Here is a 71,817-nt window from a genome sequence, read left to right on the forward strand (position 1 = left end):
CGAGACAGAGTAGTATAACTGCAATGGCATTCGCCGATGATCTGGTCTTGTTGAGCGACTCCTGGGAAAACAGGAAAACAAACATCAAGATATTAGAGACCTTCTGCAATCTCACCAGTCTCAGAACACAAGGGGAAAAGTGCCATGGCTTCTACATCAAGCCCACAAAAGACTCTTACACCTTCAATAACTGCGCTGCATGGACCATCAACGGCACACCCCTGAACATGATCAACCCCGGGGAATATGAGAAATACCTTGGCCTACAGTTTGACCCCTGGACTGGGATAGCAAAAACCAACCTCTCCACAAAACTAGAATTCTGGCTCAAATGAATTGATCAAGCTTCATTTAAACCTTGCAAAAACTTGATATCCTCAAAATATACACCATCCCTCGACTGACCTACCTGGCTGACCATTCAGAAATGAAACAGGGGCCCTTGAAGCCCTTGACCAGAAGATCTGAACAGTGGTCAAGAACTGGTTGCAACTACCTCCGTGCACGTGCAATGCCATCTTGTACTTGAGCACGAAGGACGGCGGTTTGGGCGTCACCAAGTTGGCGGGACTGATCCCCAGTGTACACACCCAGAGACTGCACCGGATTGTGCAGTCCTCAGATGAAACAATGAAGGAGTTCCTAGAGAAAGATCAAATGGAACAACTGTATAAGAAATTGTGGATTCAAGCTGGAGGGGAAAGCGAGAAGATACCCTCAATTTGGGAAGCACTACTGGTGAATGAACCATCCAACAGTGCAGACACAACCTCAGAGTGGGAAGCACTGACCCTGAAAACTAAATTTCCTAAGCCTTGTGATTGGTGGAGAAAAGAATTCCAGAAATGGACCAAATTAGTGTCCCAAGGCCATGAAATTAAAAGCTTTAAAGGTGATAAAATTAGTAGTGATTGGCTCCAATACTATAGACGCATACCTCACAGGAAACTCCTCACTGCACTACAACTTAGGGCCAACCTCTACCCCACGAGAGAATTTCTCTCCCGGGGTAGAGAGGAAAATTACATCAAGGCCTGTAGGCACCATGATGCGGACAACGAAACCCGCACCCACATCATTGGCTACTGCCCAGTCACTCAGGACTCTCAAATCAAGAGGCACAATCACATCTGTGAAAGGCTTATTGAGGAGGCGAAGAAGAGGGACTGGGTAGTGTTCAAAGAACCACACACAAGGGAAACCATCAAGAAGCTGTACAAACCAGATCTGATATTTGTTAAGGACGGACGTGCATTTGTCGTGGAAGTGACAGTACGATACGAAGCCTCCAAAACATGTCCGGAAGAAGCCACTGCAGAGAAAGTAAACATGTAAAAACATTTGGAAACTGAGGTGCAAAGCCTCACCAATGCAAAGGACATTGTTTTTATGGGCTTTCCCCTTGGAGCGTGGGGGAAATGGTACGAGGGGAACGTTGAACATTTGAGTACACTTGGCCTCTCCAAATCGAGGCAAGCGATGGTTGCAAAGACTTTATCCACAGAAGCGCTCCTATCGTCTGTGGACATTGTACATATGTTCACCAGCAGGGCCAGAAGATTAAATGATTCAGGGTAGTGAATTTTTGCATTTTTTGTACTTTGTAATGTTTTGTAGATTTTTATTGCTGGTTTTATATGTTGATTTTTGTATGCAATTTTTTATTTTGTATCACTTTTATATTTTAATAAACTAGAGTAGCTAGGTTCGTAAGGAAGCCACAAGACAGTAAGGTGGCTCATAGTGAGTAGGGACAAAGACTTTAATTCATAACACATCAATTAGCACCTGATTCAGACCAATTTACTGTATTTGAACCAATTTACCGGATTTGTCCAAGCTGGACGAGCCATCTTTATTTAACCCGGAAAAGGAACATATATTATTTATATGTGTTTGAAAAATAGCCACATGCCTTGTCATCTAATTAGTGACATGCATGAATGGATGAACGAGATTCCCACTGTCTCTACCTACTATCCAGTGAAACCACAGCAAAGGGAACGGGCTTGGTGGAATCAGTGGGGAAAGAAGACCCTGTTGAGCTTGACTCTAGTCTGGCGCTGTGAAGAGACATGAGAGGTGTAGAATAAGCGGGAGGCCGGGCATGTGCTCAGCGGTGCGACTCGCCTACCAGTGTTCTGGCCATCGGTGAAATACCACTACTCTGATCGTGTTTTCACTTACCCGGTGAGGTGGGGTGGCAAACCCCAAGGGGGGCTCTTCCTTCTGGCGCCCAGCCCCGGGGTCACTAGCAGCCACTCTATTGGATAGTGAACCCCCATCTCCCAGTTGCTCTATCGACTGGTCTGCCTCAGGCACAGGAATGAGGCTGAGCACTCAGACATCTCTTAGTGACTCAATCAGACATCCTATCTCTCTTTTCCCTTGAGGGCCCCTCAATACATACAGTATCCTCCGCACACCAGCAGGTCCTTTTCTGTCTCCGCAGGAGGCAAACCGAGACAAGGAGAGCTCCTCTGGGAAAATCCCAGGGTGAGCTTTGGAGGTCCGTCTATGCCTCTCTGCCCCTGTGGGGACAGAGATGATTCCTCCTACCTGGCTCGCCAGTGCCTGTTTTGTGGAGATAAACAAAACTCCACAATTTTGTGAAAGTTGTAAAGCCGGTATGTTTATTACAGCACTGGATGCATGTGGAGATTACTCTCCTTAAAAGACATGCATACTTCTGGGAATTTCAGGTCCCTTTTTATCCCCCTCGCAAATATATATGCATACAATTTTACAATAGGTTCATACATATTCATTTTCACAAATTTCGCCATTTCCACATTTGCCGCTAGTTCTTCTTTATCAGAAGGAATTCCAGGGTCAGGTTGACCTGCTCTCACAGCAGTCTTTCTGTCTCCCCCCCCCCTATCTCTGTCCTTCACTGAAGCAGTTTCTCTGAGCCTAGGCTTCTTATGAGAACAGGCAGTCAGACTAAATAGCTATGTTTTCAAACTACAGACTTAACTCAAAGATGTACATTTCAAAGATGTACATTTCAAACATGCACCTAAATCAAAATGAATTTCGAGTCTGGAGAACTTCTACTCTCTCTCACCAGAGCCTCAGCCAGGGACCAGCTCCCAAGGCCCTTTCCATGGCAACCCAGACTGGGACAAGCTGGGATGCTCCGATCTCCATGAGCCAGAGTATAGGAATGGGGTTTCCCAATTTCCTGCTCCAGCTAAAAGCGCACTGCCATTTGCTGCCCTCCTACCTCCCATGGAAAGCACAAAAGACAAAGATCCCAGTGTGGGATAAGAACAATTTACTGGGAACAGCAAACAGATAAGGAACAAATAGGAACAGCAACAACACTGATAACAGAAGGGATAAGAAAATCTATTTGCAGGGAAAACTACAACACCACTGTCTCTTCCCAGCCACATATTCACTCCTGCCTGGAAAGGACACCCTTCTCCTCAGGGGAGGGAGAGAGACAGTCCCTACCTACCCCTAGCAATGACCTGATGTAGGAGAGAATATAATGACACAACCATGGTCAGACCCTCATGTTCTTGGACCCACATCATGTCATTTGCAGGGACAGGAAAAGGGACAGGTGTCTTCCCAGCATTGATGACAGGGAACATGGATCACCAGGGTTCATCCCAATGGGGGCTGTCCAATGGGAGATGAAGCTGGAGCAGTACAAGAAGCTTTTCCTGAAGTTGGGGCATTTACAGGGCTTCCCTTACTGGTGCCTCTGTTGGTGTTTGATCAAGTGAGATCTCTGGGTGAAGCTCTTTCTACACTTGTGACACTCATAGGGCGTCTCCCCAGTGTGGATGCCCCAGTGGGTGATGAGCTGGGAGTTGCGGATGAAGCCCTTCCTGCAGTCAGGGCAGCGGAAGGGCTTCTCCTCTGTGTGAATCCGCTCATGCAGAAAGAGATGGAAGCTGGTGTGAAACCTTTTCTGACACTCAGAACACTCGTAAGGCTTCTCCTCATGGATGCATTGGTGGGTGATGAGTGTGGAGCTGCACCTGAAGCCCTTCACACACTCCAAGCACTTGTAGGGCCATTGCCCAGCGTGGATCATCTGGTGGCAGATCAGGGTGCTGCTCTAGCCTGAAGCTCTTCCCACACTCCAAGCACTTATAGGGCTTCTCCCCATCGTGAAGCTGCTCATGCACCACCAGCTCCAAGCTCTGGCTGAAGCTCTGTCCACCTTCCTGCCCCAGGGTGGGTCTTTCCTCCTCAGAGCACCCTGGGCTGGGTTTGGAGCCCCTCCTCCTGTAGGATCTCCAGGGCTTTTCCTCTCCATTGAAGTCTTGTGCAGTAGAGCCTCTCAAAGTGGCCTCTTCCACAAGGTTCTGCTGTGGGAATTTGTCCTCCCTGGTCTCCATCCTCAGCTTCTTGCCTGCGGGTGGAAAGGCAAGGTCAGGATGGGATTTGCCTCTGTGCTACAGGGAAGGGGAAGGAGATCCCCCCAGTGCATCCCTGGCAGGAAGGCATTGCCAGCGGCGTTGTTGTGCAGCTCGGGGCCATGTTGGGCTGGGAGATGGAGCAGGAGAGGGGGGGAACGGGGCACTGACTTCCTCCTCACCCGCCTGGGTGTCCGGGGGCATAGTCTCAGTTTGAAAAGACAGGTGTCTGCTAAGGAAGGCAGGAACCTCCCTTGAAATGGAAAATATTAATCCCCTCCCTCGGAATTGTTATATGTTTAAAATTAAGGGGGTCTCAGGCAAAAATATGGGACTAGTTAAAACAGTTATTGACTAGAAAAAATTTAAAAATACAAATGCAGCTCTACAAAAAAACCCCACTAACTGAATCAGAGTATAACCTTACACCATGTGCGTCAGGGTGCTGGTAGCAGTCCCATTATATGGTGGCTGCAGAGCTCCTGCAGTTACAGATGTGGTTCTGTTGGGATCCTGTAGAAGGGTGGAGTTTTCCTCTGAAGGTCAGTGGTGGTGTTGTTGGGTCTGGTCTTCCTCTGGGAATTCTGTGGAGAAGAAAGCTGCTTCTTCCTCTGGGAATTCTGTGGATAAGAAAGCTGCTTCTGTGAGAATCCAGTGGGAAAAGCTGGCTGTAGAGTTCCAAGGCCGAGCTTATATCCAGGTAGGAATGCTTTGCTCCTCCCCCTGGGCAGAGCATCTCTCAATGGGATGATGGAATTTTTATCAGTCATATAGTGACACTCAATGGCCCATTAAGAGAAGATATTTCCCAGAGGGGGCATTGGTTGTAGAAGAGATAAAGAAAACTGCTCAATTAACAGATGATACCTGCCCCACTTCTAATAGATGGGAATTGACAAACCCCCAGCTACATCTTGCAACCTAAGACAGGCATCTCCATCTTCCTCACAGCCTTCTCCTCCATGCCACCACGATTGGGAATGGAAAATCCTGGTTCTGGAGAAACAAGGGTTTAGCACAGATTGAGATTGAATGTCCCTCTGCCCAAGTCCATCTCTAGAAGTAACCGGCTATCTGTGCTCCATAAAAACCTCCCAAACATCAAGGTTCAGCCCTGAAAATGCTTCCCAGGAGTTGCCTGTCCCTGGTCTCTGCCCTTTGGTGTTTCAGGGTTGCCCCCTGTCCCAGCTGGTGTGGGTCACACTTGGATTGGAGGTCCCCTGTCTACTTGGTCCCCACCCTCCGCTGCTGGAAGTCCCAAGAAGCAATACGTTTCCCCTTTATCCATCTCCTCATTTAGGGATGCTGGGGGGTTTTGGGATCCTAGGGTCCCTACTTTCCTAATTCTCTGCTTTGGAGTGCAGGGGATCCCAGGAGTCCCTCCTTTCCCTCTCCAGGGTCTTGAGGCTCCTGCCAATGGCACTACTCCCCCCTCTCTGGGCTCCCGACTTTGGGCTCCTGGGGGACACAGGGCTCTGCTCCTCCAGGCTGCCTCTGCCAGCAGTTGCCACTGGGACCCTCCAATGTCCCTCCATGGGGCCTTTTACACACAGCCTTGGAGTTCTACATTTTCCAAACATCCCCTCAAAAAAACCCGCCCAGGGAACCCCCCAGGATATCTGGGCCAAGCTCCCCCCCTCACCGGTCACCTGCGTGATGGCGGGGGTGAAGATCCCATGGGTGGGGATGCGAATTCATGGAGTGCAAGACCTTGTGGTTCCTTCTGTTTCTCTGATCCTCCTTTGTCCCTCATCTTCCTCTTCCTCCCATTCCCTCCCTCCTCCTCCCCCAGCAGCAGCCACACCCTCGGTGTATCGCAGACATCTCTTCACAGAAATACTTTCTTTCAGATTTCTGTGTCTTCTGGAAGGCAGAGGCCTCAGAAGAGAACATAAAAAATTATTATCAGCTGCTGTGGAATGCAACAGGGGCACCTTGATTGGCTCATGTTCCTATGTTTATAATTAGGGGCCAAATCACAAAGTGCAAGCTTGGGACAGAGTCCTTGGACACAACTTTGTTAGAGATTCTTTCTTTCTATTCTTAGCTAGCTAGCAGCAGCTCTGCAACGTTCTCTTTTATTTCTTTTTAGTATAGCTATAATGTATTAGATATCATATATCAATAAATTCAGCCTTCTGATCAAGAAACAACATTCTCGTCTCTCTCTCACCAGCAGCGACCCACTCAGGTCGCTGTAATATCGGTGCCCCGTTCCCACAGCCCTCGCAGCCTGCGGCAGGAGCGGGGATAGAGCCGGGACAGGTCGGGATGGGCAGCGCGGGCTCTCGGCTGCTCCCAGCCACTGCGGGTGGGGGGAACCCAGCCTGGGCCAAAGGAGGGGCAAACTGGGAAAACTGGGCACTGAACATCCAAACTGGGTCTTGCTGGGGACCCTGCCTGGGCGCTGCCAGCCCTTGTGGCTCCACTCAGGAGATCTGGGAGGGGCAAATGCAGAGAGGGCTGGGGGATCCCAGGAGTTTCATCACTGGGAGGGAGTGAGCTGTACTGGGATCATACTGTGATCATACGGGCAGTGACTGGAATTGTACTGGGTTTGTACTGACATCATACTGGGATCATACTGGGAGCAGCTGGACCCCTGCTGGTGGAGACTGTGATCACAATGTGGTGAATGGGATCATAGTGGGATCATACCGGGACTGAGTAGGAGCCTGCTGGGTGCAATTGTGGCCCTGTTGAGGCAAATGGGATATACTGGGAGCAAGTGGGATCATGCCAGGAGCGAGTGGGAGGAACTGGGATCATGCTGGGTGCACACTGGGGGTCATTAGAAGCAACTGGCCTTCCACTGGCATGAACTCAGATTGTGCCAGGAGTGACTGGGAATATGCTGGAAGGAACTGGGATATATTGGGAGAGACTGGAACAAAAGTCAGGCTGAAAGGGAGAAACTGGAACCATGTGGGGCACAAGTGGTTCATACTGGCAGCAACTGGGACCACAGTGGGCTCATCTCTGCATTGTACTGGGACTGACTGGATTAACACTGGGAGTTTCTGAGAGTGACTGTCAACACACCATGCACATCATCCCTGGACTGGGGGTGACTGGGAGCAACTGGGAGCACACTGGGAGCAACTGGCATAATCCTGGGACTGACTGGGTTGATCTAGCTGCAGGTAACTGGGACCATCCTGGGAGTGCTTGAAAGTAACTGGGATTATTCTGGGACCATACTGGGAATGCTGGCATGTCACAAAGATCATACTAATACATAAAATTTCAATAGTCAATGCGAATTTTATTTCTATATCTTTGATTTGAAAGAAGGTGAGCAAGCAGCGCTGGGTGGCCGAGGAGTCACCGCTCCACTCACGGCACACACTACTTACAAATTCAGTAAAGTATATATACTGTTTTTAAGCTTATAAAGCATTTTCCAATGTGCTTGGTTAGTATAAATGAGTAAATATCAGTAAGCTGGAATCAGCAATTTCATCATCTTTCCAGGTGGTTGTTGGCTTCCTGTCCTTCTTGTGCTCGTCTGGAGGGAGGCCCCTTCACCACTGACCACTACAATATTTTGTTAAGCTTTTTATTATATATAAGCATTTAGTCACATTGCAGTCCCTTTAGCTTTACAAGTTCCTCTATTTTATTCTAAGCATCAGCCATCTTTCTACCTCATCTCTTTACTTTACCATACTTCCCCTATTTCAAAGCTTTATTTGGCTATAGAAAGTTTCAAAACCCTTCCTTGTATCTATCCCAAGGAATGCATCCATTTTCCACACAGCAGATACAAGCATTTGCTGATTCCATTGCAGATTGACACAAATCACAAAAACATTTTTCACAATATTGCTCACCAAATTGACGATGTGGCGATCTGCTTCCCTTTGCACTAGGGCATGTAGAATGTGCTGCTGGCTTATGGTGTCAAAAGCCTTGGTGATGTCCACAAATACAACACCCAGGGAGTTTCTGTTCTCCTTTTGTGACCAAATAATGATTTGCAGGAGTTTCAGGTTTTCAGAGCATCCCACTGCTCTTATGAAGCCTGTTGGCCTTGGATTGAGGGTCAAGCCTTGGTCAGTTTGGCTGTTAAAATCCTGGAGAACAGTCTTAGCAAGATGGAAATGATTGGGATAGGTCTCCAGTTGTTAATTTCCTTGAGGCGATCTGGTTTGGTTGACTTAGGAATCCAAACAGTCCTGCAATCCCTCACTGTTGTGTTGGGTCTGTATAAGTTGGACTGTTCTGTTCCCCCCTATCTTGTAATGGTTCTGCCCTGGTTCTCCCTTCCCTCCCTTGTGCTGCCAGTTATCCCAGCTCCTCCCCTGTCGCCTTGGAGATAAATGTGCCCTGTCTCAAATCCCTCCCCGGTGCCCTGTCTGTCACTTGGCGCTCTCACCCTTCTCTCTGGAACTCTCTAGAAACATCTAACTAGAGCGTCGAGTGATTGGCTCAGGGGCCGAAGCTCCACCCTCAAGTTATTCCCATTGGTGTTCTCCCTAAGTCAATCTTTGGTATCCCACTCCCCTCTGCAATCCTATTCATCCAAGGACTGACTCCTCCCCTGTGTCCCTCCCTCCTTATAAGCTGTTGCAACTTCCCCCTCTTCCTCTTTGGTTGTCGGTTTTCCCTGGGACTCAATAAACCTGGATTCACCACAGCTGGAGAGTGCTCTCTTCTTATTTCTGCTGACTGTAGCCATAAGCCATGCCACATCCTACCACAAGGTACTGCTACTGTCATAGCACAGAGCGTTTGACTTAGGTGCTGTCCTGAACGACGGAGATTGGGATAGTGCCCACCTACTGCTAGCGGTGCTGAAAAGCTGGCCGGGACGTCCGAGAAGGACCATTTTTCTCCAGCTGGACCACTTCAGTTGTGGTGCCCAACGTTCCCCACTGCCTCTGTGCTGGGGCAGAGATCGATTGGGTTACATTACACAGGGTATCCAGCAGGTCCATGAGGGGGTGCAATCTCTGCAGCAATGCCCAGTTTGTAACTATACTCTCAAAAACTGCCTTAGGAGAGTCATAGTCGCTCCTGCCATTTGCCTACATTTCATTGAATTTCTTCACTTTGACATTCAGAGCACTGGGCAGAAATCACATTGCATCAACACCCATCTCAGGCCTTTGTGATGCTTTGTTTTAATTAAACAGTTGGATTCCCCTGGTTTGCACCAGTTCTAAGCTGGCTGCTGGGTGATGGCCAAGGCGGGACACCTGCCTGGGGACCCCCCTGGTGACCCTCCCCCGTGTGAACTGCTCGGCTGACGCCTTTTCACAGCAGTTGACAGCAGGACATGGAGCAACAGATACGGCTTGATGGTAGCCAGGTGTTCCACCGGAGCTGGGAGTCTCACAGCAGCCAGGTACAGCTTGGCAACAGGCACGGGCAGCTCCATAGCAGCCAGGAATGGCTCCGCAGCCAGGTACCCCCTTACTGTGCCAGGGCGCTCTCCCACCGGGGCCCGGCACTGTCTCGCCGTGGCTGGGCACAGCTGTAGGGGCGCTTCCAGTCACAGCAAAGCACAGAGAGGTGGTTCCACAGCAGGCAGAGATGGCTACAGGGGCAGCCGCATGGCACAGAGGAGCTGGAATCTCACAGGGGCCGGGCACTGCTTCTGAGATCTCAGCTGGTATGGCAGGCCTGGTGGAGGGGCAGCAAACCCCGCTCCATGGCCAGGCACTGTCCTGCAGGAGCAAGGCATTTTACAGTGGTGGCAGCTGGGTGCCTTGCAGCGGCTGCAGGGGCAAAGAGCCTCCCTGCTGCTACCAAGTGCTGCTTCTGGGGTTCCAGCTGTGGCAGCAGGGCACAGCAGAGTTGCAGAGTGCCTGTTCAATGTGACTCTGCAGCATGACATCTCTCCACCCTCTGGATCAGCAGCAGCGCGCTCCATTGACAACCCGCGCTGCTCTTGGGCGGTTGCGGCAGTTTCTGCCTGCAGGGCAGAACAAGGGGCAGCAGAGGGCACAGCTGCACAGCAGCCAGTGCTTTCAGGAGTCTTGGCAGCCACGGCAGGGCACAGAGGGGCTGCAGGGTGCTCATTTAACACAGCCAGGCTGCTCGGGGCGCCTCCAGCACTGAGTCCAGAGACGGCACACTCAGCTGACAGTGCCCTCCTGCCTGGGGCAGCGGTACGGCCCCAGGTGACCAGGGGACATCCTGCTGGGCAAACACCTGTGCCAAGGGTGGCAGCACAGTCCTCGGGGGCAGCAGGGCACTCCCTGGGCAGGTCACCCTCACCTGGGGAGGCTCCACAGCTCTGCCTGGTGGCCTCCTGGTGGGCTGTGCCTTCTGCACTCATCCTCTTCCCTTGTTCACTCAGCACAGCGTCTGCTCTCCCTGCTGCCTCCCCCAGAACCCTGCTTTCACTGTTAGCCTTGGTGGAGAGCCAGTGAATGCCCCATCCTTGGAAACATTCCAGCTTGGATGGGCTCTGAGCAACATAATGGAGTGAAAGATGCCTCTGCCCGCACCCCACAGGAGGCTCTGTGGTGTCAGCTACTGGAGTTGTTGGGGTCTCCTGTAGGATGCAATTCCCCCAGAGAGCACAGAGAGAACACAAAGCACCACAGCTGGCAAGAACACCCTCCATGGAGATGGGAATATTCTGGATCAACAGGCTCAAGCTGCTGAGTTTTGCCCCCTTGTAGATGGACACAAGTTTCAGAAGTGACTGAGAGCCAGGAGGCCCCACAGTGTCTCTGAGTCCCCTTGGTTCCCTGAGATCACACAGTGTCCCAGTGTCCCTTTGGTTCCATGAGGCCCCAAAATGTCACAAGGATCCCTGGACACCACAAGGTTCTGGGAGATCCCAATGGATTGTTGGTTCCAACTGGCCTCACTGAGTCACAAGGGCCTCTGGATTCCATGAGACACCACAGTGTCACAGTGTGCCTTTGGTTCCACAAGCCACAGTGTCACAACGGTTCCTGAGCATCTTTAGGCACCAGAGTCTCAGAGCATCCCCTCAGTTTCATGAACTCCACAGTGTCACAATGTCCCCTTGGTTCCATTTATTTCTGCAGTGTCACAAGGATTCCTGGAAAGAATGAGGCCCTGAGGTATCACAATGTACGGTTCCATGAAGTCCCAGAGTTTCAGTCTCCTCTTGGTTCCATGGATTCTACAAGACTCTGGAGTGTCACAGGGCCCCTAGAGTCCCATTGTCACAATGTGACAATGTCCCCAGGAGGCACTGCAGTGTGACAATGTTCCCAGGAGTACCTGCAGTGTCACAGAGGAGCAGCACTGGAGTGGGCACAGCACCAGGGGAGGTTTGGCAGTGTTCCCATATCTGTGACAAAACAGTGGTGGCAACACCAACGTTCCCCTCTCTATGATACCACAGATGTTCAAGATCGAGCATTGCCCTGTCAGTGACATCCCAGTGGTGGCAACCTCAAAGTTCCCCTGTCTGTGACATGACAGCAGTGGCAATACCAATGTCCCCCTGTCTATGACACCAAAGAAATTGCAACCCCAGCATTCCCCTCTCTGTGACACCACAGAGGTGGCACCCGCAGCATTCTCCTCTCTATGACAGCACCACAGTGGCAACCCCAACATTGCCCTCTCAGTGACACCGCAGGGGTGGCAGCCCCAAATGCTCCCCTGTGACACCACAGCAGTGGCTCCCCCACATTCCCCTCTCTGTGATACCACTGAGTTCCAACATTGACTTCTGTAGGACACCACAGGGGTAGCAGCCCCAAGATTACCCTGTCTGTGAGCCCACAAGGATGGCAGCCCAAACATTCCCCTCTCTATGATACCACAGCGGTTGGGAGCCCCAGAAATCCCTCGTCTGTGGAACCCTAGCAGTGTCAGCCCCAACATTTCCCTCTCTGTGACATCATAGTTGTGGCAGCCCCAAGTCCCCCTCTCTGTGACACCAAAGCAGTGGAAGGCCCAGAGTCCCCTGTCTGTGACACCGCAGCTTTGGCAGCCCCAACATTCTCCTCTCTGTGATTCCACAGCAGAGGCAGCCCCAATGTTCTCCTCTCTATGACTCCACAGCAGAGGCAGCCCCAGCATTCTCATGTGTATGATACCACTGTGGTGGCAGCCACAACGTTCCCCTCACTGTGACACCTCAGTGGTGGCAGCCCCAGTTGTACCATCTATGACACTACAGCAGCAGCCGCCCCAACATTCCTCTCTCCACGACACCAGAGCTGTGGCAGTCCCGTTGTCCCAGTCTCTGTAACACCACAGTGGTTGCTGCCCGAAGTTCCTCTCTCTGTGACACCACAGCTGTGGCAGCAGCGCTAGAACAGAAGCAGCAGCCGTGGAACAACAGGGGAGCAGGGGAGGAGCAGAGAAGGAGCAGTGGAACAGTGGTAGATGAGCAGTGTTGGAGCAGCAGTGGAGCAGAGGTGCAGGAGCTGAGGAACCGTGCTGAAACAGCACAGCACAGCTTTTGAGCAGCAGTGGAGTGAGCATGGAAAAGGCGGAACAGTGGTGGCACAGGAGCTACAGCCATGGAACAGTGGTGGCACAGCCCCGCAGCTGTGGAGTGGTGCCTGAGATGCCGAAGCTGTGGGACACAGAGCAGCTCCCAGCGCTGTGTCCTGCAGGAGCCGCCCCACACACACCAGAGCGATGCCCCTCAGGCTGAGCCAGAGCTTGGGGGCAGAGGCAGGAATTGCTGCTGGGCTGTGGAAGGTGTGGATCGAGTGCATTTAATGGTGACCTGGGGTTAGGATCTGCTAATTGTGGCTTTTTTTGTGCTTTTGGGACATTCCAGTTCATGTGAAGTTATGAACTCAGGAGAAACTTGGGACAAAAGGAATCAAAGTGCCTTCAGTCCTGCTGTCTTGGTTTGGAAAGACAGGAGTCTACTAAGGAAGGCAGAAGCCTCCCATGAAATGGAGAATGTAAACCTCCCTGCCTCCAAATTTCTACAAATTTTAAATTAAGGGGCTCTCAGGCAAAAAATATGGGAGCAGGAAATAACAGTTATTTCATAGGGAAGAAAATAAAAGGATAAAATAAACAATGCAGTAAACTAAAACAACTATGGCAGAGTCACAACAGAACCTGACACCATGTTGGTAGCAATCCAACTGGAAATGTGGCTGCAGTCCTCCTGGAGTGTCAGGTGTGGTTCTGTTAGAGCAGGGGGTCCTGTAGAAAAGGGTGTAGTCTTTCTCTGAGGATCCAGTGGAAGAAGAGGCAGCTGCTGTTCCTCTGGGAAATCCAGGGGAGAAGTTGTGCTGCTATTCCAGAATCTCCAGGTTCTATCTGGCTAGAATGCTTAGCTGTTCCCTCTGGGCGGAGCATCTCCCAATGGGATGCTGTAGTTCTTACCAGCCATGCAGTGACTTTCAATAGCCTGTTAGCAGCAGATGTCCCCCCAGGAAGGAGGAGTGGTTGTGGAAGAGATAAGGAAAACTGCCATACAGATGGCAAATAGAATCCATCTTGCCTTGCAATCTGGGACATCTGCAGAGAAAGACATCTTGGTAGAAGTTGAATGATTTCTGATTTGGGAACTGAAGTGGGTCAATTATTGGCCTGTGGTTTGTTCTCATCCAGAAAGAATTGCCAAAGTACTGCAATTTGGTATTAAAAACCAGGAATGTGCCTCTTCATCTGGATATTGCATATGGACTGCAAAGCTATTTGTGGTCAATATGGTAAGAAACCAACTGGAAATCTTTTCCTGATTTCAGTCTTTCTTCTAGTCTCTTGGATTAGGCCTCCAACATTCCTTGCAGGTCTTCTTTCCATAATCTGCTCCTCTGGAGTTGGGATGTGACAAATCAGCAGTGGGAAAAGGGAGGACAATGGACCATTACAACTGCAAACTCTGTTTTTATAGTCTCTGGATTTCCAGTGCTTAGAAACTGTCATGTTTTCAACTGTCTAAACAAATCCCACATTTGTCCCTTTTTCCCTGGCAGAAAACCTTCCTTTGGCGCTATTTGGGAACTGACCCTGGGAAAAACCTCATTCCAGATGCTTTTTTGTTGGTTTTGCTAAAGATGACAAGAAAATCAGCACAAGGGGCAGTGATTAGAGAAAGTGAAGAAACAATTCCTTTCTTTTCTCTTCTTTGTGGAAACTCTTCTCTAGAGGTTGTGCTCCAGACAGAGACTTCCCAGGCCAAGGGCTGAGGGAAGCAATTCAGCTGAGGCAGCTGAGGCATCTCCTCCCTGGTCTGTAACCCTGGGGCTGGGAGGGGACACGGGTGCCCCCCTTGCACCACCTGGAATGGGGGATTCCTCCTGCCTCTGCCAGGTGCTCCTGATCCTGGCATTAGCCCTGGCCTGGCTGCTCCTGCTCTGAGCTCCCTGCCGCGGTCATTGCTGGTGCTGGAGGGCAGGAGGGAGGGATTCAGTGCAAACCTGGGAGGTGCCAGTGGGCTCAGAGATGTGTGGAGGTGACAGTGACAGAGTGACACAGGGAGGTGCAGAGGGACACAGGGACAAGACAACACCCCAGGGAAAACCTCTTGGAAATTTGGGGGACTTTGAGTGTAAAATACACATGAACACAGACACACAGACACAGAATGCTGCTAAGCATTTCCCAGCTGTCTTAGGTTGGATATGGGGCGTGTATTCTATTCCTATCTGATGGGGCAGTTATTTTCTGTTAATTGAGCAGTTTTCTTTATCTCTCCTACAACCCATCCTCCCTCTCAGGAGATATCTTCTGTTAAGGGGCCATTGAGTGCCACTGCATGACTGATAAAATTCCATCATCCCATTGTGAGAATCTCTACCCAGAGTGAGGAGCCAAGCATTCCTACCTGGATATAACCAGACGGCGGGAAGACCAGAGTCAGCCTTTTCCACTGGATTCCCGGAGGAAGACCATGCCCAACACCACCACCACTGGATCTTCAGAGGAAAACCCCCCTGTTCTACAGGATCCCTGCTTCTACAAAACCACACCTGTCACTGCAGGAGGACTGCAGCCACCGTTTATTGGGACTGCCACCGCCACCGTAACCCATACGGTGTCAGGTCGTATTCTGAATCCATCAGTATTTTTTCTTCGTACTATTGCATTTATATTTTAATTTTCCTGCTATAGAACTGTTATTCCCATTCCCATATCTGTTGCCTTAGAGCCCCATAATTTCAAAATTATAACTGTTCAGAAGGAGGTTGTTTACATTTTCCATTTCAAGGGAGGCTCCTGCCTTCCTTAGCAGATACCTGTCTATTCAAACTGAGACAATTCCCCAGGATACCCAGGCGGGTGAGGAGGAAGTCAGTGCCCCTTTCCCCCTCTCTCCCGCTCCATCACCCAGCCCATCATGGCCCCTGGCTGCAGGACGACCCCACTGCCAATGACATCCTCCGGGGAAGCACTAGGGAGATGTCCTTCCCCTTCCCTCTGGCACAGAGGCAAATCTCATCCTCTCTTTGTCCTTCCTCCCCCAGACAAGGAGGTGTGGATGGAGACCAGGGCGGACAAATCCCCACAGCAGAACCTCACGGAAGAGGCTTTTTTGAGCAGCTCCATGGCACAAGAATCCAATGGGGAGGAAAAGTCCCAGAGGTCCCTCAGAAGGAGGGGCTCCAAACCCAGCCCAGGGTGCTCTGAGGAGGGAGGCCCACCCTGGGCCAGGAAGGTGGACAGAGCTTCAGCCAGGGCCCGGTGCTGGTGGTGCATGTGCAGCTTCACGATGGGGAGAAGCCCTACAAGTGCTTGGAGTGTGGGAAGAGCTTCAGCCAGAGCAGCACCCTGATCCGCCACCAGATGATCCACACCGGCAATGGCCCTACGAGTGTGAGGAATGTGAGAAGGGCTTCAGCTGCAGCTCAGAACTCATCAGGCACCAACGCATCCACACTGGGGAGACGCCCTACAATTGTCCCCAGTGTGGGAAGAGATTTTGGATCAGCTCCCATCTCATCCTGCATGAGCAGATTCACACTGAGGAGAGGCCCTTCCGCTGCCCTGACTGCGGGAAGGGATTCCAACGCAACTCCCACCTCATCATCCACCAGCGCATCCACACCGGGGAGAGGCCCTACGAGTGTCCCCAGTGTGGGAAGAGCTCACACAGCTCTACCTTGACCCGACACCAACGCAGGAACCAGTAAGGGAAGCCCTGCATGTGTTCCAACTGCAGGAGGAGCTTTGTGCACTGGTGCAGCTTCATCCCCATGGGAGGACCCACATTGGTCAGAACACTGGTGACCCACATTCCCAGTGATCCATGTTGGGAGGACACCTGGCTGGTTATCCTTTTGGCCCTAATTTTCTTCTGATTTGTCTTTATCACTTAAAAACACCTGAAATGGGACTAAAATGAAAGTAATTGATCAAGGATGTCTAACGTCCCGCCATTTAACAGGTATTTGAGGTGGAATTTATGGTTTGTGAACATTTGTTGTGTAGGATTTGTGGGTTCTTGGGGGATTTCAGCAAGTGTTCTCCATATCTTTGCACTCCAGAATTCCAGATAGATTGGTCTGTCACCTCAAAATGATTCAATCCCATTGAAAACACCTCCATTTTACCCCAAAATTGACCAATCCATGTCAAAATGCCTTATTCCCACCTAAGAAAAACTCAGTCCCATGACAAATCTACTTGATTCCACAATGTCCAGGGTGAGATGGGGTTGGAAGGAGATTGGGAGAAGTGGCATCCAAATTTGAGGGTGTGGGATTGGGATTGTGTGGGGCTGGATGTGTGGCCTGTATTTTGATAGTAAATAAAACTTTCAGAATTACTGACTTCTGTCCCATGCATTTTTTGTCAGTTCCAGTTTGTTTTTCAGAGTGCCACCTTCGCAGCTGATTGCGTTTGTGCCCTTCTTTCTCTCCTGCCTTTCTTTGCCTGCTCTGTTTCTCTCTCAGTGTCTCTCTTGACCATGGGCAGCTCCCACCAAAGACCCTGCCTGATTTATTTCCCAATCCAGGAGCTACAACAACCACGGGTGAAGCTATGAAGGCTGGCAGTGAAATGTCACTCTAAGATCTTGCTCCACTTGGCCTTTTTCTCCTTCTTAAGAGCTTTGCCTTCCAGGGCAGGAACACCTTTTGCTGTCTTTGGGAACTGGAATTCCCGCCCCTGGGAGCGTTTGCCATGGATCCCAGAGAGGCTCCCAGGGTGCTGCTCCTGCTGTGCCTCCCAAGGAGCTCTGCAGGGCTAGTGGACAAGGTCCAGCAGCTCTGTTGGTTCTGCAGTGCCACAACGGCTCCTGGTTCCGTGAGTTTCCATACCGCCAACAGCCGTTCCTTGGTTCCCATGATGCCCTGCTGTGTCACCATGGACATTTGGTGTCATGAAGTTCTTCAGTGTCACAATGGCCTTCTTGGATGGGCAGTGCCACCATGGACCATTGGCTCCATGCAGCCCTGCTGGGTCACCATGGACTCTTTGGTTCCATGAGGTTCTGGGGGTGTCTCCATTGTCTCCTTGGATCCACAGTGTCACAATGGACCACTGGATCCATGTGGCCCAGCTGTGTCACCATGGCCCCTTAGTTCCATGGGTCACAACTGACTCCTTGCTTCCACGTCACCTCCTCAGTGTCAAAATGGCCCCTTCGTTCCATGAGGAACACAAAAGTTTTGTAGCAACTTTGAAAAATCGTGCTTAATACACCTGGGAACATCTGTTTGCATTCAAGAGAGAGGTAAAAGGTGAGGATGCCACCAGTAGCTTCATCTGCAACACAGATCCAGGGAAAGGACAGGGACAGAGAATTCAGCTGCAAGACTCAGAAAATTCTGCTCCCAGAGATCATTCATGCTCACACTGTCCCTTGTAGAAGGGTGACATCATTCCAGGCAGCCTGGACTGAGCAGGTGGTTTCTGAGGTGGGTTTGTTTATCAGGAAACCCACTCAGGCTTTTCCATTTGCTCTGGTTTGAAAACAAAACCAGAGAGAGACTCAAAGTCAGAAATTCAATTTATTAGGAAAAAAAATCATGCAATAATACAAAATAAAAAACACTGATAAAGTCAGAATATAACCTGTCACTCTGCTGGTCAGGGTGTTGGTAGCAGTCCAGTTGGAATGGTGGCTGCAGTCCTCCTGGAGTGGCAGATGTGGTTATGTTGGAGTAGCGATCCTGTAGTAGGGTGTCATGGTTTGGGCCTGGCCCAGAGCCAGTGCCCCCATGAGTATACCCTCTCCCTAGTGTCTGCTGTGAGATGTGACCAGGAATAAGCAAAGCAGGCTCCAGCTTAGAAATAAATAAAACTTTATTACCTAAACTACAAGAAAAGAAGGAAAAAAACTTCTTGTCAACCCACGACAAGGGAAAAAATTGAAAACCTTACAAAAAACACTTTCCTCCTCCCCACCACCAAAATTTCCCAATCCGATACATTCCCCCAAATCACCAATTGCCCAGTCTGGCACCACCCTTTAGAATACTCAAACTTCAGTCCATGAAGAGGAGAGGAATCCTTCTTGCACCATAGGCTTCCCCTGGAAACACGCTGAAACCTCGTGTGCTTCCATGTCACTCGGCACCACCCGGAAAGTCCTTTTGCCATTTGTGACATCTTCCTTCCATGCCCAGTGCTTTCACCACTGTGCATGGACCAGAGCTGCTTTTAGGGTTGTCTTTTAAGGATGCCTTGTCTCACTCCAAAAAGGCACAGTCTCTGCTTTGGGACATCTGTCCCCCCCATTTTTTTCCAACCCCCTGGGGCCGAGGGGTCCCCACAATGGACCCTCCTGTTTCTGAGGCACTGCCTCCCCCTAAGTGCAGTCTCTGTGTCACAGGAATAAAACTATGGCTACACAAGAAAAGTCCAGCCAAAAGGCCACTCCAATCATCTCTCTCTCCACTCAGCCAGTCTTCTCCACTTCCCCCAGGCCAAGTCCTTATTATCTCATCTCTTATCTCTCTTCTTATTCAGCTCTGAGGAGGATCAGCATTTTTGCAAGGTCCCAATCATGAAAGAAAGGGGTTAAAAATTTCAGTCTCTGCCTGTCCCAGATCTCCAGCACTCCCACACACGCTGCTGCTCCGGCCGGGCACCTCCTCGCTGCACTTCCTCCCCTTCCTTCTCCTCCTGGGCCAGCTGCTATCACATTCGTCGTCGCCGGCTCTCCCTCTCTCTCTCCTGGGGGGGGGATGGCTGCCCGATGTCTCTTGGGGCTCCTCCACCCTTCCATCCTCAAGGGCCTCCTCACCCCCATCTCTGTCCAGGCCCAGGCCTACCACATGGCTGCCACTCCCCCGCCCAGCAGCCACAGCTGGACGAGTTAGGGCGATCCAACCTGTTTCCCTCGAAGTCCCAAGAGAGCCTCCCAGGGCCGAAGCTCTGCTTTTAACCCCTGTGTGTTCTCAGAGGTGTGTCCAAACCCCACTGGCTACACCAGGTGCCAATATCAAAATCCAACCACCCATTGGTTTGACCACAGCATCCCACAATTCCCACTTCTTTCTCGTCAAACCACCACATAGGGTGTAGCCTACCTCTGAAAATCCAGGGCAGCTGTTGCTCTGGGGAATCCAGTGGAAAGGCAGCTTGTTTTGTCCCAAACCGCAGATAATATCCGGGGGGCATGCTTAGCTCTTCCCCCATGGGTGGAGCATCTCACAATGGGCTGATATCATTCTATGAGTCATGAGGTGGTCCATTAAACAGAAATGGCTCCTGGAGGGCATTATCTCTGAGTCATGCAGAAAGGCATTGGGCCTATTAAGAGGAGATAAGGAATAAAACAATGCCCCTCCTGTTTCAACAGCTCTTGAGGATGGGAATAGAATACATCTTTATATTGTAACCTAGGACATCTCTCACCAATGGAAGGGTGAGACAGAATAACTTCATATTTGGCGTCATTTCATGCTCTGCTGGGAGTTTCCTGAGGGCTGGTAGTGCTGTTGGCTTCAAGAACAGTTTGGGTAATGGCTGTGGGACTGAGGGCTGGGTAAAAAACCAGAACAGTATTCTTGTATTTATAGTCTTTTGCTACATGTCCAGTTTTCCTGCAGTTATAACAGTTTCCATTGCCTTTATTACATTCTGTATTGTGGGGAAGCACGTTTGCTGCAACCGGCATTTAAATTCCACCCTGGCTGGTGGCCTTGGCTAGGCTGGAGTCACACTCTAAGATCGCCTGGCAAATGCAAGCATCAACCATCTGAGCAATGGTTGGCTCAGGGTCAAGGGGGAGGCTGTGAAGAACCTTTCTGCAGTCAATACTGGCATTACAGAAGGCTAATTTGCTAATAAGATAATCCTGGACCTTTTGATCAACTACCTGTTTTTCCAGGGCTTTCATAAGGTGCTTTATGAACTTGATATAGCTCTCATCCGAGCCCTGGTGAATGTAAGTGAAGTCAGTGTGGGGTGTAGAAGCATCAGATGTTTGGAGGAGGGTGGACCATGCAGCACCTTTGAGATCTTCCAGTATTGACTGGGGGATGACTTCAGCCTGATACTGCAGTCTAGTATAGTCTCCTTCCCTGGTAATGTGGTCCATTGTGAGGTGTTGTCGCCCTTCTTCCTCAACATAACCTTTCGGTAACTCATGAACTTTATTTATCCAAACTCCTTTCCAGAAAATAAATTCATCAGATGACAATACAATTTTCATACACCATTTTACATTTTGTGGTACCATTGTGTGGGCAGTAAATGGAATGTCCAGCAAATTTTTAAAATACGGAGGACTTCTCCCATAATCCTTGGCAGCTTTACTAAGTCCTTCATTTCCCTATGGAGGTAGGGAATCCAAGATTCAGATCGCACCTGTGCAGTATAAGCAGGGGCCAAAACCTAAATGGGAATCTATTCCCTATGGATTCCCAGGAGCCAAAACCTAAATGGGAATCTATTCCCTATGGATTCCCATTTAGGTTTTGGCCCCAGCTTATACTGCACAGGTGCCACCTGAATCTTGGATACCACCTCCCAGTCCCCCTCCTTTGCTGCTTTTCTCCGCATCCTCTGCCAAGAATCCTTGGGCTCATCCTCACTCTCAGATAAGCTATCACTCTTTTCCTCTGTAGAGGAGGCAGGTCTGCTGGCAGAGGCGCAGGCCTTTGTGCCGACCGGCAATGCCTGGCGTTGAAGGCCTTTGGTAGCCAAAATGGCTTCCTTCTAGTTGGCCCCATGTCCGGTTCCAGTGATGTGGGAACTGGAAGAGGCTGGACTGGAGAAGGGGCCTGGAAGTGGAGAGGTGCAGCCCGCATTGGGGAGAACCTTTCTGATGATAGGGGAGGGACTAATGCGGCAGTGGAATTCAACATTAAGGTGAGACCCGACACAGAGGAGGCACCTGGAGCGAAGGCGGGAAATGGGGATGAAGGTGGGAGGGAATCAAAAATGGCGGTCTCTCTAACAGGAGTATTGCCATCTTGTGATTTATAGGAAGGAGGATTAGAAGTAGGGAATGCAGGAATGTGGGTGAGGGAGTATCTCAAGGCAGCATGGCCACTGCCACCCTGAGGAGAGGACAGAAAAGGAGGGGAGACGGCAGACAGCAGATGGCTTGTCTGTGCCAAAGGGCAGGCTCCATCTCCCATCCTGTTCTCAGGGAACCTGGGTTCGGGAATATGAAGGGTGGGTTGAATAAACCAGGGCAAAGGGTTGGAACCATGCACTCATTAAATGATCCTATAATTTGAATGAATCAACAGATAAAATTTCTCAACTTTTAAAACCCCTTGTTTTTGTAAAATATAAAGCTTATCCCCAACAGCATCCCAAAACGATAACTGATAGAGAGAATCAACAGAGATATCAGGAAGCTCCTCAAATAACCATGAACAATACCTTTTAAACTCCCTTCAGAAAACTAACTCCCCTCTAAATTTAAAACTCTCCAAAACTTAACAAAAACATCCTTTTCAGCTTGGGAATGAGTATTTCCCATAGCTGTCCCCAGTGGAAGAGGGAATGCCTACCCACAGGAACAGAAAATCAGAAGCCCAAACCGCTGGGAGCTCTTTGCCACTCAGTCTCTCACTCTCAGTCTCACAGGCACAATCTCCAGCCAAAGTGGGGCTTATGGGGCTGTCAGAGAAGCAGGTCCCATAGATGTTGAGGGGATTATCAACTTCTTCTTTAGCGAGATTAGATAAAACTGGAGTCTCACTTCAGTGTTGTGGCTGACCCGAAGGGGTACAGCTTCCAGTGACGTCTGGCTGGCAGGATCACTGCTGGAGACGCTCACAGGGACCTTAAGGAATCTGGTTCCTCTTTGGGCGCCATGTGTAGCATCATGGCACTACTGAGGCCCTTGGAACGTCCAGCACTCATAAGCCCAAACCTCACTGCTCCCTTAGAAAGCTGACAGAATGAGCAGGATGGGTTTTCATATGATCTCCAGCAAACTGGGTTTATTGGTACAGGAACAGGCTACACAGCTGAACAGGGTCCAGGGACGAAGACAGGGTGTAGGCTGAGGGATCAGGGTCTTATATGGGGTAGTGAGGGTGGAGCTGAGGGTCAGGGTCCAATGGATATGGGGGAAAATGGTGCAGAGGAGGGGGTCAGATCTCAGGTCAGCCAATAGGAAACAAGGGTGGAGGAATACAGCAAACTAGGGCAAATTGAGGGACAGAGAGAGAACATTCTAGGGCCAAAGAAACGTGGGCAAAAGGAGTTGAACTAGGGTAATCAGGGCCAATGGGGTAACCTAACGTAACATAAATCAGCATGTGTCTGCAAAGGTCAATATGAGAAGAAAGCATCTCACCCTAACCTGAAAGCCTATTCCTCTTATCTAGAACCAGGCCTCCATGTCTGCCCAAGTGCAGCCACAGCAAATGTCCAACAGCAGTTCCATCAGCCACTTCCTCCTGCTGCCATTGGCAGACATGCGGCAGCTGCAGCTCCTGCACTTCTGCCTCTTGCTGGGCATCTCCCTGGCTGCCCTCCTGGGCAACGGTCTCATCATCAGCGCCGTAGCCTGCGGCCACCACCTGCACACGCCCATGTTCTTCTGCCTGCTCAACCTGGCCCTCAGTGACCTGGGCTCCATCTGCACCACTGTCCCCAAAGCCATGCACAATTCCCTCTGGGACACCAGCACCATCTCCTACAAAGGGTGTGCAGTCCAACTCATTTGTTTTATCTTTTTCATTTCAGCAGAGTTTTCCCTCCTGACCATCATGTGCTGTGACCACTACGTGTCCATCTGCAAACCCCTGCACTACGGGACCCTCCTGGGCAGCAGAGCTTGTGCCCACATGGCAGCAGCTGCCTGGGCCAGTGCCTTTCTCCATGCTCTCATGCACACAGCCAATACATTTTCCCTGCCCCTGTGGCAGGCCAATGCCCTGGACCAGTTCTTCTGTGAAATCCCCCAGATCCTCAAGGTCTACTGCTCACACTAAAACCACAGGGAACTTGGGCTCATTGAAGTTTGTGCCTGTTTAGGACTTGGCTGGTTTGTGTTCATTGTTTTCTCCTATGTGCAGATCTTTAGGGCCGTGCTGAGGATCCCCTCTGAGCAGGGATGGCACAAAGCCTTTTCCACCTGCCTCCCTCACCTGCCCATGCTCTCCCTGTTCCTCAGCACTGTCATGATTGCTCACCTGAAGGCCCCCTTGATCTCCTCCCTATCCCTGGATCTGACCCTGTCAGTTTTGTACTCAGTGGGGCCTCCAGCCCTGAACCCCCTCATCTACAGCCTAAGAAACCAGGAGCTCAAGGCTGCAGTGTGGACGCTGATGACTGGATGGTTTCTGGAACATTAAACTGCTGGCCAGTTTCTGCAAATCACTTGTAATAACCTTTGATACTTTTTGATAGTTTCATTTTGGAGGTTCTTTTTCTTTGTTTTAGTTTTTTCATATTGGCCACAAAGAAAAGCCACTCCTTGTGCCATTTCTCATTTTATTTCTCTCCACCTTCCCTGTGGCCACACACTGTGTCAATGAGGGGTTGCGTTGTCGGTGGCTTTAAGGGAAGTAAAGGATCTCCCAGCAAAGTTTTCACTGAAGCTCCCCCTTTTGTTGCCCTCTCTGGAGCTGCAGCAGCAATGTCTGTGTGCAGAGCTGGGGCAGATCAGTGCTGGCCCAGCAGCTGTGCCCAGCAGCAGCAGCAGCTGCACTTGGTGTTGCCAGTGCTGCTGCCGTGGCCCTGCCCTGCTGCCCTGGTGGCCCTGGTGTTGCTGCAGGGCCTGAGTGCTCTCGGGGCCGGGCACAGCCCTGGGGTGGCAGTGCCGGGGCTGCAGCAGGGACAGGCCATGGGCACTGCTGGGGCAGCGCTGACGCCTCTGGCCAGGCCCTGGGGGCACCAAGCTCCTTGCCCAGGCTCTCTCAAGAACACGCCCAGGCCAATGCTCAGCACAGAAAAGCCCCGTGAGCAGCCCCAGGCTGGCCGTGGGCAGGCTGGGGGCAAAGAGCATGGCTGGGGCTCTGCAAGGGCCCTGGGGCAGAGGGGAAGGAGCAGCAGAGCAGGGGCTGATCCATCTCCAGTGCACTGGACAGCACAGGGCAGCGTCCCAGAGCGTCCTGATGGAGCTGCCAACAACATCCCCCCTCTGCAGCCCTGGCCTCTCCCCCAGCTCACACAGGCGCCCCATCCTTGCAGGCACAGACATGGCAGCCCTGGCTCAGCAGCCCCTGTTTGCATTGCACAGAGCAGGGGGAGCACCCCCATGCTGTTGCTGTGGGGACATGAACCTGAGGGAGCACAAATGCCATTAGCCCCTGGGGCCAGCAAGGGCTGAGGGAGAGCAGGGAAACCACTCAGCTTTGTCCTGGCCTCTGCAGTCAGCCAGAAAGTTTGTTCCCATCAGCTGGGACATTCCTGTCCCACTGCAGACGCTGTTGCTCAGAGCCAGGGCTGCCTGGCAGCCACCCCCAAACTGCCCTGAGCAGTTTCCTTGGGTTCACCTTTGCTTTCTTTACTCTTCCCTGGTACAAATGTCTTCCCCTTGCCCACCCCTGTTCCCTTGCCTGCAAACAGCCCATCCCTGTTTGCCCTTTCCTCTCTGGCCCCACTCCCCATTGCAGTTCCTGACTTGGCCCCATGGGAACGTCCCTTGGGCAGCAGGATCATCCTACAAGTGCTGCAGGAATTGTCTGCAGGCTCCTGCAGTGCCTGGTGCTGCTCCCTTGCCAGAGGCACCCCAGGCCAGGGGGGCACATCTGGGCTGCTGTGTCTGGCTCTGGGGCTCCCTGTGCTGGGCAGTGAGGAGGAGCTGCAGAGGCTCTGCAGGACTGACAGGATGGGCTTTGGAGCTGGCAGGAGAAGCTGAGGCACCTGGGCTGCTGGAGCTTCTGAAGAGGAGAACCAGGGATCATCCTTCAACTGCTCCAAGGGTGGCTTCAGAGAATCACAGAATCAGCAAGGTTGGAAAAGACCTTGGAGATCATCAAGTCCAACCTGTGCCCTGACACTGCCTTGTCTCCCCTGAGCCTCCTCATCTCCAGGATAAACAGCCCCAGCTCTCTCAGCCACTCTTCACAGGACTTGTGTTCCAGACCCCTCCCCAGCCTTGTTACCCTTCTCTGGACATGCTCCAGCCCTTCCATGTCCTTCCTGAATTGGAGGACCCAGAACTACAAACAGCACTCGAGGTGCTGCCCAAGTAGTGTCGAGCACAGGGGAAGAATCCCTGCCCTGCTCCTGCTGGCCACACCATTCCTGATCCCTAGGGGTGCCAAGGGTTGGATGAGAGAAATGCTGGGGATGGGGACAAAGTGATATTGTTTGTCAGCCTTGATTTTCATATCTGTTCAGACTGAATTTGAAGGTGCTGGCGGTCAGTATCAATTAGACATTGCTGATATCAATCTATAAACAGGAAACGAAAGCAGGTAAAACAATTCTGTCTTTTTTGAGGGTTCCCAGGATGAGGTGAGAGATGAGAATCTGACTCCATGTTCTCAGAAGGCTGATACATTATATTATATTATATTATATTATATTATATTATATTATATTATATTATATTATATTATATTATATTACATTACATTACATTACATTACATTACATTACATTACATTATGCTGTACTAAAAGTATACTAAAGAATAAGAAAGGATACAGACAGAAGGCTTAACAAGAATGATAATGAAAATTCGTGACTGAATCCTCAGAGTCCAACAGAGCTGATGGTGATTGGTCATTAAGTAAAAACAATTCACAGGAAACCAATCAAATATGCACATGTTGTTAAACAATCTCCAGACCACATTCCAAAGCAGCAAACGCAGGAGAAGCAATCAGATAATTATGTCTTTTCATTCTTTTCTGATGCTTCTCAGCTTCCCAGGGGAAGAAATTCTAACAAAGGGATTTTTCAGAAAATATGATAGTGGAATGTCTGCATTGTTTTCAAAATAGTATATTCACTTTGAATACATTTCTGAAATATTCCTAATTAACCACAGAAGAATTGAAAATTTAAGATATTTCCAGGGCCTTTTGAACAAATGCTTATGAGCCTTTTTCAGTGAATTCCTGAACTGTAGAGCTCAAGAAAGAAGAGGCCTCTGGAGTAATAAAATTCATCAGCAACATCCAAGAGGCTGACGATCCATCCCCATGACAGCAGCAATGAACAGAAATGGGCACAGCTTTGTGGCTGCCCCAGCTTTGGCATGGGCCCTGGGCCTGGAGCAGGAGCAGCTCTTGAGGGCCCCAAGGCCAGGGCTCTTGTGCTGCCCTGGGCAGATGGGATGGCAGCAGGGGCTGCAGAGCTCTCAGCACCTCAGCCCGAGGGGAGCAGGGCAGCCAGGGAGCCTCCTTTGGCCTTGGCCAAGCACCTTCCCCCATGGTGGGGCTGAGTCCTGTGGCAGCTGCAGCTGCTGCTGTGCCCTTGCCAGGGGCTGAGGCCGTGGGGCAGTGCCCAGAGCAGCCTGGCCTGAGCAGAGCTGTGGGGCCAGAGCCAGGCGGGCTGGGCTGGGGAGAGGCCCTTGGTGCTGCCCAGAGCTCAGGGCAGCTGGCAGAGCTTGCAGGGAGCTGGGCTGGGCTCCGAGAGCCTGGCCCAGAAACCATCAGTGTCCATCTCAGCCTGGCTGAGCATGCAGGGGCCAAGAAGAGCAGCCAGGGTCTGCACATTCTCTGTGTGGGAGCTGAGCTTGTGAGCCCTTGAGCCTTCCCAAGTGCTGGGGCTGCACCTCCAGCTTTAGAGGAGATGAGACAGATGGGAGCAGACACAAATAATTCCTGCTGGATTTTTTATTGTGTTTGCTTATACAGGTGACCTGGATCCATTAACAGAGGAGGAGTTTTGTGCCAGATAACATTGGTAGAGTGGTAAGAATAATATTTTTTTACCTGAAAATAATATTTCATGTATAATACACAATGAGAAAAAAACCCCACATATGATTAGAAGAGCATCTGAGTTTTTCAGAGGACCAGAGACTCATTGATGTTCCAACAGTCAAACCTGTTCAAATACTTTCCTCAGGGCTTCCACGAGATGAGAGGTGACCACCAGAGGCCAAGGCCAGCCAGAGCTCTCTGTCCAGGCAGGTTTTGTCTGGGAGAACCCTTGCATATAGGGAATTTTTCAGAGGGAGTCTCAATTTTAGCCGTGGGCACCTTGAAAGACGGAGGATTCTTTTTCATAGGAAGGAAAGCATGGAGCCCCAGTTCTCCAGGGGCTGATAAGAGGCAGCCCTCAACATTCCAAGATCAGCTGGACCTGTCACCTGTCTGGCCAAGCCAGCAAGATCTGTTCCATGTTCTCTTGGCTTCACAGTGATCTGCAGTGTCCCAATGTTCTCCTTGCTTCTGAAGTGTCACAATGGCCCCGTGCTTCCATGGGGCCCCACAGTGTCACAATGGTCTCCATGATTCCATGGGGCCTTGCAATGCCACAATGACCTCCATGGATCCACAGTGCCTCTCAGGATCACAGCGGCCCTTTGATTCCATGAGGCCCTGAAATGCAGCAATGGCCTCTTGGTTCCACAAAGCCCTGCTGCTTCACACTGGCCCCGTGGGACCATACAGTCCAACAGAGCCACAAAGATGTTGTTGGTTCCATGAAGCCCCACGGTGTCACCAATGTCTCCACAGAAAGGAAAGCACAGAGCCCCTGTGTTTGAGGGGCTGATGAACTGCAGTCACCAGAGGCCAAGGCCAGGCCTGTCTGTCTGTCCTGGCAAGTTTTTCCTGTAGCAATCCTTGGATATTTGAAGCTTTGAATGTTGAATCCCAATTTCAGCCCTTTTTGCCTGGAGGAGAAGGGCAGTTCTTTTTCATAGGAAGGAAAGCATGGAGCCCCTGTGTTTGGAAGGCAGATGAGAGCTGGCCCTAAGGAGGCCAAGGCCAGACAGACCGGTCTGTAATGGCAGCTTTTGTGTAGGAGCAATCTTTGGATATAGGACTTTTGGAGGTGGAATCCCAATTTCGGCCATGGGCACCTGGAGAAGAAGGATGGTTCTTTTCCATGGGAAGGAAAGGGCCAGTGTTTCAGGGCAGAACAGAGGTGACCACCAGAGGCCAAGGCCAGCTAGAGCAGTCTGTCCTGGCAGCTTTTGTCTGAGTGAAACCCTTGCATATAGGGAATTTTGGAGGAAAAGTACTCATTTTGGCCAGGGGTGCCTGTGCAGGAGGGAGGGCTCTTTTCCATAGGAAGGAAAGCACTGAGCCTTACAGTGTTTGAAGGCAGGTGAGAGACAGCTCTCAGGAAGTAAAGGTCAGGCAGACTATTTGGTAATGGCAGCTTTATCTGGGAGCAATCCCTGGATGTTGAGAATTTTGAAGGGGAAATCCCATTTTGGCCATGGATGTTTGAATGAGATGGATAGTTCTTTTCTATCTGAAGGAAAGTCCAGAGCCCCAGTGTCTCAGGGGTCCAGGAGAAGAGACCCTCAACATACCAAGGGCAGTTGGACCAGTCAGGCCAAGCCAACCAGAGCTGTTACCCGTTCCCTTGGATCCATGGGGCCCTGCAGTGTCACAATGGTCCCTTGCTTCCATGAGGCCTTGCAGTGTCACTGGGGTCTCCTTGGTTCCATGGTGTCACAATGGACCCTTGGTTCCATGCGGACTCACAGTGTCAGAAGGGTGTCCTTGGTTCCATGAGGCCCTGCAGAGCCCCTTGATTCAGCAAGGCCTCCAAGTGTCATCATAGCCTCCAGGATTCCATGAGGCCCCACAATGTCACAATGGACCTTTGGTCCCATGGGGTCCCACACTGTTCCATGAATCCTTAGTTCCATGGGCCCTCTAGTGTCACAATGGACTCCTTGGTTCCATGATGCCACACAGTGTGACAACTGCCCCTTGGCCTGCCAACACTCCATAGTATCACAATGGTTCCTTGCTTCCATGAGGTCTTGTAGTGTCACAATGGCCCCTTGGTTCAATGATGCCTTCAGTGTCACAATGGTCTCCATGATTCCCTAAGGCCTTGCAGTGTCACAACAGGCCATTGGTTTCACTGAGCCCCACAGTGTCACTGTGGTCCCCTTGGCTCCACAAGGCTCTGGAGTGTCACAATGGCCCTTTGGTTTCACAAGGCCTCAAAGTGTAAAAATGGCCTTCATGATTTCATGAGGCCTTGCTGTGTCACAATGGACCTTTGGTTCCATGATGCCCCAGTGTGTCACAACGGCCTCCTTGGTTCTGTTGGACCCTTCATCCCATGGAGACCCATGGTGTTCACTGGAGTCCCCTTGATTCCATGAGGCCCTGCCATGCTATAATGGCCCCTTGGTTCCAGTGGGTCCCAAAGTGTCAGCACAGTCTCCATTGTTCCATGAGGCCCCACAATGTCACTGTCATCCCCTTGATTCCACAGGGCCCCACAGTGGAACAATGGACTCTTGGTTCCATGAGGCTCCTGAGTCATAATGGTCTCCTTGGATCCACAGTGTCACAGTGGCCCCTTGGCTCTGTGTGGCCACGCTGTGTCACCATGGCTCATGGTTCCACGAGGCCACACTGTTTAACAACAGACCCTTAGTTCCACAAGGCCTTGCTGTGTCACAATGGACTTCTAGTTCCATGAGCTCTCACACTGCCAGCAGCATTCTCCTTGGTTCTGCAGTGTCAGCATGGCCCATTTGTTCCATGAGGTTCCATAGTAGAATACGGTCACCTTGGTTCCGTGAGGTTCTGAAATGTCACAATGGACGCATGGTTCCACCAGGCCTTGCTGTGTCAGAATGGACCCTTTTTTCCAAGAGGTTTCTCAGAGTCACAATGGTCTCCTTGGAGCCGCAGTATCACATTGGTTCAATGTGGCTCCAATGTGCCAGAATGGATTTTGGTTCCATGGAGTTCTGTTCTGCTGTGTCACCATGGACCCTTTGTTCCATGAGTTTGCACCGTGTCACAGCTGAGTCCTTGGTTCTGTGAGGCCTCGCCAACACCAAATCTCAAAATATCAGAATAAGACTCATTAACACTAATTTGCATGTTGCCTCCGCTTGAGGTGTGATGACCTGATTCAGGAACAGCACGGCGACAATCCCCCTGCTGCTCGGGCCACACAGACACCAATGTGATAGATGGCAAATGGCGTTTATTAATGGGTACACAGGGTTATATAATGGCGGTTAACGGTCAACAAAACGGGGGACTAAGGAACTTTAACAGTAAAGGGGAGGGGTTCTGTCTACCCATAACATTGCGAGATCTTCTGATCGGTCCCTAATCTCCCAGATTTGCCCCCCCCCTTTATGATTAATTAAAACCACAGAAAGTGTAAAGGTTATAAAAATACAAAGGCTATCAAACTGATACATGGCAAAACTGACAACTGGTAAAAAACAATACAAACTGGTAAAAAACAATACAACATGTCTGCAATTAACACGCTTCAAAGCAACTGTTGGTGATCAACAAATAAAATGTTAACTTTTTCTAACTGGTTTTTAACAAACAGTACTAACTTGTTTAAAATGCAAGGTCTAAAAATCAATGTGAGGAGTATCATAGCAACTGGGCCTAATAAGGAGGAAACAAGGGTGGTCAGCTATGGGGACTAGTCAAACTATGACTCAAACTATCTTTGCTGGGCTTTTCTCTCAGTCTTTCTCTGTGCTAGCCTTTCTTTCAGTTTGCCTATGGAGTCTCTTACGACTTCGGTATGGTCTGCGTAAAAACAACATTGTTCTTTCAAGGCAGCACACAGGCTTCTTTGTTGCATGAACAGGAGGTTCAGTTCTTGTCTGTTCTGCAGGATGGTCACAAGCTTTTTGCAGCTCTTGTTGTGTTGGTACTTTTGTAGAGGCTTTTCTTTGTTGATGTTTGGGATGTAGAATGCAACTGGAGGAGCATCATCTGGATGGAGGAGGAAGCTGAAGAAACAGTTTTTGAGATCAATGATCACAAGTGGCTAATCATTGAGAGTGAAGGAAGTCTTTGCTGAAGCAGTTCTATGTCCTCAATGACTTCATTGATCTTCTTGAGGTTGTGCAGCAGTCTCTATGAGCCTGAAGTTTTCTTCTGAATGATGAACACTGGAGAATTCTATGGACGTGGTCTCTAGAGGGAAAGTCTTGCTGATCAAACACTAGCATGACTTGTTCTGCTGCATGTGGTGGCAAAGCGGTAGCTTTGGCTACTGGGGTGTTCTCTGGAACAGTCAGTAGTGGTTGAAGAGCTTTGGCTAAGTCTGTCAGCTCTTCATTCTGATTTGCTGAAACAATCGAAGGATAAATGACAAGTCTAAGGATGCTGCTTCTGTCTTTACTAATTATTAAAATGTCTTGTCTTTTGGGCAAAGTTCTAGTGACACTAGTAGGTATCACTGCGTGGCTCTCATCTATGAAGCAACGTAAAGTCTACAATCTTCTGTGGGTGAAGAACAAGGGTTAGAATCTCTGTGCAGTCAACATCTGTGCTTCTTTTTTTTTTTTTTGCTTGTGGAATGGTCTGCATTTTCTTGCTCATGCTTCTTGTCAGCATTCTCATGCACTTGATCAAGTTTCACATTATTTACTGAGTTCTACCTGGAATTTTGCACCTGCTAAAACACAAACAAATCCATGTCCCCACAGGGACTGGAGGATTATCTCAAAATCTTGGAGGTGAAGAATGGGTCCTGATGTGAAAATAAAACATTGATATGTTCTGTTTCAGTCTCTATGCAATATTGCATAGGGAAATGTAAGATAACAACAATTAGCAATCAATCAGATAATACACATAACCAATAACACATCTGAAATCATACAATTATCAGTCACTACAACACTGAACTGTCATCCCAGAGTCTGCGACAGCTGATGAACCTTGAAACAACAGAGAACTGGAGAACTCATGTCCAGATTCATGTTTCTCCAAACTCCCTTTGAAATCAGGCTGAGCTATCATATATGGTCAAATTGCCAAGCCAAAAGGACTTGAATACTTTTTCTTGCAGAAAACATCTGGGCTGATTGTTAATCATTCCATTCAAGTAGAGCTAGAACTTGGCAAGAGTTCAAACTCTAATTGATGGACATTACTTAATATATTTTAAAACAAGACTCTTAAAAACAGCAATTATTAATAGGAAACCTTACAATTAAAGATCAATCAAACTATTAAAGAATTGAATCCCTCTGAAACTTCTGTCAGGAGAGAAATTCTTCAAACACAGCAAACCTCTTGAATTCTCAGCTGAGGTACTGTATAATAACTGAAGAAATAATAAATGAAGAAAAACACGAAACTGGCAATCTGGATTTAAAAGAAACCTAAAAAACATGAGTAGTTAAGAAACAAAAAGACAAGATTCTGAAGAGACACATGTCTTGTAGATGATCACACAAAGAGATAGTGAAACACATGAAAGCTGGCTGTTGGGGTTGGCTGCGTGCCCACTGCCACGGGACCGGAGCAGGGCTGGTACCTCGGGCACCCTCTGCACCTTGACCATGCCCCGTCTCTGCCTGTGCCATCACGGGAGTGCAGGCGCTTCTGCCCTGACCGCGCCTCCCGTGCACTCGTCTCGGCGCAGGCGCGGTCTTGGGAACGTCCTCTCTGCCTGTGACCAACACCTGCGCTGTCCCAATCCCGATCTGGCTCCGTTCCCGCTTGGTGGTGTCCGTGCCGCATCTGAGAACTGGGGAAAAACCCTCCCCTCTTTCCTGCCTGCGTGTGCGGTGTCCTGCAAACCCTCTCTGTTCCCGCCGACCACGTCCACGTCCCCCCACCCGGGGGTTCGCCCCCCTGCGGCGCGGAAGGCGGAGGCTCCGCCCAGGCTCTCAGACTCTGAGTTAATGACGGTGCCTTGCGCCTCCAAGTTAAACGGTGGTGCCTTGCGCTTTCTCTAACAGCCCGTCCCAAAATGACTGCGCCTGGTCTTTTCCGTCAGCCGGCGCGCCTGGGCTTGGGAGCCGCAAAGAGCGTCCCCACGGCTGTGAATCCCTGCACTCAGCAAAATCACAATCACCCACAGTCTGCGTAGCCGCCCCAGCACCCAGCCAGGGCACCACAGGCAAACAGTTCTGCGCGGCTTTCCACGTTTCTTGCTCCTGCCGTGTTTTCCGTAGAGCCCGCACGACTCTCCCCCATAATTTGAGATTCCGCCCCGAGCCTGAGGATATGGCCTCCTCGGCTAGGGCCTTGGTACACCTATACCACATTTCTGTGTGGAGAATATCCACCGGCTGCCCAATAACCCCAATCCGCAATAGCCTTGATACTACGAGGGCAAAATCCCCTGGCTTGCAGTCAATACCCCACTGCCTGTGAACATGAAAAATGACCTTCGCAAGGGTCTCCATTCCTCTCGCTGGTCCAGGAGTATCCTCCCCGCTGAGCTGGGCCAGCTGCTGCGGCCGTTGTTCACCCGACCAGGCGATCCCTGACCCCCGGGCAATGTCCCAGGTTTTGGCACCACTTTGTTGCCTCCACTTGAGGCGTGACGACCTGATTCGGGAATGGCACAGTGACAATGCCCCTGCCACTCAGGCCACGTACTCGCAGACACAAATGTGGTGGACGGCAAATGGCATTTATTAACGGTTACACAGGGTTATATATAAGGGGGGTTAACGGCCAACAAAATGGGGGGCTAAGTAACTTTAACAGTAAAGGGGAGGGGTTCTGTCTACCCGTAACATCACGAGATCTTCCGATCGGTCCCTAATCTCCCACATTTGCAGTTTAAGAGGGCATCATTTATTCAGGCCTGAGGTCTAGCAAGGGATAACTCCTCACATTATGTGAACATGTAATTCTACCAATGTCACTAAATGTGTATTAGAATTTATCCATTACCGTAAAACCCACCCCAAGTTCCCAGATTTAGTCCTTTTTTCTATCACTGCATTCTTGAGCCAGATGTCTTCTTGTCTTCCAACCATTCCTGCTGGGAAGGCAGCCCCTGCATGCCTTGTTCCTGTGCTAAAAGCTCACAGGCACAGTAAAAATGAATTAACCCTTTTGATAATGAGCCAAAGGCTTTGTGTGGGCAGGCAGAGGGAGGCAGGAGGCAGAGCTGTCAGCAAAGCAAGGGCCCAGCCAGGTGGGGCAGCCGGGGGATGCCGACAGCCTGCAGGGACAGAGGCACAGGGCAGGGACTCCGTGGGACAGCCTGGGCTGCACAGGGCACAGGGATGGGCAGCAGCTGCAAGACAGCCCTGCCAGAGCCAACTTGGGCAGCACTTTGGCCATGGCTGCTGGCCCTGGGGCCAGGAGGGGACAAGTGACCCTTGCAGGCCTGGGGCCTCATTGTCTCCTTGTCCCTGCTCAGCAGCCTGGCAGATGCCGCCCCATGCTCCTGCCCCTGGCATTGCACATCCCCGCATGCCAGTGCCCATCCCGGGAAGAGCCCTGAGCAAGGAGGGAGGGACAGGATCTGCCTGGCCAGGGGCTGGGGCTCAGGCCTTGGCCCTTTGCATTCCTCAAACACATCCAGCTTTGCTCAGCACCAGAGACACCTTTCCCTTGCTGTCCCCACGTGTCATCACTGCCTCCAATGTTCTGCTCTGCCTGGAGAACTTCCTCAGTTGTGTCCCTCAGTGGGACCCATTAAAACTTGTAGAAACTTTGGAGTTTAAATTTAATTTTTAGTTCCTGAGAAGTTCTTTGAACACTCTCTGGGACTGAGTCTTATGTAAACAGCAGCAAAGCCCTGAGAGGGTCATTAAAGTCCTTGTGCTGTGTCTGTGCTGCTGAGCTGGGCTGGGCTTCTGCCACAGGAGCTCTTGGAAACCAAGAAGAACACAAAAAGTCATTTCTCCTGATGAGCAGCTTTTCTCTCAGTCCAGCAGGGCTGAGGGCACTGCTTGCAGGTACCTGAGAGCAGTGAAGCAGAGAGAGACTTAAAGGAACTGGAAGGACAATTTTAAGCTCATTCATGGAGAAATCTTCCCAGTTTTTGACACAGTCAGTTTCTGGCTGCAGGGATCTCCTAAAGCTGGAGATGGCAGGACTGATGTGACTGTAAGGATGGCTCTGCTGCCCTTTCTGCTTTGGGGGAGGATGTGCTGCAGAGTGGGGTTGCCCTGGGCACCGTCAGAGGGACAGGGCAGGACGGCCCCTGCTGCCAGGGACGGCTGCATGGGGTGAAGCTGGGGCTGCAGTCAGGGCTGCCCAGGGCTTTCCTGCAGAGCAGCTCCTGCAGCCCTCAGGACTCTTGGCCAGCCCAGGGCATGTGCCACCTGCCAGGGGCAGCTCTCAGCCTGCCTGGCAGCTCCCCATGGACGCTGCAGGTGAGCGGTGGGTGCATGGAGTGACTCCTGCCAGGGCAGGTCCTGCTGCTGTGAAGAGGGTGCTGTGTGGGCCAGGGCTGCTCAGAGCTCCAGCTCATGCCCAGCTCATTCCTGAGGGGACTTTTCATGGGGTCATTCAGGGCAGGGGTTTCCTGCTTGGGTCTCTGCTTTCCTGAATCTGTGCTCCCACTTTTCCCTGCTCAGCTTGGTGGCAATGGAAACTCAGCTGTGCAGGCCAGAGCAGGAGCTGAGGCTGTTCAGCCATCACACTGAGTTTTCCTGGGAACCTCAGCAAGAGCCTACACCTGCCCAGCCTCCAGATCCATGCAGCATCACCTTTCCCTGGTGCGCAGGCTGGGGGAGCTGTTCTTTAATCCTTGCAGGGCCCAGCAGCTGCAGGGCAGGGCTGGCCCAGGGGCTGGGCTGGGCTTTGGCAGCTCTGGCAGGGAAGGAGCCCGGGGCCACAGGAGCAGCTGGGGCTGGGGCAGCTCCAGCAGCAGAGCCATGGGCAGGGAGGGAGGGAGGGAGGCAGTGCTGAGGCCAGCCCTGCTGCAGGGCAGATGTGGCACCTGCTGGGCCTGCCCTGCAGGGCAGACACTACCCTGAGCAGCACAGCTCTTGTGTCCCCTCGCAGCCAGCACAGCCCTCAGCCCGGGGGCTCAGGGCCCTCAGTCCCTCCTGGGCTGGCAGAGCAGCCCCAGAGATGAAGGGCATCTCTGCGGCCATGTGCCCATTCCCTGTTGACCAGGGCCTGAGGGCCACTGTCCTGCCCTACTGCTGCCTGGCAGGGGCTGGGCAGGGCTGGGCAGGGAAAGGCTTTTCCTCAGGCCCAGCTCTCTCTCTCTCCTTGCCTTGCCCAGGTGCTGCTGGCATTGCTGAGGGGCTCTCTGCAATGGCAGTTCAGCTGCAGGGCCAGGCCCAGCCCTTGGGCTCCTCCTGTGCAGGCTGAGCACAGCAATGGGGTGTCCCAGCTCCCTGTGCCCGGGGAGCTCTGGGCAGGGCAGCCTGGGACCCTGGCAATGAGCCCACTCTCCTCAAGCACTGCCATGGACAGGACCCTTGGTGTGTCCTCAGGATGCCATCTAAGCTGTCAGCTGCCTCCAGGGTACACTGGGGGACAGGAGTGTCCTTGGCCAGAGTGGGGCTGGGACTCTGAGAAAGGCTAAACCAGTTTGCTTTGCTGTGGGTCCCTCTGCTCTCAGTTGTGTCAGGCTGATTTCCAGGGGAACACAGGGACTGCCCTGGATTGCAGAAAAGGGCAGCTGGGGACCGACGGAGTGACAGAGCAGCTCCCCTAGCCCTTCACTGAGTTCCAGCCACTGCTCTTGCCTTGCACAGCTGTCTCTGCTCTCCCTGGGTGAAGCAGGAAACCCTCTCAAACTGCCTTTGGCCATCACCCTCCCTTAGTCCTGGGACAGGAGATGCTGCTGAGCTCCTCAGCCTCAGGAGCTGTTTGAGCTGATGGAATCTAACCCCAGGACTTGCCCCTGTCCCCATTCCATGACCCCACTGCTTCAGAGCAGAGCTGACCCCTTGGTGTCCATGGGCAGAGCCCCTGCTCATCACAGCAATGGGGCCAGATCCCAGCAAAATTCCAGGCACGGGGCTGAAGGAAGAGCTCTGAGAAAAGGAAAACTGGGGGGCACAGAGCAACAGGGGCAGGGCTGGGAGAAAGGGCTTGCACAGAGCTCAGCAAAGTCTACCCTGACTTGTCACTGTCTCCCCTTTGAACATCTCCCCATGACCCACTGTCTCCCAGCCGGTATCGGCATTAATTGTTGCAGTAAAGGTGGCGTATTGAGATGGCCCCAGATTTGCCAGGCTCCACAACATTTGCCCTGTGCACCTGACCTTGTTGGGGTCATTATCATGCTGTCCATCCCTCCCAAAGAGTACCTCCAATACTGTCACTTCTCTCAGCTGTTGGATCCCATCCTCTAGTCTTCCAGCACATTCTATGGTGCTGCTCCTGCATTCTCTCCCTGTGAACAAACCTCTCTCTGACACTTATTAAAAGCCCTGGCGCCCTTACAAAAATCTGATTGATACCTGAGTCCTGGGTCAAGCGTCCCAAATTCCTTGCCTCACCACCATCCAGCTGGACACCTGTACCCATAAGATCCCAGACCCAGAGTAACCAGGTTGTATAAGCCTCACGTCCCTGTGCGTACAATGTCTGTGTGCAGATTACAGAGTCTTTTGTACATCAGGGACTCAGTGATGATCTCAACCATTGGCTCCCCTGTGAGTTGTGAGGGCCCTCCATTCTTATCCTTGTCTGGGTGCTCTGATTTCATCTTAGACCTCCTCGTTTCCACAGAGCAACTGCTGCTGGCTGTGACTGCCTCTGCAGTTCAGCTGGAACTTGGACAGTTGTAACATCTGTGGGTTCCGCTGCTGCACCATCAGACTCTCCCTCTTTGAGGCAGGGGGAGGTTTCCTCACCAGCTGGGGAAGTGTATTCCTTCAGCATCTGGCCCATCTCACACATCTCCTTCATCAGACCCCCCACCCAATCTGGGTGGATCATTTCTGAGGTGGGCTGTGGGGCGTGGTCAGGCTCTGGGGTGTTGAGGATTTTTTGTAGGTTGAGGAGTTCTTGCTAGACAATGGCCATATTCGGCCGATGCACAATCCAGCCTGCTTGTACTAATGGACAATGAACACATTCACAAACAATGGATAACGGACATATTCAGAAATGGGGTCAGTATATCCTTGAGAAAGATACAAGAAGAAGAGTCATCAGGACTCAGCAAGTTTGTCAGCAAGCTTGGGAGAGTGAGAAAAAAGAGAAAGCAATGGGTGGGCCAGACATCCACAGCAAGATGCACGAAAAATTAGATGATCCAATAAGCATTTTAATTTAGATGTGTTAACAGCTAGGATTAACCAATCATGTATTAGCTAGAGAAGCGTGGGCAGTAGAAACTTATTATAAATCTGGTCTTTTTAGGGATAATAAATTTGGCTTCACTTGATCATATTGGTCATGGTGTGATGTCCCTGAACATCCGCACCTCGCAACTGGGCTCCTGGAAGTCTTCATCTATGTCACATTCCGTGGGTTTTTATTTACTCCTTATTTGTCCATCCTGTAGAAAAGGATTGGTGTCAGTGGGAAACTGACATTGCTTGTTTGAAGGGGAGCCCACCCATCCTGCCTGAGGATGATGAACTCCTCTGTTTTAAAGTCTCTTTTTGAGGGTCTCTTCTTGGGTCTTCTACAGGTTGGTTTTTTGTTTCCTCTCCTCCAGGCTGTCCTGGCCTGTGCTGGGAAAAGCCCACTGCAGGGACATCTGTGCACCCTGGGATCCCAGGGTCCTGGGCATCTGCATGGGGATGGGCAACATAACAAAGGACTGTCTGGAGGCCTTTGGAAATGGGAATTTATGGACAGGTGGGACTGCTCAATCTGACTGCACCAGGCCCTCACCTCTGGATCTCCTTCCTGCTTGGCAGGGTTCCGTTTCCAGGGAGTGTGGGCAAGGACTGGCACTCACCTGCACAGAAAGGCTTCTGCCTTTTGTCCCTGTAGCTAAACCCAGGGTGAGATTCCTCCTTTAGTGCTCAAAGAAAGGAAAGGAAATCCCAGAAGGGATGTGCTCTGTCTTTGAAATCATTACCAATTGTGAGGAACACCCCTGCTAAAGTAGGATGTGTCCCTGATCAAAGAAGGTCACCCTTCTGACCAAACTGATCCCAGCCCAAAGGCCAGGCCTTCTGCTGGGCTCCGGAAGGGGTTCTGCAGGCAATGTGCTCAGGGGAGAGACCTCCACTGCCCTCACTTCTCTCAGGGATAACACATCCCATCCCATCCCATCCCAAGGGTTCCCAGGATGGCCACAGACAAGAGCAATGGGATCCAGCACACTTAACGACTGTGTCGAATATCAGGTTTAGGACTTTCCCAACCAGACAGTCATGAACCACATATCCTGAACTTGAAGTAGATATGAAAATAAAATAAAAAAGAAAACCAGGACATTTAACAAGGACCTTTCCCCAAGGAAATCCAGGACTGCACTGAGCAGGTTCTGGGGCAGAACACATCCCACAGCTGGCCCAGGAGCCCCATGCAGTGCTGGGGAGTTCCTGACCCTTGGGCCCACTGAGGCTCTCCTGGGCCAGGGAGCTGCCTCAGCTGCCACAGCACTCGGGCACCACACAGGTGCCTCAGTCCCACCAGAGCACAGCCACCCACGAGAGGGTGAGACCCTTCTGCCACACACCAGGAGTGGAGAGGAACCTCCCAGGCCCCTTCACTGTCCCTTGGCACATTCATTTCAGCCTGACCCTCAAAGCCCTGCTCAGCAACATCCCCCACTAGAGTAGGATGTGTCCCTGGTCAAAGGAGGTCACCCCTCTGACCAAACTGATCCCAGCCCAAAGGCCAGGCCTTCAGCTGGGCTCTGGAAGGGGTTCTGCAGGCAATGTTTTCAGGGGAGAGATCTCCATTGGCCTCACTTCTCTAAGGGATAACACATCCCATCCCATTCCAAGGGTTCCCAGGATTATTATTGCAACAGTACATCATCAGTAGGGTAAAACTAACCTGTCTCATGGCAGTCCAAACCAAGCTCAGATTCCCTATTAGTGGGTGAACAATCCAACGCTTGGTGAATTCTGCTTCACAATGATAGGAAGAGCCGACATCGAAGGATCAAAAAGCGATGTCACTATGAACGCTTGGCCGCCACAAGCCAGTTATCCCTGTGGTAACTTTTCTGAAGCCTCCTGCTTAAAACCCAAAAAAGCCAGAAGGATTGTGAGGCCCCGCTTTCATGGTCTGTATTCGTACTGAAAATCAAGATCAAGCGAGCTTTTGCCCTTCTGCTCCATGGGAGGTTTCCGTCCTCCCTGAGCTCGCCTTAGGACACCTGTGTTACGCTTTGACAGGTGTACCGCCCCAGTCAAACTCCCCACCTGCCGCTGTCCCCGGAGCGGGTTGCGGCCAGCGCGCGCCAGCCGCTTGGCGCCAGAAGCGAGAGCCCCCCTCGGGGTTCGCCCCCCGCCGCCTCACCGGGTAAGTGAAAAAACGATCAGAGTAGTGGTATTTCACTGATGGCCGGGACGCCGGCGGGCGGGTCGCCCCGCACCGCCGAGCGCGTGCCCGGCTTCCCACTTATTCTACACCTCTCATGTCTCTTCACAGCGCTAGACTAGAGTCAAACTCAACAGGGTCTTCTTTCCCTGCTGATTCCGCCAAACCCGTTCCCTTGGCTGTGGTTTCGCTGGATAGTAGGTAGGGACAGTGGGAATCTTGTTCATCCATTCATGCACGTCACTAATTAGATGACGAGGCATTTGGCTATTTAATAAACACATACAAATTGTATATGTTACTTTTCCGGGTTAAGTATGGTGGCCCGTCCACCTGAATGACCAAATTGGAATTTATAGCCCAAAATGGGCTAGATGCGGTTATGACGGATGAACCCCTCCCAAACAAATACCGATTCCACTGTCCAGCGAACCTGTCGAGGGGAGAGGCCTAGTTTATTTACCAGGATTTACACAGATACAATTGATCTAGCTTGGCTAATGAATATATTTACAATGTCAACGGAGGTGGATGATAGGGCCCATGCGGTTCTCTCTAGCCTTGTTTTAGAGAGACCAAGGGCGGTCAGCAACTCATTATTATTGCCAAACCATTTGGTACGGGCTCCCATGGGGAAGCCAACATATTCAATGTCATCAGCATTGGTCAGTTGCTGAATTTCTGTATGAAGGCGCTGATATTTTTTGGCCTTCTCCAAGGCGGCCTCAGTCAATGAGACATCAGAGTGCTCAGACCTCACAGTCACATTGACCACAACTGCCTTAGAACCTTTGACAAAGATTAAATCCAGTTTAAATACTTAATTTACATAATCCCTTAGGTGTGGCTCCTCAAAAACTGTCCAACACTCCCTCTTAGCCTCCTCGCTAAGGGTTTCACAGATGGCATTGTATCTCTTAATCCTGGCATCTTGAGTGATGGCACAGTTTCTGACAATGTGGGCTGTGGTCTCAAATCTAGCTCCACAATGTCCACATGATTGAGCAACATACTCTTGTTTACCCCTAGCCAGGAATTCTCTTGTTGGGTAGACATTCGCTCTGAGTTGTAGGGCCGTGATTAGTTTACAGTGAGGTATGCCCTTAAACTGCCCTATCCAGGCATTACTGATCTCATCATTCTCGAAATGCTCAATCCCATGGCCCTGGGCAACCAGATGGGTCCATTTATGAAATTCTCGTTTCCTCCAGTTACAAGGTGTTGGGTAACGAATCTTAGGGATGGGTGCTTCCCATTCCAGCCAGGCTCCATCGTCGCCCCCCAACTCTACCAATGGTAAAGGCTCCCAAATCGATGGGATGGACTCTTGTGTCCTCCCCGCTTTCAACCACAATTTTCCAAATAACCGTTCCAGATGTACTTCCTTTAGACAGTTCACAAGAGTCTCATCCGAAGACTGGGCTAATCTATGGAGTCTTCGCACCTGAATACTTGGAATGAGCAACGCCAACTTGATGAGGTCTAAACCGCCATCTTTAAAACTCGAATACAAGATGGCATCACATGTACTGGGGGGAAGATGAAGCCATTCCTTAACCGTGTTATGAATTAATTGGTCAAGGGATTCAAGCAGGCCCACCTTAACTTCGGTATGGTCAGCCAGATATATCAGTCTCGGGATGGTATAGGTCCTGAGTATATCGACTTTCTGAAGAGGTTTTAAAGGCGAACGACCAATCTGATGAAGCCAATCCATGAGCTTCTCTGATAGTCTAGGATCTGGAAAGCCAGTCCAGGGGTCAACCCATGTGCTGACGTACCTTTCTGAGCTCCCTGGGTCGATCATGTTAAGGGGGATCCATTAATCACCCACGTGGGACAATCATTGATAGTATATGAGTCCCTTGTAAGCTTGATGTAAAAGCCATGACATTTTCCCCCCTGTGTACTGAGGCCAGTTAGACTGCAAAAGGCCTCCAAAATTTTGATGTTATGACACATGCCTTCCCAAGAGTCACTCAGCAGCACCAAGTCATCAGCAAATGCCATGGCTGTAAATTTCCAGTCCCCATGATGGAAAACCTCACCTTCATTCTCGAGTTTATATAGAAGGGGGTCCATCACTAAAACTGAGCAGCAAAGGTGACATGGGGTCGCCTTGCTTGACACCTGAGCAAATGTATATGGGGTCTGTCCTTTCTCTTCCCATGGAAATGCACATCTTAACATCCCGATACATTTCCCTCACCAACTCTATCATGTGTGGATCCACCCCTCTCTGGACCAGACCCTCAAATGCTGATGACAGACGGTGTCAAATGCCTTAGCAATGTCCACGAACACAACCCCCAGATGTTTATGCTCTCACTTAGCTGTTCCACCACAAGCCATAACAACTTGAGGTTTTCAGCACAACTTGATGCGCAACTAAAACCCCGTTGCCGGGGGTTGATGGGACATGCTTTGGACAGCCTCGCAGTAGCAATCCTGGAAAACAGCCTAATCACCACTGAACCAATAGTGATAGGCCTCCAGTTATTGATATCACCAAGCTTCTCTGCATCCAAAGACTTGTGTATCAAGACTGTCTTGCAGTCCCGCAGCGCATCTGGAACAGTACCAGTGATAAGTCAGAGGTTGAACATCTCAGTCAACTGGGAAAACTTTGGGCCTTTTGCAATAATCTGACCCAAAGTGATCCCATCTGGCCCGGGAGCAGAGGTTTTGCACATCTCTCGCATGTTCTTATCAATCTCTTTTCCAGTAATTAAGGCCTCGAATGTGGCGTTATCCGCCTCCTTATATGGAGGGAAAAACTTGTCCACCAATTGTACCAGAAGAGCCTCTTCCTCCTTAGTCCATACCCATTTGTGGGCCCCTCAGGCCGATGACTCTTTGGGATGAGAAGCAACAATCCGCTCCACATTTCGCACAAGAGGATGTCTTATTCTCTTGTGCAGACCCAGGCCAGTCTTAGTAGCGAACCCACGTTGGCACACGTCACAGACCCATTCCCCAGTGGGAGCCATACACACCACCCCCTTGCAGCGCGGGATGTGATTGGAGATACTGTGGTATTTTATATTTTGTTTACCACATTTTGAACACCTGAAAATGATCTTTCTCTGCCCGTGCGTCCTTTTGAGATGGTCAATCAGCCCCAACATCCTAGTAAACCAGGTCTCACAACAAGGACAAGATGGTTGTTTGTCAGGCATGGACACGACAGGTGTTCTTGGCGTTGTACCACCACCTTCAGACCCGTGAGGAGCCTTGGGTGTTTTGGGCTCTTCACTAGCTCCCATCGCGCTCTCAGCCTCAGGTGTTTTGGGCTCTTCGGTACCTCCCACTGCACTCTCAGCCTCATCCTGGGCCATCCCCATAGGGGAGATCTCATAGGGCTCAGGGAGTTGCCCCAAACCCTACCAAACATCCACATGATGTACACCATCTTCTTTAACAATTCTGGAGTTAAAAAACTCCAAACTTACAAGATCGAATCCCTCTTCCCTGGGAACACAGGGCATAGATGGTAATTTGACATCAATGACCCTTAGATCTAATGGGTCAGTCTGAGTGGTAGTCAAGATATAACGCAAAGCCATTTTGTCCGTCTGGTAAGCAATAAAGTGACAAGTCCAAGTGAGAGTAGAAGCATATAGTAGCTGACCCTCTCTCAAACTACCAACTGTGTCAACAACAGCCCATGGACAAGGCTCTGTGCAACAGCGAACTAACTGTGCCAACCTTTTTGTTTCAGCAATTCGTGAAACTATCATTGGGTGGTGAGTCCAACGACAGGGAGGGCTGATATGCGCCCTCTCTCACACTGGGGCAGAAGTCGACTCAGTTACCACAAGGGTATCCGGCAGGACCACGAGGAGGTGTGACTTCCGCAACTATGCCCAGTTAGTAAATATAGTTACTCCCGCTGTTTACCTGTGCTTCATTGAATTTCTTCACTTTGACATTCAGAGCATTGGGCAGAAATTACATTGCGTCAACACCCGCCTCAGGCCTTCACAATGATTTGTTTTAATTAAGCAGTCGGATTCCCCTGGTCCGCACCAGTTCTAAGCCGGCTGCTAGGCACTGACTGAGGCGGGGCGCTGGCCCGGAGACCCTCCCCCGGGGACCCTCCCCCGCACGAACCGCTCAGCCTACGCTGGCTGCGGCTGCGCGCGCACTGGCCGCACACCGCGGGAACCCCACCGGCGGGAACCGCTGGGAGAGCGGTGCGCAACAATGATGGCCGCCACTGGGGCGCCGGCTGTGGCAAGGCGGAGGGTGGGCGGAGGGGGGGAGCAGGCGGCGCCCGCCACAGCCGGGGCGATCCACAGGAAGGGCCCGGCATGTGTCCAGAGTCGCCACTGCGCGGTGCACACCCCGGTGCCCGGGCAGGCCACGCGGAGCGCACTCACCCACGAGCAGCACCTCGTCCAGCTGCGGCACGCACCCAGCCCCGCTTCGCGACCCAGCCCGACCGACCCAGCCCTTAGAGGCAATCCTTATCCCCAAGTTACGGATCCAGCTTGCCAACTTCCCTTACCTACATTGTTCCAACATGCCAGAGGCTGTTCACCTTGGAGACCTGCTGCGGATATGGGTACGGCCCGGCGCGAGACTTACACCCTCTCCCCTGGATTTTCACGGGCCAGCGAGAGCTCACTGGATGCTTCTGGAACCGCAATGCTTTCCAAGGTGAGGGCCCCTCGCTCGGGATGAATCCATTCCAAGGCACCCAGCCCTTCACAAAGAAAAGAAAACTCTCCCTGAGGCTCCCACCAGCTTCTCTGGGATCGGTTGCATCACCGCACTGGGTGCCTCACGGCGCCCGTCTCCGCCACTCCGGATTCAGGGATCTGAACCCGACTCCCTTTCGATCGGCTGAGGGCAACAAAGGCCATCACCTGCCCTTTCGGAACGGCGCTCGCCTATCGCTTAGGACCGACTGACCCATGTTCAACTGCTGTTCACATGGAACCCTGCTCCACTTTGGCCTTCAAAGCTCTCGTTTGAATATTTGCTACTACCACCAAGATCTGCACCTGCAGCAGCTCCACCTGGGCCCACGCCCCTGGCTTCGAGGCGCACCGCAGTGGCTCTCCTACTTGTTGCAGCCTAGCCCCTGCGGGCATCGTACTGCTGGCGACGGCCGAGTATGGGCCCGACGCTCCAGCACCATCCATTTTCAGGGCCAGTTGATTCGGCAGGTGAGTTGTTACACACTCCTTAGCAGATTCCGACTTCCATGGCCACCGTCCTGCTGTCTAGATCAACCAACACCATTTTTGGGCTCTGATGACTGTCAGCATCGGGCGCCTTAACCTGGCGTTCGGTTCATCCCGCAGCGCCAGTTCTGCTTACCAAAAGTGGCCCACTGAGCATTCGCATTCCATGGCGCAGCTCCACGCCAGCGAACCGGCCCCCTTACCCATTGAAAGTTTGAGAATAGGTTGAGATCGTTTTGGCCCCAAGACCTCTAATCATTCACTTTACTGGGTAAAACTGCCCATTGCCGAGTGCCAGCTATCCTGAGGGAAACTTCGGAGGGAACCAGCTACTAGATGGCTTGATTAGTCTTTCGCCCCTAGACCCGGGTCGGACGACCGATTTGCATGTCAGGACTGCTACAGACCTCAACCAGAGTTTCCTCTGGCTTTGCCCTGCCCAGGCATAGTTCACCATCTTTCGGGTCCTAGCACGGACGCTCACGCTCCACCTCCCCGGCCCCACGAGGGGGCGGCAGGCAAGATGGGCCGGTGGTACACCCGGGGCTGCCAGGCGCGACACGCACCCGGGATCCCACCTCAGCCGGCGCGCGCCGGCCCTCACCTTCATTGCGCCACGGGCTTTCGACAACGGCCCCTGACTCGCGCACGTGCTAGACTCCTTGGTCCGTGTTTCAAGACGGGTTGGCTGGGTAGCCGACATTGCTGCGGACTCCGGGCGCCCCAGCGCGGCCCGTGAGCCTGGCCCAGCGGCGCTGCACGGTCAGGGCGCACTGAGGACAGTCTGCCCCGGTTGACAGTGGTGCCAGGGACTGGCAGGCCCAGCCCCCACACCCCTGCGCGAAACGCCGCGCTGTGATGATGCCGCCCCCCCCCACCCTTGTGAGAGGCAGGGAAACGATGCCCCCCACCACAGCACCGCCGATGTGGGGGGAGGAGGGCGCGGCTGCAGTCCTTTCCCTCGGCCCCGGGATTTGGCGAGACCTGATGCCCGAGGGCTGTAACACCTGCTGCTGCTCGTGCGGCACTGGAACACCTGCCCGTCGGAGGCCTTCCCAGCCAACCTGGAGCCGGACGTGGCGCACCATTGCAGAGGAAATGTGCCCGGCCAGGGCCAGCTGCCGGCTGGGCAGCAGTGCCCGCACCAGCCTGCATCCCCCAGCCCGCCCCCACAGACGGGGTTCGCCCAGGGGACAGAAGGGAGGCAGAGGTGAGGTTCCGCTGAACCCATGCCGACCACAACTCGCCCGGTTGAATCCTCTGGGCGGACTGCATGGGCCCCACCCGTTTACCTCTTAACGGTTTCACGCCGTCTTGAACTCTCTCTTCAAAGTTCTTTTCAACTTTCCCTTACGGTACTTGTTGGCTATTGGTCTCATGCCAGTATTTAGCCTTAGATGGAGTTTACCACCCGCTTTGGGCTGCACTCCGAAGCAACCCAACTCCGAGAAGCCCCGGGCCTGGCATGCTGGGGGCCGCTACTGGCCTCACACCATCCGCAGACTGCGGCCTCGATCACAAGGATTTGGGTCCCCCGAGAGCGCCGCCAGGGATTGGGGCTTCTGTACGCCACATGTCCCGCACCCCACTGTGGGGCAGGGATTCGGCGCTGGGCTTTTCCGCTTCATTCACCATTACTGAGGGAATCCTTGTTAGTTTCTTTTCCGTGGCTGACTAATATGCTTAAATTCAGCGGGTTGCCACGTCTGATCTGAGGTCGCAAGGCCAAAGCTTGGCCACACCTCCTGGCCCATACAGCTCCTAAAGAAGCAGAATGCCAACAGGCCAACAGCCAGCCAGCTTCTCCCACCTACTACCCTCACCTTCCTCCCCCACTGGCGCCCACGTGCCAGGGGAAAACAAAGCCAGAGGGAGAGAAGCGGAGACAGAGTGTCCTATCCCGGAGATGAGAACCGAAAAGGGAGTGTGGCAGAGACAGCCCTGATGGGGGACCAGACGAGTGGCGGCACGTGATGGCCTTGGTGGAGAGAGAGAGAAAAGCCATGGCGCTATTTGCGCCCTGACACCACAACAGAAGAGGAGGAGGGCAGGTGAAGGGAGGAGGGGGTCGGAACATCTGTCCCCAGCGCTCTCGCCTCATGCGCATGCGCAGTGGCACAGTTACCCCGCAGTACCCACCTGCAGACAGCCGCCCGCGCGGGGACGAGGCTGGGGGCGAGGCCTGCGCCTCATCTCCCTCTTGCCCTCTCCCTTCTCTCGGCCCATGGCGGTGCTTTCAACACTGTCTCTTACTCTCCTCAGCTGCCACCACCACCGTACCGCGGTACGGGCCCTGCAAGGACAAACTCTGCCCCAGTGGCTCACTCCAGGAGTGGGGAACTACGGAGCAGTCCCTGAGTCTGCATATAGGGGGATGAAAGCCCTGCGCGGCAACAGTGACGATGACGGCCATGACGATTATGACGCCTGCTGGGTCACAGCGAAAACATTGAGGCTGCCGAGGGAAACGCATCCCTTGCCAAACCCCTGACCGCCTTCCCTCCGGGCACCAGTGAGCCGCCATCACCACCGCCGCTGACCACAGTCAACTGGCCTGTGAGGCAACCCCAGCCGCACCACCGTGGTGGCCGCTGGATGGCGACTGATCGTCAAGCAACGCTCAGACGGGCGTAGCCCTGGGAGGAACATGGGGCCACAAGTGTGTTCAAATTGTGGATGACCAATGTGTCCTGCAATTCACATTAATTCTTGCAGATAGCTGCATTCTTCATTAACGTACGAGCCGAGTGATCCACCACTAAGGGTTGTCTGGCTTTGGCACCAATCCTGCACCCGTGGAGGGGCTGGGACCGCTCACATGGGGCGCCCCTTTCTCTTGTGCTGAGGATGTGCGGGCGTGTGCCTGGCTTTGACCGTCCTTACTTGATAGTCAGGAGTGCAGACATAGGAGATCCAGCCACACTGAACTGGAATTCTTCCTCAAACCTCCACACTATGGTGGCACTGAAGGAGATCTGAGCAGTCTGGGTCACACCTGGTGCAATGATGCCATCCTCAGGTGCAAACTTGAAGCAGAAGCCCACGTTGGCAGTTGAAGGTCTATAGGTGAAGGGAGCATCAATATCTCCTAGGTTAATCAGTTTCACCTGCAGCAGCAAGAAAGCAAAATGGAAATACATGTGGAATCTTCCCTTCTTGTGAGTTATTGTCTAATGACGCAATTAATACCCAGAAATAGCAGACGATGCTTTGAATGGCAAAAAAATACAACAGGACAAGTTCTGCCTTGAAATTTTCATGCAAAGCAGCGGCAACTCCACAGAACTGGAGTCCACAACCCTGGGGTTATCCCATGGACACAGAGCTGTGCACCTCTGATCAGCATCACCAAGTTCATTCAGACCTGGCCCTGAGAGCAACGTGGGCTGATTGCAGCTGCGTAGTCAATCACCCCAGAGCTGCTGCTGCCCCAGTGAGCACAGCTCCAACAGCACCATCTACTCATTCACCTTTTCCCATGTCATGAAAACAATACATTGATTATGAGGCATCAGCATCAAAATGTATAGACAGCATCATCTTTTGGTAAGAAAACTCAGCATGTCTTTGCCTCCCACAGCCAAGCTTTTGGAAGTGTCTGGCATGATGTAGTGCCTCATCTTCTACCTCTTTCAGCTGCTCTCTCTTTGGATTTTGTTGCAAACTTGACACTATTGGGGAGGAGACAAATAGGTAGAAAAATGCTTTGCTTTATTCCCAGGAACACTTTTCTCTTTCTAGAGCCAGAGATGCACCAAGGCTGAAGTGTGGTGAGGGACTGGTCAGCAAGGGAAAGAACTCCCAAGCCCTTTGCAAGGGCCAGCACTGAGCCAGGAGGCTGGATGGCTTTCCTGTGACCTGCAGCAATAAGCAGGAGACACTTGACTGGAAGCTGTCTGCAGTTGACTGAAGCTCAAAGGCAGCCAGTTTGTTCCAGCTGCTTCTGAACAGCCCAGTCCAAAGGTGCCTTGTGTCTGGCACTGCCACAAAAGCCTCTGAACATCCCTTTTTGACCCAGGCTTCGTTTCATATGCCAAGGGGTTGTTTTGCAGCAAGCCTCCCAGCTGATTCCCAAAGAAGGAACTGGGGCTTCATGAACAACAGACACACCTTTCAGACCCTCCCAGATTTCACCAGTAGATCAAATATTCCCTGCTCACAACTGCCCAGGTCGGCAGCAATTCCACACTTCCACCAGGCTTGCTCTGCCTCAGGAGCCATCAGGATCCACCCCAAGCCTTCTGCTCACGTCATAGATGTGGAGGGTGTCGATAGAAATGTTCCCAAGGTTCAGAGTAGGAGAGCTGAATTCTACCAAGGGTCCTTGGCCTTCCCCTGAGAGGTGCAGGGGCAGCCTGCTCTCACAGCCTGGGGAGAGATGTCTATTGCACTACAATCATTCCCTCTGTTATACTGGATTTTCCAGGCTGCCTCAGTGCTAGACCCTGACTCTGAGCTGGATGCAACCACCTCCTGATGCTGCAGGAAAGGATATGGACCCTCCTCTTCCCTCAGCCTTGGGGCTGACTTCTAATTTCTAACCCATTCCTTGGGCTGCTTTCCAATTTCAGCCACCAGTCTGCTGAGTTTAAAACATCTCTGCTGCCTTGTAGTGACAGGCCAAGGAGTTACAGGTATAAATTGAAAGAAAGGAAATTTAGCTTAGATATTAGGAAGAAATTTTTTACTCTGAGGGTGGTGAGACACTGGAGCAGGTTCCCCAGGGCTGTTGTGGAGGTTCCAGCCCTGAAAGTGTTCCAAGCCAGGCTGGATGGGGCTTGGAGCTACCTGCTCTAGGGGGAGGTGTCCCTGCCCAGAGGCCTTTAAGTCCATTCCATCCTTAACATACTCTGGTTCTATGCTTTCCTTCCCATGCACTTAGAGGAGCTTTGAAATCATTCAGTGAAGGCACAGAGCTCCTACAGAGTTTGGCAATTACCAAACTACCTGGCCCAGGAACACAGGACTTCGTTGCCAAAGTCCCCAACTCCTGACACTCAGCACTGTGTTCTATTTCCACAGACAGAGCTGCAAGGGCTCAATTCCCACAAAGGGAGAGAGGCAAGTGCTGGCCAAGGCCGCTCCTTCTACCAACACCCTGGGCTCAGGGGGGCTCAAACACCTCTGCTCTGCTGCTGTCTGGGCACTGGGAGGTGATCCAGGCTCAGGGAACACATTTGTAACTCAGCTCCTGCTGCCTGATGATGGATCCATGTCAAATGGACCCATCATCCTGGAGGCCAGGGGCCTGCAGGGGCTGAGTGCTTGTTCACTAAAGCTGTTCTGCTCTGCAGCTCTCTGGCCTTTGGGGGAATGCTGGCAAAGCCATGGCATGAAAACCTCTCCCTGCACTGCCTGGGCTGTTCTGGGATCAGTCAGGCACACACAGCATTCTGAGCCCTGGCCTGGCACAGGAGACTCCCTGGGAGCTGCAGGGCCAGGGGGGATGTGCCAGCACTGCCCTGCTGACCAGGGACTCTTCCCAGCACTTCCATGGGAGCCCCGTGGGCTCAGGCTGGCACCATGGCTTCACTGAGGGGGAGAGAAGCAGGGCAAAGGAGCTGTACCTGAGATGCTGCAGTAAGCCACACTTCCATTCTCCAGTGCTTCCAGGGGTCTGAAGGTCACCTTGAATTTGGCCAAACAATTTGGCCCAATTTCTCCCTCCTACAGCAGAAAGAGACAGCAAAACATTGCTCTGCAAACTTCACATTTCTTGTTTTCAACCACACTTCTGTAAGCCTCTGTTTAGAGCATTAGTAATGAGTGAACAACACAAGGAGCCCAAGGAAACACTCCAAACCCAGCTCAACACAGCGCTGGAAGCTCTCAATGCTCAGCTGTTCAGCTCCCACTCTCCACACTATTCCTGCTGCTCTGACAAAGGCTCTTGGTCACATCATGCTGCTGTCAGCTACAGTGGGATGCAACTGCCACTGTGCACTGGTGGCTCTTCACAAGAAGAAGAGAACATGATGCCTGTCTTGGGTCGACTATATGATGCTTTTATCCCAAATCGTCTTGTTCTGTTTATGCTGAATAATAAGTTTTGCACCTTTAAGACTTGTTGCAGAGAGTGAAGGGGGGAGAGAAGAAGCAGCAGTTTGTTTTCAGACACTGCACTCACTCCTCCACATTCCTGCTCCTGGACTGCATTGTCTGTGGATGGACAGACAGCGGGACAGAGCTCTCCTTTGCTTTTAGTTAATTTAGCTTGCTGAGGCAAAGAAGTTCCCTGGACTGTGGGGTTTTTTCCCTTTTCTTTGGACCTGTTCAAAACTGCTCTGGACTGAACACCAGAAGAGCACCGACAGCTCCACCTGTGGCCACTGGGCTGGGCCTGGCCTGTGACATTTCCAGCACCAGAGGGACTGATCAGAGACTGAGTGAGCTGAGCTGCAACCCAGGGAGGGACTTTCTCAGTTTGTCATCTCTTTTGGAGCAGCAAGGGGTTTTATTGATTAATACTGTTTAGGGTTTATTGTTTAATAAACAGGTTTTTTCCACTTCAAGGAGGTCTTTTCTCCAGGACCGGTTGGGGGTAGGGGCCGATTGAATCTGCTTTCCGAGAGGAGCCCCTTTGGGGGGTTCTCTCCCAAATTTGCCCGGAACCAGAACCTTAGAAATAAAAATATTAGTTTAACCTGTATTGAAAGAAAGCAGAGGCTGGCATTATTCTAGGGTTTACTCCAAGATGAGAAGGGATGTTGCACTGTGCAGACATCAGGCATTCATTGTCTCTCACAATGCCATGTCGACAGAAGGGAACCAGGACATCATTTTGATCATCACAGGCTCAATTTTATTGATCAGTACGGCGGGTTAAATACAGTTAATAATGAGCTTCATACATATTGCAAAAGTTGAGCTCAGGATTGGTCAGCTTACATATCAGCACCTACGCCTACTTCTACATTCCTATGGTTCTACTTTTGATACTTTCTACATATTCTTAGGATATATTCAGGACTAATCTCAACTCCCTATCCTCATGTTGCAGCAAGGTCACTGCTGACTTTTCCTTTCAGCTTGCTGACTGCTGACTTTTCTCCTTCAGCTTAACCAGTGGCATTATATCAGTGTGGCCTTTCTCAGCTAACCAATTATTAATAATGCTCTCCACATTTCCCCCGTTTTCTTCTTGTGCAAGGAGATTAGTTTGCCATGTTTTTGCTATTGTACGGCTGACCATGTTTTGGATACAGTTAAAGATACAAGGCAAAATAAGCAAAAACAGTAAAATTACACCCAGCAGTCCTATAGCATAGATCACAAGGTTCCTCAGCCACGGTCCGAGTCCCAGGCCTTTAAGCCATTCGTCAATTCCTAAACCGTCTTCTTCCTTAAGTTTGTGAAGTCCCTGTTGTAATTCTTTTATCTTAGTGTGAATGGACACTGAATGATTAGACAGATTCATGCAACACATTCCCTCGAACTCTTCACATCCATGCCCTTGTGCTAAGAGCAAAAAATCTACAGCAGCTATATTTTGCAAAACAGCATGGTTAACACTTTGCACGTCTGCAGTTAGCATGTCTAGGATTTGTGATGTCTTGTTCAGCTCATCCCTTGCCCAGCATCCTAATTGTTTTGCTAAATTCATGGCTTTATTGGCAGATCCTCCTGGTAAGATAGTTGAAACCACCACCTGTTTGAATGTGCCCCAAAACCGTGGATCTCCTATCTTGCTGCAGTCTAAGTCATGTATGCTACGTCTTCTCCTGTTTGAATTTTGACTCAGCTGCATTAGCAAGGACACATTAGGATGAAACAGTGACAATTTTCCCAAAAAACAGGGCCCACCCTGTGGTTTAGCTGGTATACCATTCCATGCCCTGTCTCCACAAATCAAAAATATTCCTGTGGGTAATTTCATTGGTGCTGTGATATTTGTGCCGTTACATTGACTGTAATGCTGTGGAGAGAATTCACTCACATTCAGGGATGAATCTAGGGTGGCCCATGTTTCTTTAGGTTGGTTTAAATTCTGAGCACCCGAAAGTTTGAAGCTAAACCATCCACCAGCTGTAGTGTTAGATATGCTGGCATTTGTACTTCCAAAAAGATCCAATTCCTCAGGAGGAGAGTGCAAAGAGGTGTTAAGTGATTGGATTAGTAAGCATTGACGATAGCCATCACTCTGACCTGCAGTATACCCCTGTTGCACCGGCAATGTGATGTTTGACATGTTAGACATACATAAGGTTTGATTGTTTATCAAACTACAAAATTCTCCAGGAGACCACACCGGAAGTCCCACCAGGCATGTTCGAAATGGGTTAGTGACTCCTCCAAGGCTAAGACAAAGTGATGATTGGTTAGTTTGATTAGCAAGTGTTACCCATAAATTTTCCCTTGGTTGACTAAAGTGTGTTACTCCTACTGCTTCACTTGCTACAGCATTGAGCAGTATTACAAAAACAAACCTCATTTTTCTTTCTGCTTACTTTGCTTCTCCTTTTCTTCCTTCTGCTTACGTTGTTTTTTCTTTCTTCGCTGTCTTTTCCCTGGTTTGCTAGATTGTCTATTGTAAGGCTGAGTCAATTCTTGAATATACTGATCTAATTTCTAAATCAGCATCCTTGCTCACAGGTATAGCACGAGGTAAGTTTGAAGGCAAATCAGCTTTGCAGCGAGCTGCTATGATACGTGAGGCTCTAGTAATTTCAAATATTCTAAGGCTTTCCTGTAACTTCCACCTAAGATATGCTATAACCACTTGTTCTGCACTCTCAAAGAGCTGTAATCCTGTCCGTCCTGGCAGGCCAGTACTTTGTTCAAGAGCTCTAACCCAGATATGATTTCGAATCCACTTTCCAAAACAAGATGTACACCATAAATATCCTAATGACTTCTGTGAATACCAATAAACCTGATTACAATCTGCACAATGCAAAGCTACCCATGCATAGCATTTATCTTTATCCTTTTTGCAAACATAACAAGGAAGCGAATGTAAGTAAGGACCAGTATAAAACTGTGTATCTTCAACCCAAAGCAACCAATTCAATGGTGGTGATCGCAAAGCCTCTTCAGCCTTTTTACTATATGAGGCTAACAGCTCAAGGTCTTTCTTTAACACAAGGTGTATCTTATTTCGTAATCGTAGTTCTTGTTCGTTATCCTCCTCAACAACTATATCCTCCCGAGAGTCCCACAACAGTAAAATTGTTCTAATCATAGAAAATTAATTAGCAATCACTGATACCCCTATTCAAATGAGACCGTTCCCTTTTTTGCCTTCTTCTTCTTATCTGTCTTCAATCTTGCTGCTCCTAATTTCACTGGTCCTGCCACTTTCAAACTTAATTTTTGCAACTTATCAACGCAGCAATCTAATGCTCTATCAGGATCCCCTTGGAAGGGTCCTACAACTGAATGCTCTGTTAAAGGCACTAATTTCCTACACCTTATAGAAACTATACGTGATTTACTTTGAACCTTAATTCTATTTACAATACATTGTATTTCCCATCGATAATAAGCAAGAACCTTCTGTTCAGGAGACTCATAAAGATTTAAAGCTATATATGCGTTTTGCCCCGTTTGTCTCCTTAATTCATCTTGCCAGCTTTTACCCCACGTGTGCTCGTGTTTACAGGTATGACACCACAAATCCCGTAATAATGATTGTTCTATCCAAAAAGTTCTTTTACAACCCCCACAACGTAGAGCTATCCAGGCAGCACAATGTGGATTGTGACAGTCAAGGCAATGTAGTTTCGCTGGATCTGTTAAGTGAAAAGTTGATAATGAGTCAATGAAACCAATCAACTCCTGGGCCGTCCGGTAGTGACGTGTCAGTGCTCTGTCCACCGCTTCCGAGTACCCCTTCAATTGAAACAGTAGTGGTTGTAGGACTAGAAGCAGTTTCTTCCCCAGTCGCTCCTTGTCCTCCTCCGTAAGGCGATCCACCAGAGGCTGCATCAAAAACAGGTTTAGTCCACTTAGCAGGCACCCACAAAGGCCCTGTAGGTGAGGAAACACAAAGATACCCCCGACCCCAATATAATACTTTTGCAGGTTTTTCCCATAATCCTGTACTTGGGTTCTTATACTTAACCCAGACCTCTGCTTCCTTAGTATTTTCCTGACCTGACCTCGGATGATGTTTCATTGCAGGGGGGTATCATCTTCCCCAAAAATGCATAAATGATTAATCACATACAAAACCTTAGCCAAACATGCTTGTGGATCTGTCAAATCTTGATGTTTTTCAATATACTGCTTAAGGGTACCGTTTGCTCTTTCCCGTAAAGCTTTCCTTAACTGTATCAGTAACTCATACAATCGTTTATTATTCACTTCCTTAATTGCTGCTTCCTCTATTCGTTTGACTACTCCTGCAACATACATAGAGTCTGTGACCACATTTAAAGGCTCCTCTAAGTTGGACACTGCCCATACTACTGCTAACAATTCCAAAGTTTGTAAGCTATCTGCAGGGTCTGCTGTGAGGAGTTGATGCTTCCATTGTCCTTTTTCTTGCCAGGTAACAGCAGCATGCCTTGATTTCTTTCCTGCATCTGTAAAAACTGTAATAGCTCCTTCTATGGGGTTTTCTTCTCTCAAAGGTCGAGTAATCCAGTTCCATTCTGTCATCCATTGCAAAACTCTAGGCACTAATTTACTAGTCTCTACTTTAGCAGGTGACATCAATAATGCTTCTTGTAAATTCTTTGAATTTATCAAGTACCAGTCCAAGGTTTCTTTTTCCATAGGTAATCTAATAGTAGCAGGTTCTCTACCATCCACTTCAAGAATTCTGAGACGCCCCTTTTTGATTAATGCAGCCAATTGTTCAATTTTTGAAGATATTGTTTTCTTATGCTGTAGTGGTGGTGATAACCATTCCAACACCCGTATCTCCCCCGTTTTCTTTTGCAACTGAGAGAGAGCACCAAGCAAGTGGCAAGGGCTATTCCAAATAGTAAGGTCAATGGGGTGGTCGAGTTGTCGACGAGACACATACCCTTGCTGTACACAGTTACTAATTTGCTGCAAAGCAAGATGATGCTCCTTTGTCAGGTGTACAGGAGTAGTAGGGTACACACCTTTTAACAAAGGTCGTAGGGCTTCTAATAAGTGATTTGGTATTCCCACAATAGGCTTCAGCCACTGTAAGTCTCCCAGCAACTTCTGTGCATCATGTAGAGTTTTAATGTCCAGTTGTAATTCCAATTTTTGTGGTATCACTATTTGATCCATCAAAGTCCATCCCAAATATTTCCAGGGCTTTGTAGTCTGAATTTTCTCTGCAGCAATAACAAGTGAATATGCAGCAAGAGTATTTTTAATGGTGTTAATCTGTAAAGAGGAGAATGGCTGTTGCTGTGCAAACAAAATATCGTCCATGTAATGATATATTATAGTTGCTGGCCATTTACGACGTAGTGGCTGTAATGCTGCATCAACATAAAGCTGACATAAAGTGGGAGAGTTGCGCATGCCCTGCGGAAGAGATGTCCATTCAAATCTTTTATCTGGTTCCCCACGATTTATTGCTGGTAAAGTAAAAGCAAATCTCTTCATGTCATCAGGATGCAGGCCAATAGTGAAAAAACAATCCTTTAGGTCAATAATTAAAAGTGGCCAGTGTTCTGGAATCATAGCTGGATTTGGAAGACCAGGCTGTAAGGCCCCCATTGGTTCCATTTGGTCATTTACAGCCCTCAAATCATGTATCAAACGATATTTCCCTGATTTCTTTTTGATTACAAAAATAGGTGTATTCCAAGGGCTTGTGGACAGTCTTAGGTGTCCCTTTGTATATTGTTCCTGTACCAATTCATGAGCATGCATAAGATTCTCCCCTTTTAATGGCCATTGCTTAACCATCACCGGTGTATCCGTTTTCCAGGTGAGTGGAATGGGGAAAGTCCAAGCAATGGCAATTACCCCAAAGGGTGCTGATTAGTTAACACCACTCCCAATTGTGTTAAAATGTCCCTTCCAATTAAACAGGAAACTGTAGGAGGCAGTTGAACAATTGAAAACACAGCAGATATTTGTTGATTCTCAATGCACACAGACAAAGACGGCGACCTGCTTGCCAATGTAAATCCTCCTACTCCTGTGAGCATGTTTGATGAAGGAAATAGAGGCCAATGTTGTGGCCAGGCTTCTGGAGAAATGATGCTAGTATCTGCTCCTGTATCCAATAATCCATAAAGGGTTATGCTTTGATGCCCATAGGTAATTTCAACCTTTTGTTTTGGTCTATTTTGTAAATCCACAGTTAAAAGTGTAACACCAGTAGAGCCAAAACCTTTTTCATCCCGTGCTTGCCCAGTAAATGATTGTATTCCCAATGTCATTTGTGACAGTGGTACCAATTGTGCAATGCGTTGTCCTTTTGTCATTTTAATCGGAGGATAAAGGGTGTAAGCCATAATTTGTATTTCCCCGGTAAAGTCCGCATCGATAACACCAGGCAAAACAAATAATCCCAACATAGTTATAGAGGAACGTCCCAGCAATAATGCTCCACATGTTTGTCCATTTAGTATAAGAGGACCCTTTATTCCAGTGGGTATCCTCTCAGGCCGGTTCGTCATTAGTGTGACGTCTACTGCTGCTGATAAGTCCAAGCCGAGGCTCCCGGTTGTTGCGGGTTGCAGACAGGAGGTGGCAGCGATGTCACGGCAGCTGCTGGTGTCTCCGATGTCACGGCGGCAACTTGTGTCTGGGCGCGGCCCCCATGATTCGCGCTCTGCAAATGGTTTCCCGACCGGCGCCTACAAGCCGTAGTGTTGTGGGAGCTGGATCGGCAGTGTTGACACCATACGCCAGTTGCTCGGCACGTTCGGCGTGTATGTCCTTCGTTGCCGCATCGGTAACACTTGAGGAATGGCTTCGAGCCCCCTTGAGTGAATGCCAGAGAGCCATTTCGGAGAGGAGCAAGAGCAGCTAGCACGTGATTTTGGGTGGACTCTGCTTGCTTTTGCAACCCCAATCCTAATTCCTTTAAGGCTTCTGCTATAAATGCCTGTGAAGCTGTTGGCATTAATGCCATTCGCTCTAATGCTTCCTCAATAGTCCAATTTGCCCCTAAAGTAGCTAACACTCTCTGGGTTGCTGGATTGCTATTTTGCAAGTCACACTGCTTCAATAGCGCCCCCTTCATGTAATCTGCCACACCAGCCCGATCTATAGCAGTAGCTGCTCTATCTATAAAATTTCCAAATGATTCTTCCCTTCCTTGCTTAATACCCATATAAGCCGGTAACCCTCCTGGCTCTTTAACCATATCTATTGCAGCACGCACCAACCTCATAGACTCTCTAAGTTTATCAGCTCCCGATATCATCTGTGCCTCTGTACGCAAATATGCCCCTAAGCCCATCAGCTCCTCTACTGTCACCCCATGTAATGGGTCTCCCTGGGCTCGTTGTACAGCAACCGATTCATTTAGCAACGCGTGCCAATGGGCATTAAACAATAACTGCTGATGCTGAGTGAATATCAACCGAACTATTCCTCTTAAATCATTAGGACATAAAACCTGAGTATTAAAAAGATATCTAACATTTGCTTAACAGGTTCACTTTTTACTCCAAACTGACTAACCGTAGAACGTAGCTGAGTTAACAACTTCCAATCTAAGGGAGTATATTCTGCTATATTATGCGTAAGGTTCCCCTGTGCATCATACGGTGGTGTGTATGTAACTGGACATGCAAGACTAGAAGCTATTTCCACCGCCTCACCATCCCCCATTTGCATTACTTCTTTCGCCAAAGCAGCCCAAGCTTCCCTCCTCTGTTTAGCCATCTCCCCCCATGGATCACGGTGTGCCCCTGGGATGGGATCTGGCCCTTTAAGGGTGCTATGCTGCTGGCGCTTCGGTGCAGACACCGAGGTTTCGCGCGGGGGGGGCAGTGAAGCAGGGGCTGGCTCGCGCGGGGGAAGCAGGAGCCCCCCCTCCCCCGCTGGAGCTGACAGTGAAACCGGAGCCGGCTCAAGCGGAGCCTGCCTGCGGGGGGGAACCAGCCCCCCCGCTGGAGCCGCCTCGGGCGGGGAAATGGGCCCCTCCCCCACCGAAGCTGTAACCGGAGCCGGCTCATTGAGGGGAAGCGGCGGAGGCAAGGCTGGCGGCGGAGGCGAAGCTGGCTTGCCCCTCCCCCCACCATCCGACTCGCCCTCCCCCTCTGACAGGAAAGGTGCAGACGGTTCCACTGCGCCTATAGAGAAATCCTCCACACCACTTTGCTGGGGAGTCTTAGGCATAAGTACCTTAGTTACAGAGGGTGCCAGGGGATCATCTTCACGACCATACCCTATATTCCTCTTATGAGCTTCTGTTGCCCTTTCTGCTGCCTTTCTCTCAGAGACCTGCTGAAGTAACGTGTTATACACCACCCGCCATAACTTCCCGAATTTCTTTGCTGACTTATCATCATCTAGTACTGTATCCCACAATATTTCCCCAAACTTTCTCCACTCTGATAACTCATGAACTGTATGAGGATTAGAAAAGATACCCTTAGCATGGCCATAAGCTAATAACCCTGGTAACTCCTTTTTTAAATCTATCCCTTTTATCCCACGCCGCTCTAAACAGGCGGTAAATAAATCATATGCCGCTTGCCTATCCATACCTATTAATCAGCGCGCGCTGTTGCAGCTCTCCAGGCTCCGGCGGACACGTATTGGCTTAAGTCACAGTTGTGAACCTTAAGGGTGCTTCAAATTCCGGCACCGTCCCGGCTGCTGGGACCCAAACCCAACTTCCGGACCGTGGCGTAATCCCTTTTTCTTTTAATCCGAGAAAAAGGGCAGAGATTCGGTTATGCCCGCATTCTCCACCATTTGTCGACGGAAGGGAACCAGGACATCATTTTGATCATCACAGGCTCAATTTTATTGATCAGTACGGCGGGTTAAATACAGTTAATAATGAGCTTCATACATATTGCAAAAGTTGAGCTCAGGATTGGTCAGCTTACATATCAGCACCTACGCCTACTTCTACATTCCTATGGTTCTACTTTTGATACTTTCTACATATTCTTAGGATATATTCAGGACTAATCTCAACTCCCTATCCTCATGTTGCAGCAAGGTCACTGCTGACTTTTCCTTTCAGCTTGCTGACTGCTGACTTTTCTCCTTCAGCTTAACCAGTGGCATTATATCAGTGTGGCCTTTCTCAGCTAACCAATTATTAATAATGCTCTCCACAATGCCAGTACTCAGAATCAGGACTCTGGTTGATACGAGGACGTGGTGGTTTGCTTGCAGAAACAGAAAAGGAAAAGGTTTTCTGTCCCTGTGTGCAGGACAACTCCAAAGGCCCATTTCAACCTTCCACCCTTGTGTCCAGGCTACAGAGGACACTGGAAGGGACACTCAGAAATAGTGCAAGGCGTGGTTACAGGAGGGGATTGGTATTTCTATGATTAGCCTTAGGCTGAATTTGGCCTCACTTGCCCAGCAAACCATTGCAAGCTTCAGGTCAGAATGTGGCCTGGCAGTGCTCCAACAGCCTCTGCTGAACCTCACATGTGGGGGGAGCCCCTAACTGTAAGAACTGCTCCCTGTGGACACTGCAAGGACACGCACAGAGTGCCCTTGAGCTTAAGCCCTGGCACCACAGCTTGGCCTTGTCAGGCACCCAACCCTGCCATGAGCCTCCAGGGCAGAAATGCTTTTAGCATTTGGCATTTTTAGGCGAGCTCTGCAGGTGCACCAGAAACTCAATGTCCTCCCTCCCAGCACTTCGAGCCAGCTGAGGATCTGCCCAGTGACCGCAGCCGTGGGTAGAGTGGGTGGGAGGAGGAAGAGGGGGAGCAGGATGAGGAGGAGGAGGATGAGGAGGAAGAAGAGGAGGAAAATGAGGTTTTCACCTATCACTTACCATTGGCTCAATGAAAAAAATGTCATCAGAGAACAGCATGGGGTCTTCGTGAAACTTTGCCTTCTCCCCCAGGAGCCTCAGGAGGGCAGTGTGATCTTCACCAGAGCCCTTCTTCTTCCCTGTTTCTTTCCCCTCCATTAACTTTTCCAGCCACAGCTCTCTCTGTGTCTGCAGGAATCTACGCTGCCTGCACCCACAGGAGAGACAAAGCCAGCAGACTGTTTAATAAGCCACAGATTGGCAGAGAGAAGTGTGAGTGCAGGAGAGCAAAGCACCTGGGGAGGAGCTGCAGTGTGAGAGATGAGTAATGCGATGATTTATCAAAAAGCAGGATGCCCCATTGCAGGGAATGATTGGCAGCTGACTCCATTGATTCACAAGGCTGAACAGTTGCTTTATTAAACTAAATTATATTACATTGTACTACACTATATTAAAGAAGCATACTATACTACAAAGAATACTAGAGAATACTAAAGAATACTAAAGAAAACTTGTGACTGTCTCCAGACAGCCAGGACAAAGCTTTTTCCAATTGGCCAAGGAAACAAAACAATCCTCAGCAGAATCCAACTGACAAATCACTTCAGGTAAATAATCTTCCTAACACTTTCCACATGATGGAGATACGAATTTTTTTCTTGCTTTTCCCTGTGCTTCTCCAGGAAAAGAAACCTTGAGAGAGAATTATGTCTCTCCATTCAGAGAATGTGAATGCCACAATGATTGACTCTCACAATTAACAGACAAATACCATGTATAGAAGTTAAGAAAAATTTCTTTTACCCCCTCAGTTGTTATCAAGGGACACCTGGGGTTGGGATATGTGGGAGGGTCACCTTGTCACTACAGTGACATTTGACCTCCAATCAAGATTTGAGGAAGTAAACTCCACCACTGGACACTGAAGAAGGAGTCAATGGACAGAATTTTGGGAGGGGCTAAAGGGTTAAAAGGCAAAAACTCCATTGTGTGGGAGAGCACATGGTGGGGAAAATCCTTTGCTCCTGGCGCCATAACATTTTCTCTATTCAGTCTTCTGTTGCATTTTTGATAAGGTTTAATAAACCTTTCTAAACTTATGAAAAGGGAGTGGCTATTTCTCCCAAGCAGCAGCTCCCCAGCAAGGGCTGACCCCAAGCCATGGGGGTCCCAGATGGATCAGAGGATAACTTGTTGTTCACTGGCCCAGCAGGGAGTTTTACTCCACACCTGCAAGCTCAGGAGAGGTTTCCAAAGCCAGCGTCCCTCCAGGGAACCTCCTGGCTCAAAGCCTCTGGCAAAAAACTGAGGGAGAATCCATCAGCCACTTCAAGTGGCTTTTCCTACCACCGAGCTGCTGGGGAGGCAGATAAAGGTCATGGAGCAGGACTTCCCTGGGAAGGGGAGACAAAGCTGGGTCGCAGCTACGTGCTACCAGCACTGTGAAAAATGCACATTATATGATTGGCTTTTCGCATATATGAAAATAAAACACTGGTCTGTTCTGTTTAAGTCTCTATGCAATATTGCATAGGGAAATGTAAGATAACAACAATTAGCAATCAATCAGATAATGCACATAACCAATGACACATCTGCAATCATACCATTATCAGTCACTACAACACTGAACTGTCATCCCAGAGTCTGCGACAGCTGATGAACCTTAAAACAACAGAGAACTGGAGAACTCATGTCTGGATTCATGTTTCTCCAAACTCCCTTTGAAAACAGGCTCAGCTATCATACATGGTCAAATTGCCAAGCCAAAACGACTTGAATACTTTTTGATGCAGAAAACATCTGGGCTGATTGTCAATCATTCCATTCAAGTAGAGCTAGAACTTGGCAAGAGTTCAAACTCTAATTGCTGGACATCACTTAATACATTTTAAAACAAGACTCTTAAAACAGCAATTATGAATAGGAAACCTTAGGATTAAAGATCAATCAAACCATTAAATAATTGAATCCCTCCAAAACTTCTGTCAGGAGAGAAATTCTTCAAACACAGCAAACCTCTTGAATTCTCGGCTGAAGTACTCTATAATAACTGAAGAAATAATAGCTGAAGAAAACCACAAAACTGGCAATCTGGATTTAAAGGAAACCTAAAAAACACGAGTAGCTAAAAAACAAAAAGACAAGATTCTGAAGAGACACGTGTCTTGTAGATGATCACGCAAAGAGACAGTGAAACACATGAAAGCTGGCTGTAAATATTACAACAATATCTTGATAATAATTCTTATAATAAATTCTGAAAATTCTCATTATATAATCAACTTATCAACAGGAAGTATTTGAAGGGGTTATGACAACTTTTTTAAAGTATTCATATAGCATTAATAACAATCCTTATTTATCAGTATCACCTATAAAATCCAAAAATAACAAAGGTTACAAACTCCATACCAACAAAACTGTGAATCATTGGAGAATCAGCTGGTGACCCCACAGATAGGATCTGATTGATATTTCTCAAATGCTCTGTCTTCAGAGACATTTCATGTAATTGAATCATTGCTAATAATTCTATCTTTCTACAGTGGTTTCCCTTCCTAAGAGGCATTTTGCACAACAGAAGATTTCCATTTATATCATATTTGAAATACCACTGATTTGCACTGGTTTCCCCTTTTTTCTGTATCTTGGGAAAAAGTCTGTGTGCTTTCTCACTTTACACTGATTTTGGACACCTTTTTTACATGTCCAGCTTTTGCATCTGAAGCCTGATCATCTGGTAAATGCTGTTTCCGTCACTTCTGTGGGACTGGACTGTTGAGGAGTTCGGTGTGCCTCACACAACATGCGCTGCACCTGCGAAAAATCTCCACCTTGAGATTTTGATGGAGGCTGAAACTGTGTGCTGGCTGCCGGGGCCGGCTGCGTGCCCGCTGCCGTGGGACCGGAGCAGGGCCGGTCCCTCGGGCACCCTCTGCACCCAGACCGCGCCCGCTCTCTGCCGGTGCCCTCACGGGAGTGCGGATGCCCCCGCCCCGAGCGCGCCTCCCCGGCGCTTCTCTCGGCGCAGGCGCGGTCTGGGGAACGCCCCCTGTGCCCGTGACCGACACCGGCGCTGCCCCGGTCCCGTTCTGGCTCCGGTCCCCGCTCGGCCGCGTCCGTGCCGCGTCTGCGCACTGGGGAAAAACCCGCCCCGCTCCGGCTGCCGGGTTTGTGCGTCATCAGCGGGCGCCTGCCGCGCTCCGTGGCGGTCGCAGGGACGCTGCAGCCGTCCCGTCCCGTCCGCCTCAGTCCCGCCCGGCGCGGCTGCCGCGGCCCGTGCGCGTTCCCCGGGTGCCGCCGCCATCGCAGTCGCGCGGGTTCTGCCCTTCGCGCGCGGCTTTGGCACCCCCTGCGTGAAACCGCCGCCGCCGCCATGGCGCATGCGCCCGCCGCCAGCGCAGCCAGCCCCGCGCCTCCCGCTCCCGCGCTCCGCCCGGCCCGGCCCCGCTCGGCGCTGCCCCCGCAGCCGCCGGCCGTGCCCTGCACGCTGCCGACCGCCCGCTGCTGCGATCCGGGCACCGCCGTGCGCGCTATCGCCTCCGCCGCTGCTGTGCCTGCGACTGCCCCGCTGCCCCCGTGGGCCCCCGCCGGCCTCCGCAGCCCCCACGGCCGCCTCTGCGGCCCCCCCGGGCTGCTGCCGGCCGGCGCCGCCGTGGCACGGGTTCGCCAGTCGCCGAGAAGCGGCTCTGCCCCGGGTTCCCCGACCCCCTCCGCCCTCCTCCCCCTGAGAGTTCTGGGCGTTCTGGGGACCCATGGGACCCTGGGCACTGTGGAGATGATGCCAATTCCTCCCGCACCTGTTTGCTGGGGATTACCTTTGTCCCTCTATGGTCGGTAAGGGCAACTGCCGCCTGCTGATGGCAGGATGACTTCCCCCATCCTCGAGAGAATACTGCTGCTTGCTGATAGCTGGCAGCCCCCGCGGAATTCCACGAAATTGCCTCTAACATTACCCTTGCTGGGGATAAAAGCTTCAAGGCCGTTTATCTTTTTTCAGAGATTTTCACAGGGTGTGTGGCTGCCATGCCCTGTAGGGCTGACAAGATGCTGGGTTGTTCCTGGGAACATGTCTCCCCCATGTTCTCAATTTTGACTTTTCTTACCAAAAGCTGAATCATCTGCAAGGTCAGTCCGGAGTTTGCCCTGGTCACCGTCCAGCAGCTCGCAGGTGAGGGTTTCCAGGCGTGCTTCTGGTCCTCCTCTTTCCAGGTCGAGCTTGAAATGAATCTTCTCAGCAGAGGTCGAGATGCTCTTTCTGGATTTTTCCCTTGAGAGTGCCTGTTTCCTTTCCTTCTCGGGCTGGGTTTCAACAGCTGATGGCTGTGGCGTGGCTGCTTGCCAAGAGCCCACCTGGGTGCCCTCTTGGAGCCCACCAGGGACGCCAATGTCTCAGGATCTCTTGCTGCTCAGAGTGACCCCAAGAAAAGTTCAAAGTCTCTTTTCCCAGCCCGGCACTTGAAGAAGGAGTCAGGGCTCTTCATTTCTCAGCCTCAAGGTTGTTTATTTTATCTTATCTATAAAAAAATTTTCTCCTGCCCTGCCAAGGTCAGCTCAGCAGGACAGTCTGAGGCACTCTGCCTGCCCCCGGGGCGGTGTTATGTCTTTATACTAAAAACTGCGTGTACAATGTTTACAATTACTTTCCAATACCTATCACCTATGTTAGACAGTGAGCTTCTACTCTAAACCAATCAGTAAGTGCCAACATCACAGCAGAAGATGAAGGCCAAGAAGAAGAAGGAGAAAGGCTGGACACACCCAGTTCCCTCCATCTTGCCTCCTGAACCCCCATACCAAAAACCCCAAAATCTACTTTTCCACCCTGTGATAACTTCACTAATATTCTACTTAAACTGTTGTGGCCTGCTGATCTTCATATAAGGTTTGTAATTTGCTCTACGGGTCATAATCAAACCCACTGGTGTTTTGGGCTCTGTGCCAGGGCTTCTGAGCCCCCTGGCATGGGTCCTGGCCATCCTGGACTGCCAGAGGGATGTTCTGGGTTCCCACAGGTCTCTTCTTAGGTCTTCTACAGGTTGGTTTTTTGTTTCTCTCCTTCTGCTTGTGCTGGGAAAACCCCCTCCTGGGACATCTCTGCACCCTGGCATCCTGGGCATCTGCATGGGGATGGGCAATGTAACAAAGGACTGGCTGGAGGCCTTTGGAAATGGGAATTTATGGACAGGTGGGATTGCTCAATCTGACTGCACTGGGCCCTCATGCAGGACAGAGCTCTGGATCTCCTTCCTGCTTGGCAGGGTTCAGTTTCCAGGGAGTGTGGGCAAGGACTGGCACTCACCTGCACAGAAAGGCTTCTGCCTTTTGTCCCTGTAGCTAAGCCCAGGGTAAGATTCCTCCTTTAGTGCTCAAAGAAAGGAAAGGAAATCCCAGAAGGGATGTGCTGTGTCTTTGAAACCATTACCAACTGTGAGGAACACCTCTGCTAGAGTAGAACATGTCTCTGGGCAAAGAAGGTCACCCCTCTGACCAAACTGATCCCAGCCCAAAGGCCAGGCCTTCTGCTGGGCTCTGGAAGGGGTTCTGCAGGCAATGTGCTCAGGGGAGAGACCTCCATTGGCCTCACTTCTCCCAGGGATAACACATCCCATCCCACCCCAAGGGTTCCCAGGATGGCCACAGACAAGAGCAATGGGATCCAGCACACTTACTTAGCTCTTTGAATAGTGCTTCTACACCTTTCTGAGCCAGACAGCCAGCAGCCACAGACACTGGACATCAGGTGCACATGAAAATAAAATCAAAGACAGGATATTTAACAAGGACCTTTCCCCAAGGAACTCCAGGGCTGCACTGAGCAGTTTCTGGGGCAGAACACATCCCACAGCTGGCCCAGGAGCCCCATGCAGTGCTGGGGAGTTCCTGACCCTCAGGCCCACTGAGGCTCTCCTGGGCCAGGGAGCTGCCTCAACTGCCACAGCACTCGGGCACCACACAGGTGCCTCAGTCCCACCAGAGCACAGCCACCCACAAGAGGGTGAGACTCTTCTGCCACACACCAGGAGTGGAGAGGAACCTCCCAGGCCCCTTCACTGTCCCTTGGCACATTCATTTCAGCCTGACCCTCAAAGCCCTGCTCAGCAACATCCCCCGCTAGAGTAGGATGTGTCCCTGGTCAAAGGAGGTCACCCCTCTGACCAAACTGATCCCAGCCCAAAGGCCAGGCCTTCAGCTGGGCTCTGGAAGGGGTTCTGCAGGCAACGTGCTCAGGGGAGAGATCTCCATTGGCCTCACTTCTCCCAGGGATAACACATCCCATCCAAGGTTCCCAAGGATGGGCACAGGCAAGAGCAATGGGAGCCATGAGTCCACACTTACTTATGGACTCAAATTGGCCTCCTTGGTCATGCCGCCATGAACTCCCTTTTTTTGTGGCCATTAGGTTCACCTGAAAACAAAAAGAAAAATGAAAAAGAGGAAGCTTCACTATGATATTTCCCCTTAGGTTTTAAAAAATGCATTTAAGAGCTTTTTTGTGACACATAGATCCCTCAAAATATACTACTCAAACCTCTGATTTACTCAGGGTTTTTTAATTTACTGATTTTCCTTTCCATCACTGTCCAAACAGAATACAGCTCTTTCCAAGATATTCAGTCCTTGCTTGTGGTCTCCCGTATCATTTTCTCTATGTTCACTCTGCAATGCAAGGGAAAAGAGGGGCAAAATCTCTGTGGTGAGCAACATCTCAGCACTAGAGAAGATAAGGCAGTTGATAAGATGTTCTGTTGCACTCCCAGCTGGTCCCTAACCCATCTTGTCTGCCCTGGAGCTCTGAGAATTCTCACAGACACACACTTCATCTTCCTTGGTAAAAATTAAGACCTTCTGCTTTTGCAGAGTGCAGAACCTGGTGTTCAACCCCAGTCATATTTTCCTCAGAGGCAAGGGACCATTTTCCATTTCTTCAGACTCAAATCCTGGAGGTTATCCTGACCAGCTATGAAGAAATCTATGGTGAAAGGACAAGTGACCTTGGCTGGAGTCGACGCAGGAAGTGTCCCGACCAGAGAGTAATTACCACTCATTCCATGATGCAGAACGCATGAAAGACACTTTATTATTCGTGTATAGTATTAAGAAATATACAGTTCATATAGGAACAGTAGTGGACCTAAGACCTGATTGGTCTTAAGGTGAAAACCTCTCACACTAGTGATGCATTATGATTAGTACACTCTAGCAAACCATTTTTATAAACAATGGTTATAGAAAGAGAGATAATAATTGTTTGATATTTTTTTTTCTAGGATTGTTAGGTTCAGTTTGTGAGAAATTGTCTCTGTTCATTCTTTGACTGAACTGAGAATATTTACAGGCTGGCTGCCAAATGCCCATCAAACTTCTCTCACTCCCCCTCCTCAACTGGACAGGAGGAAAAAATACAACTGAAGAGCTCACATAAAGCTTGGGACATCCCTCTCCAGCTGCCACCATGGGCAAACCAGACTCCACTTGGGGACGATTGCTTTGCTTTTTCAGCAATTCCCAATAGAGCAGCAAGCTGGGTAACAAAGACAAAACTGAAATCACCTCACTCCCACTCTCCCCTCTCCTGGCTGTGAACACACCTGGTGCAGGTGGCTGGGGCAGCTGCAGTGCCTGATGCAAGCTGAGCTCCAGGTGGGAGCCCGAGACAGGAGCTCATGAATGGCCAACAGAGCCCAACAAAGGGCACCAAGAGTGGTGGCACCGCTGGGGAAGGGACACTGAGAGACCCAGCAGGAGCTGAGGGCCCGGGAGGAAGAGCCAGACTCGAGCCTTGGGCATCCAGACTGAGGGGATAAAACTGAGGGGCTCCCTTGCTGGGGGAACAGCTCAGGCTGTTCCTGTGTCACTGCACTGGGAATAAATGGCTTTATGGAATCAGACAGCTGAGACTGCTCTGGGAAGCCTGGGCTGGAACCAGGGAGGACACAGGGGCTGGGTGTGGGGAGTCCAGCAGGGCCCATTGGGGCACTGCAGCCACTGCTGTGGAGGGGCTCCTCCCAACACTGAACACCTCTGGTGGCTGGAATGTGATGGCCAGAGAGCCTTGGGAAGGGTCAGACTGGGAAGTTTCCCAAATATCCTCTTCTGCACAGCTGGCTGCAGAAAGCAGGGCCCTGCTGACCCTTCCAACAAAGCCGCCTGTCCCTTCTGAGCACATCCATCAGAGCAGCAGGGACGAGGTGAAGGCAGAAACAGGGACTGCTCAAGAGTGAGGAAAGGTCTGCTCAGGGCACAACTCACTGCTGTGCTCTGCTCTCCCTCTTTCTTGCACTCCATTTCCCTGGGCTGTCTGCTCCTTGGGACTTTGTTTTCTTTGGCCACGTTCCAGAGAAGGAGGACCTGGACTGAATTAAGGGACCCCTTGCCAAAAGCTGCTGCATGTCCAGAAAGCTTTCCTGGTGTTCAAGGAGAGGATAGACCCAGGTGAGGAAAAGAGGGGAGGATTAGAAATAGAGAAATGCCAGCAGGGAACCACGAGAAGTCACAGCCCCAGGGCCCATGGCTGTCCCACGGGTCTAACTGAAGGCATCAGACAGGAAATGCCAGGGGTGATTTCCCAGGAATGAACCCTGCTCCATCTCTTCCCACTACATTTTACTGTTTTGCTCTGGTCTGAAAGGAGGGAAAGCATATAAATGGCAAAAAATGCTTAGAGTTTGAGGAGTTTTCTCCTGAAAGCAGAGCAATAGCGTGATGGCTTCTCAAACAGTAACAATGAGTAGATGATGTGCACGTGGAGCTGTCCTGGATGTACCTCTGCCATTGATCACTGATGAACACCGACATTAGCTCAGATCACCGCTCATGGAAAGATGGTTGTGCTTCCAGGGATGGGTCACCCCACTTCTCACAGACAGAGACACATTGTCCTCTCTGTCTCTCATATTTGGAAGGAGCCCTGACAACTGCTTTAGACAGGAGAATTATTTTATGCAGGGCCACATCTGCACTCTTGAGCCAAAGCTGAAGCTTTGAGGGGGAAAAAGAAAAGGAAGGGGGAAAGACAGGAGAAGGGAGGAGAATAAAAAAGAAAAGGGGGGTGGGGCAGGGGTAAGAGAAGACAGAAAAAATATGGAATAAAAAAAAGAAATAAAAGAAACAAAAAAAGAAGAAACTCTCTCTGCCACATTGTCAGTGATGGCTTTGTTGCCCAGAGACCAAGAGAGTCTGGTCTGCCAACAGATGCCCAATAAATTAGACATTTTGAATTATGCATTGAGTGCAATAAAACATTATTACCAGCATGTGAGTTAAATCCAGGAGGATTGTATGAGTGGTGGTGAAATCTCATTATGCTTTTTCTGGTGTGCTAAGGTGAGCTAATAATATTAAATATAAAAATTAAATTAAGTTCTAGTCACTCCATGAAATAATTATTCATTCTATATTCAGACTAAAAATTTTTCCAATCAGCCAAGATCAAAGCAACAAACAATTATCCATAATGTATTCATGGCAACCAGGCTGTGCCTAATCAATATGCTACTTACTTTTCACTTTTTTCCCATTTAATGTGTAGCAAGAGTCATGGTAACAATTTTTGCTATCAGAAAAAACCCCATGAAATAAATAAGTAAAGCCTGAATTGACCATTTTTTCTCTACGTAGGAATGAATTAGGAACTGGATTAGTGTCTGTAGACTGAGGGCAGGAAGGGACAATCGACTTTGAATGGGAATTCTATGAAATATTAACTTTGTGGTCTCCCTCCAACCCTTCCTGACTGGTCCCCCACCCTCTGCAGCACAGCTGGGCCTTGATGAGGCAAAGACACTGAAAGCCCTGGGGGCCCTGGAGGGCAGCAGGGCTCCTTCAGGTCTCAGCAAAACCCAGTGAAGGCCCCAGGTTGGTCC

The 71,817-nt window shown here is 50.4% G+C and overlaps 1 non-coding gene and 1 pseudogene across 1 annotated transcript; both read right to left on the reverse strand.

Moving 5' to 3' along the window:
- Positions 1 to 40,396: 40,396 nt before the first annotated feature.
- Positions 40,397 to 47,827, reverse strand: LOC134426204 (28S ribosomal RNA; annotated as a pseudogene).
- Positions 47,828 to 48,721: 894 nt separating this feature from the next.
- LOC134426053 (5.8S ribosomal RNA) lies at positions 48,722 to 48,874 on the reverse strand. Its single transcript, XR_010029851.1, has one exon. It is a non-coding gene; the product is annotated as a 5.8S ribosomal RNA (ribosomal RNA).
- Between the last annotated feature and the right edge of the window lie 22,943 nt (positions 48,875 to 71,817).

Source organism: Melospiza melodia, chromosome 17, assembly GCF_035770615.1.
Source record: "Melospiza melodia melodia isolate bMelMel2 chromosome 17, bMelMel2.pri, whole genome shotgun sequence".
NCBI lineage: Eukaryota > Metazoa > Chordata > Aves > Passeriformes > Passerellidae > Melospiza > Melospiza melodia.